At 46.8% G+C, this 70,793-nt stretch overlaps 4 protein-coding genes across 5 annotated transcripts; 2 read left to right on the top strand and 2 right to left on the bottom strand.

Moving 5' to 3' along the window:
- Window positions 1–24,223: 24,223 nt before the first annotated feature.
- Window positions 24,224–26,457, top strand: ier5l (immediate early response 5-like). The gene has a single exon (XM_048984364.1). It carries the CDS (start codon window positions 24,416–24,418, stop codon window positions 25,268–25,270), a length of 855 nt encoding a protein of 284 aa, XP_048840321.1. The 5' UTR covers window positions 24,224–24,415; the 3' UTR covers window positions 25,271–26,457.
- Window positions 26,458–29,465: 3,008 nt separating this feature from the next.
- ptpa (protein phosphatase 2 phosphatase activator) lies at window positions 29,466–38,528 on the bottom strand. Its single transcript, XM_048984353.1, has 10 exons — window positions 38,370–38,528; window positions 36,622–36,731; window positions 36,145–36,231; window positions 35,506–35,631; window positions 34,881–34,998; window positions 33,102–33,201; window positions 32,741–32,865; window positions 32,547–32,647; window positions 32,120–32,227; window positions 29,466–30,078 (listed from the first exon to the last, which is right to left on the bottom strand). Exons 1-10 carry the CDS (start codon window positions 38,395–38,397, stop codon window positions 30,004–30,006), a joined length of 978 nt encoding a protein of 325 aa, XP_048840310.1. The 5' UTR covers window positions 38,398–38,528; the 3' UTR covers window positions 29,466–30,003.
- A 22-nt stretch (window positions 38,529–38,550) lies between these two features.
- Window positions 38,551–52,715, top strand: adamts13 (ADAM metallopeptidase with thrombospondin type 1 motif, 13). The gene is made up of 29 exons (XM_048984325.1): window positions 38,551–39,077; window positions 39,405–39,447; window positions 39,958–40,094; window positions 40,213–40,296; window positions 40,386–40,510; window positions 40,811–40,957; window positions 41,587–41,721; window positions 41,862–42,012; window positions 42,084–42,188; window positions 42,276–42,427; window positions 42,590–42,653; window positions 42,961–43,087; window positions 43,190–43,338; window positions 44,586–44,706; window positions 44,801–44,881; window positions 45,848–46,029; window positions 46,151–46,292; window positions 46,387–46,516; window positions 46,856–47,035; window positions 47,464–47,662; window positions 47,747–47,852; window positions 47,925–48,054; window positions 48,132–48,308; window positions 48,625–48,829; window positions 49,499–49,844; window positions 49,940–50,086; window positions 50,785–50,964; window positions 51,602–51,783; window positions 51,863–52,715. The coding sequence occupies exons 1-29, from the start codon at window positions 39,000–39,002 to the stop codon at window positions 52,010–52,012; spliced, it is 4,155 nt and encodes a 1,384-aa protein (XP_048840282.1). The 5' UTR covers window positions 38,551–38,999; the 3' UTR covers window positions 52,013–52,715.
- crata (carnitine O-acetyltransferase a) lies at window positions 52,640–65,257 on the bottom strand. Of its 2 annotated transcripts, XR_007383553.1 has the most exons (15): window positions 65,124–65,257; window positions 64,137–64,415; window positions 63,339–63,457; window positions 61,326–61,379; window positions 61,059–61,224; window positions 58,384–58,558; window positions 57,824–58,002; window positions 57,276–57,376; window positions 55,979–56,098; window positions 55,459–55,581; window positions 55,183–55,318; window positions 55,024–55,086; window positions 53,696–53,833; window positions 53,126–53,406; window positions 52,640–52,845 (listed from the first exon to the last, which is right to left on the bottom strand). XR_007383553.1 is itself a non-coding variant. In XM_048984340.1 (14 exons), the coding sequence occupies exons 1-14, from the start codon at window positions 65,163–65,165 to the stop codon at window positions 53,191–53,193; spliced, it is 1,911 nt and encodes a 636-aa protein (XP_048840297.1). In that variant the 5' UTR covers window positions 65,166–65,257; the 3' UTR covers window positions 52,640–53,190. The 2 variants fall into 2 exon arrangements, 1 of the variants encoding a protein (XP_048840297.1); XM_048984340.1 differs by having other exon boundaries at window positions 52,640–53,406.
- Between the last annotated feature and the right edge of the window lie 5,536 nt (window positions 65,258–70,793).

The following is a 70,793-nucleotide window of genomic DNA, read 5'->3' as shown; positions in this document are numbered from 1 at the left end:
TCTCCTCTCCTTTTCTCTGACATCCAGGTCATTCACAGTCTGGAGCATCATTCTGGAGCAGCACGGATGCCACCAGGACCCTCTGGCTGGATAGGGGCAGAAAAATCACCTCTTGAATGAATCCGAACACTTGAGCAGTTTCACAAGAAACAAGTGTAGCTGCAGCGGTTTGTACCGTGAGCACAGACGCTATATGATATTATTATACCGAGCCGGGCTGCTTTCACACACCGCTCCCTAACGAAGAAAATCCAAGACAATTGATCTTATCTTCTACAACTTTCCAGTGGATAATCTGTTCCAGTGACTGGGAGGGTCAGGAACGCCAGTGGTACTCGAGTGTCCTGGGTGTGGAAGGTGCCACACAGCATCCCTTCTCCACGAGAGGGGAGCAGCTGAACTCTGTGTCGAAGAACACAAACAGGAAATAGTTTGGTTTCCTGACTTTTTTTTGTTGCCTGTGGAGTTGGTTACATTCCAGGGCCATGAAATAAAAAGGATATATTTTGCTAACATCCACTACAATCAAAAGACTTTGAATGACGATACACTCCCCTCAGAACCAACAAATAGACAGGAAGCACATGATAAAACCAAAGATCAGGGGCAGCTGGACCTCAGAGGTGGAGAAACGAGGGTCTGTCAAAGGGTGACCCTGGAAAGATCATTCACACGTTTCTGCACCCCCCCAGTACCTGCCAGGAAGCCCCCATCCTCTCCGAATCTCTAAATCTGTCACTTCGTTGTCCGTAATACGTTACTTTTCTTGGTGGAAAAGTATAAACTGATGATAAGGAGCATCGTTCCGTAGCACACATCACATCGCAATTCCAGCCAATCTTACGATAGTCTTTCAAGAACAGACAAGCTGTACCCAACAAATGCAGAGGAAGCTATCAAAGCACGGCACAGGCTACCGTTTTTGTAATATCATGGATGAGATTAGCTCACCCTCAGAGGAAGCTTCAAGTGTCAGTTTGGAAAGCGACGGTTCAGCTGCCCCAACATCATGCTAAAAAGCAGATATTGTGGATAAACGAGGTAAAAAGAGGTGGGAGGTGTAGCAGTACCTTGTACCAGCCACAACTGGAAATACTGTGAACCAGTTTCACCAAGAGAAGCATTTCCATCCAGCAGAACATGCAGACTGCAAGCGCTTACCTTCACTAGCACCTGCAATTTGGGTTTCCACTTTCAGTCTGAAGAAATGCAGGACATCAACGCCCAGGAATTGCGAAATACGGGACAAAGCATGTTTCAAAATGGGACACAGCATTATATTTTTCAAAACGGATGATCCCGTAAAGTACAGAATAGGTGGGAACCCAGCGATGGGAAGCCTGGCCCCAGGAAGAAGGGCGACACCGTTGGAGAATAACGTGGCAGCAAACCGGGCTCTCAGTTTAGTGTTAGACCCCGTGACTTTATTTTTGTGTCCTTAATTTAGTAAAATTAGATACCAGTTTGCAATCCATTCGTCATTTTTCATGTTCTGAACCTGATTAAGGGCAATCCTAAGGGAATTTTAAGCAAAAAAGGATTCTGGAAGCAAAGAAATAATGATTTGAATTATATAATAATAATTATTGATATTGACTGATGTGAAAAAAAGTGTGATAAAATATGTTGGCATATTGCCCACATGGACGGGCAGACCGGCAGATTTATAGATCATTATTAGTCTTCAAAGCGACTGCAGATCTGTTGATAAGCAGATGAGATGTGTTTCATAGTGCCCTGCAATGGGCTGGCCCCCCATCCTGGGTTGTGTCCTGCCTCGTGCCCATTGCTTCTGGGATAGGCTCCGGACCACCCGCGACCCAGTAGGATAAGCGGTTTGGAAAATGGATGGATGGATGGATGGATGGATGTGTTTCATAGAAACTACCGTCATCAGCAAATAAATGAAGAGAAGTGATGTCACAGATTTGAAGTGGCTGAATAACGATGTACCCCCCCATAGCATACTGCCACAATCCTACTGATATTCAAATGTAATCCCCTAACAGTATACTGCCACACTCATATTCATATATAACCACCCCCAGTATACTGCAACACTCATATTCACATATAACCCCCCTCCCAGTATACTGCCACACTCATATTCACATATAATCCCCCCAGTATACTGCCACACTCATATTCACATATAACCCCCCCTCCCAGTATACTGCCACACTCATATTCACATGTAACCCCCCCCCAGCATATTGCCACACTCATATTCACATATAACCCCCCAGTATACTACCACACTCATATTCACATATAACCCCCCCAGTATACTGCCACGCTCATACTCATATTCACATGTAACCTTCCCAGTATACTGCCAAACTCTTACTCATATTCACATGTAACCCCCCCCCACAGTATACTGCCACACTCATACTCATATTCACATATACCCCCCCAGTATACTGCCAAACTCTTACTCATATTCACATGTAACCCCCCCACAGTATACTGCCACACTCATACTCATATTCACATATACCCCCCCAGTATACTGTCACACTCATATTCACATATAACCCCCCTCCCAGTATACTGCCACACTCATATTCACATATAATCCCCCCAGTATACTGCCACACTCATATTCACATATAACCCCCCCTCCCAGTATACTGCCACACTCATATTCACATGTAACCCCCCCCCAGCATATTGCCACACTCATATTCACATATAACCCCCCCTCCCAGTATACTGCCACACTCATATTCACATGTAACCCCCCCCCAGCATATTGCCACACTCATATTCACATATAACCCCCCCTCCCAGTATACTGCCACACTCATATTCACATGTAACCCCCCCCAGCATATTGCCACACTCATATTCACATATAACCCCCCAGTATACTACCACACTCATATTCACATATAACCCCCCCAGTATACTGCCACGCTCATACTCATATTCACATGTAACCTTCCCAGTATACTGCCAAACTCTTACTCATATTCACATGTAACCCCCCCCCCACAGTATACTGCCACACTCATACTCATATTCACATATACCCCCCCAGTATACTGCCAAACTCTTACTCATATTCACATGTAACCCCCCCACAGTATACTGCCACACTCATACTCATATTCACATATACCCCCCAGTATACTGTCACACTCATACTCATATTCACATGTAACCCCTCCCCCCGTTATACTGCCAAATTCATACTCATATTTACATGTAACCACCCCCTCAGTATACTGTTACACTCATACTCATATTCACATGTTACCCCCCCCCGTTATAATGCCAAATTCATACTCATATTCACATGTAACCCACGCAGTATACTGTCACACTCATACTCATATTCACATGTAACCCACCCAGTATACTGCCACACTCATACTCATATTCACATGTAACCCACGCAGTATACTGTCACACTCATACTCATATTGACATGTAACCCACGCAGTATACTGTCACACTCATACTCATATTCACATGTAACCCACGCAGTATACTGTCACACTCATACTCATATTCACATGTAACCCACCCAGTATACTGCCACACTCATACTCATATTCACATGTAACCCACCCAGTATACTGCCACACTCATACTCATATTTACATGTAACCCCCCGCCCCCTCAGTATACTGCCACACTCATACTCATATTCACACGTTACCCCCTGCCCCCTCAGTATACTGTCACACTCATACTCATATTTACATGTTACCCACCCAGTATACTGTCAAACTCATACTCATATTCACGTTACCCCCCCGCCCCCTCAGTATACTGCCACACTCATACTCATATTCACGTTACCCCCCGCCCCCTCAGTATACTGCCACACTCATACTCATATTCACGTTACCCCCCGCCCCCTCAGTATACTGTCACACTCATACTCATATTCACGTTACCCCCCTTGTTATACACTGAGACCATCACCTTCGCCTGGCCATCAGCTGGCCAGTAGCTGGTAGAATCCTGAAACCCTGAGATAACATCTCCTGACCCTCACAGGCCCAGATGTTCATCTCTCCATCTAAATCCCTCGAGGTACGTCTGTGACAGAGACAGGAAGGAAGTCACCCCGGCTGCATTAGGTGAAAGGTGCCATAATGGAACGCTGGATGAAACTGGTCGTGCTGAGACAGTGTGTTACACAATGTAAAGGTGGCATAACTCCCGAATAGCCGTCGCCTGGTGAGCTCTCGGCTTGTCTGTGCTGTTCTCTCTGTGAGCTCTTGGGCTGTCCGTGCTGTTCTCTCGGTGAGCTCTTGGGCTGTCCGTGCTGTTCTCTCTGTGAGCTCTCGGCTTGTCTGTGCTGTTCTCTCTGTGAGCTCTCGGCTTGTCCGTGCTGTTCTCTCGGTGAGCTCTCGACTTGTCCGTGCTGTTCTCTCGGTGAGCTCTCGGCCTGTCCGTGCTGTTCTCTCGGTGAGCTCTCGGCCTGTCCATGCTGTTCTCTCGGTGAGCTCTCGGCCTGTCCGTGCTGTTCTCTCTGTGAGCTCTCGGCTTGTCTGTGCTGTTCTCTCTGTGAGCTCTCGGCTTGTCCATGCTGTTCTCTCGGTGAGCTCTCGGCCTGTCCGTGCTGTTCTCTCGGTGAGCTCTCGGCTTGTCCGTGCTGTTCTCTCGGTGAGCTCTCGGCCTGTCCGTGCTGTTCTCTAGGTGAGCTCTCGGTCTGTACGTGCTGTTCTCTCTGTGAGCTCTCGGCTTGTCCGTGCTGTTCTCTCGGTGAGCTCTCGACTTGTCCGTGCTGTTCTCTCGGTGAGCTCTCGGCCTGTCCGTGCTGTTCTCTAGGTGAGCTCTCGGCCTGTCCGTGCTGTTCTCTCTGTGAGCTCTCGGCTTGTCCGTGCTGTTCTCTCGGTGAGCTCTCGGCCTGTCTGTGCTGTTCTCTCTGTGAGCTCTCGGCCTGTCCGTGCTGTTCTCTCGGTGAGCTCTCGGCCTGTCCGTGCTGTTCTCTAGGTGAGCTCTCGGCTTGTCCGTGCTGTTCTCTCAGTGAGCTCTCGGCCTGTCTGTGCTGTTCTCTCTGTGAGCTCTCGGCTTGTCCGTGCTGTTCTCTCGGTGAGCTCTCGGCCTGTCCGTGCTGTTCTCTAGGTGAGCTCTCGGCCTGTCCGTGCTGTTCTCTAGGTGAGCTCTCGGCCTGTCCGTGCCGTTTTCCTCATGAGCTCTCGGCTTGTCTGTGCTGTTCTCTCTGTGAGCTCTTGGGCTGTCCGTGCTGTTCTCTCTGTGAGCTCTCGGCCTGTCCGTGCTGTTCTCTCGGTGAGCTCTCAGCCTGTCCGTGTTGTTCTCTCTGTGAGCTCTCGGCCTGTCCGTGCTGTTTTCCCGGTGAGCTCTCGGCCTGTCCGTGCTGTTTTCCCGGTGAGCTCTCGGCCTGTCCGTGCTGTTCTCTCGGTGAGCTCTCGGCTTGTCTGTGCTGTTTTCCCGGTGAGCTCTTGGGCTGTCCGTGCTGTTCTCTCTGTGAGCTCTCGGCTTGTCCATGCTGTTCTCTCGGTGAGCTCTCGGCCTGTCCGTGCTGTTCTCTCTGTGAGCTCTCGGCTTGTCCGTGCTGTTCTCTCGGTGAGCTCTCGGCCTGTCCGTGCTGTTTTCCCGGTGAGCTCTCGGCCTGTCCGTGCTGTTTTCCCGGTGAGCTCTTGGGCTGTCCATGCTGCTTTCCTTCCCTGACTTTAGGCTCGGTAATCTGCTTTCACCATGATGCAGGAAATGAATTCCCATTTCAGATGCTGTCCCTCGGCACGGCGCTTCTCCAGCTGAACCCTGACAGCCGAGCTCCATTTGAATTATGACCAGGACAGTTACCATTTTCCCAAAGCATTGACCTCCAGTTTATTTTCCTTGTTGTCACCAAATTTCCACTGCTGGCAAATAAAAATTCTGCATATGCTTCCTTGTGGAATCCTTCAAATAAGTGATTTCACAAGAAAATTCCATGGGGAGATCATGCAAACTGCACATACATGTAATGGCAGGACTGATTCAAAGCCCAGTCCTAAAGCTGTGAGGTTACAGCCTTACCTACAGAGCCAGCTTAGATACCATCTGAAAGGTTAGGGTTAGGGCTGGCAAATTTCTGCCTGAAAATGTAGCGCATGTACTGTATATATGAACACATGGAGATTCCCTGCCTTTATCTGTGTGTGTATGTAGTAATGTATCAAAAGACAGAGCTTTGTTAGTCAAAGCAAGATCATCTGACCACTGTGAAAATCTGACACATATAGAGCAGATGGGGGATTCCCCCTCCTCCCCCGCTCCACCCCCCAGGGGGGAATCCCAAGATAACTTCCTGCCACACCTCTCCCCACTGGGTGATAAGGGCAGGAAGTCAGCTGACAGGGCTGTGGAGAACATCCTGCTCTGCTGACCCTATTATTCGACACACACACATACACGCAGGTTTGTAAGTATCTTTGTGGGGACTCTGCATTAATTTCTGTGGGGAAAACTCTAATCCCAACATGACGACCCTAAGCCCTACCCAGTCCTAACTTTACGACGTTACAGTAAGTAACCAAACAAAATAACAAAAGACTTTTGGCATTTTTCAGGTTTTTGAGTTCATTCACATATCTTTTTGAGGACCTGACAAATGGTCCCCAGAACGTCAAAATAACATCCACACACACACACACACACACACACACACACACACACACACACACAGACACACACACACACACACACACACACACACACAGACACACACAGACACACACACACACACACACACACTGACACCATGGAGGCATATATCTAGTTTTCATGCATCAGCCCCAGCTAGTCATGCTGAAATATCACGATGGCTTTTGTCAGATGATGACCATCATTCTTGGATCTCCTCCATGTTGCCAGGACAGGATTGCTGACACAGCATGGCTGAGGGGATCCTCAAAGCAGGTTTAGGTGCTTGGCATGTGCCCATCAAAAATGGAGGACTGCCCTTCACAGGGCCTGTCTGTGTGTCAGTTAGAGAGCTCGGGGATGCCTTCAGACCAGAGGAAGTGACAAGGCACAAAATTTCCCCTTTTTCAGAACAACGCCACTTTAGAGTTTCGTTTTGCAAATTACAAACAGGTTTCCCCGTGAATCACAAGCTTCTCTCTACAAGGGCTGAAGGGGTTTTTCTTTGTTGTTCCAATGTCTCACAGATGAAAGCTAGTGAGAACGCCGACGGCCGTCTCATAAGGTCTGTACGCCCAGAACGTTAAAACAATCCACTTCTGATGAACAGTTTAAACAACATACAAAACAAAACATCTGATTTGATTTCAAAAAAACTTTTATTAAAATTTCTCGTATGTGTGTGCATGCGTGTGTGTGTGTGTGTGTGTGTGTGTGTGGGCCAGCTGTGCGTGTCATTACCCCGTTTTTCAAAAAGTTCTTTTCTTAGGGGAGGAGGTTTGAAAGCACCAAGGTTTAGATTCACTAAGCGGAAGGAAGCCTGTAGGGTGGGCCCTGTGGTTTTTGTGTGTGATGTGAGCATGGCTTGTATGTGCACCTCCAGCACACACTGCAGCCGGCACGCGGGAGTACCCGACCAGCCCGGCACATGTGGGAGTACCCGACCAGCCCGGCACATGTGGGAGAGCCCGACCGGCCCGGCACATGTGGGAGAGCCCGACCGGCTAACTGCCTTTTATTATTTCTTCTGGAGTTTAGCCAGCTCTTATCAGTTGTTGTCTAAATGTCTTTTTTACCTTCTAATTGTGTGTTGTGCTACAGTAACACTGCAATCTCATCTATCTATCTATCTATCTATCTATCTATCTATCTATCTATCTATCTATCTATCTATCTATCTATATCTGCCAGCCTGCCTGTCTGTCTGTCTGTCTGTCTGTCTGCCTGCCTGTCTGTTTGAATGCCTGACTATTATGTCGAAATCCTGACGCAGATGTAACAGTCTACCTTCAAATTAAAAAGCACTTTCATTCCCATTAAATAAGATGCAGTTTCACTTTGGCAAAGCAGTGATGCTTATTAGACTGCGCACTTTGAGAGGCTATTTTTGAGTCCCAAACATCAGAGAATCAGAGGCTACACAGAGGCTACCCCCCCCCACAGGAAGCATGGTCTCACACTTCCTCCTGCTCCCATTTGCCCCATCCTGGAAGCACCCACCCCCAGCAGGCTGCTTCACTGGCAGACTGATGTGCCCCTTTAAACTGCCGGAGCCTTGATGGGACCGAGGAGCGAGTCACCTTTTCATTCAACGTCACACGTAAAAACATACAAAAGAAATTTACAAAGGAGAGGAGGCCATTTGGCCCATCAAGCTCATTTGGGGAGAACTTAACTAATAGCTCACAGTTGTTAAAATCTTATCTAGCTCTGATTTAAAGGAACCCAGGGTTTTAGCTTGCGCTACACTAACAGGAAGACTATTCCATACTCTAACTACACGCTGTGTAAAGAAATTCCTCAAATTCGTTTTAAAATGTTCTCCCGCTAATTTCCACTTATGGCCACGAGTTCTAGTATTTAAACTAATACTGAAATACCCATTTGGCTGAACAGCATCCAGACCTGTTAGAATCTTATATACCTGGATCATGTCCCCCCTTAGTCTCCTTTGCTCGAGGCTGAACAGATTCAGCTCAGCTAACCTTCTCATAAGACATTCCTCTAAGACCAGGAATCATTCTTGTAGCCCTACGTTGAACCCTTTACATGTCAACTATGTCCTTTTTAAGGAAAGTGACCAAACCTGCTCACAATATTCTAGGTGGGGTCTTACCAATGAATTGTATAATCTTAGCATCACCCCCCTTGATTTAAACTCCATAGACCTAGAGATGTAACCTAACATCATATTGGCCTTTTTAATTGCTTCCCAACACTGGTGAGAGTGGGTCATGGAAGCATCAACATTCACACCGAGGTCATTCTTCTTCTTTCTTATAATCAGCTGCTTGTATTTCAGTGGAACCCATAAAATACCTGTACTTTATATTTCTGCTCCCTGCATGGATTACCTTACATTTATCTATGTTAAATTTCATCTGCCAGGTATCAGTCCAGTCACTAGTTAAATGAAGATCTATGTAGCCTCTGTGCTGCTAGATCAGTATCTGCTAAACCACCCACCTTGGTGTCGTCTGCAAATTTAACCAGTGTACTGTATATATTGGTTTCATTAATGTTAATGTAAATTAGGAATGGCTGTGGTCCTAAAATTGAACCCTGCGGTACCCCACTCTGAACGCAGGCCCACTGTGCCATTGTGCTTTTAATAACTACCCACTTCTTCCTGTCTTTTAACCAGTTTTGACCCAAGCTCTTACAGTTCCTAAAATCCCTGCTGCTTTGAGCTTAAGCAAGAGCCGTTTGTTGGGGACAACATCAAAGGCCTTCTGGAAATCTAAGTAGATCACATCGTAGGCCTTTTCGCGATCAATTTCTCTTGTAGCTTCCTCAAAGAACTCAAGTAGATTAGTTAAACAGGTTCTATCTCTCCTAAATCCATGTTGGCTATCCCTCAGAATGTTATTTGAATCCAGGTAATCTACCATTTTCGCCTGGATTATAGTTTCCATTACTTTTCCAGTTATGCGAGTTAAACTGATTGGCCTATAGTTTGCTGGATTACTTCTATCCCCTTTTTTGAATATGGGTGTTATATTAGCATGCTTCCAATCAGAAGATACCACACCAGCAGATAAAGATTTCTGAAATAGTAGTTTAAGGTCGACAAATAACATCCCTCATCTCTTTTAAAACTATAGGTAAGATGCCATCAGGGCCCTGCGATTTATTTATTTTGAGCTCAGCTAGGCTTAAAAGACAACACTGTATTTGTAGTAAATGGTGGTAAGTTCTCTACTGTGAACACCCGTGTAAAATAATCATTAAACTCTTTTACTATATCAATTTCATTTTCAATTATAAGACCCATACTGTACTCCAGATTAGTGATTTCAGCTTTTAGAATACTTCTGGAGTTAAAATATTGGAAGAAATGTCATCCTTAGCCTCCAATCTTTCTTCTGACATTCCTCTTAGTGAGTGTGATATTATTTTTTTAACTCAACCTGTACACTTAAATACTCCTGCTTTATTTCCACACTAGTTATTTTCCATTTGTGGAACAGAGCCCTTTATCTCCTGACTTTATTCTTAATTTCAGTATTAAACCACTTTGGTTGCAGTTTCCTAGTTTTGAAGATTTAGTATGAAGTCCTGTTCTTGTTTTAATGTGCTTTTTAAAAATTCACATGCCTCTTCAACAGTTTTATTATTTAACTCCATCCAGTTTACAGTTTCTAGTTTCAGCCTCATACTTATGTTAGCCTTCCTAACATTGTATATTATTGTTTTGGTCTTTGCTCTTCAGACACTCAAATTAATCTCAAATTTACCCATGTTAAGGTCACTACTGTCAAGTGGTTCTAAAACCATTTCGTTTCAGGCTTCACACACAGTGATTGGATGCAGTGCACTCAATCTGAGAATTCCTTTACATGTATAAAATATGCCAGCATTCCACCCAAAACGCAAATTAAGTCCCAAGAGCGATGCACGTATTCATGTTTACGGCGGCAGTGCAGCAAGACAGCTGGCTGGCAGCGGCGCATGCAGACAGCCATGCTGGCCCTGTGCTTGTTGCATCCTGTGCATGTCAGCAAGAACAGAGAGCAGAACACCGAGAAGCGGAAGCCTCTGACTCAGGGGAGATCAACTGAAGAGATCAGTCACCATCTTTGGGGCAGGAAGTGACGCCCTGTTTGTGTCTCTCACAGGTGACAGGAGAGCGAGGCAGTGGCCCCTCCCTGCAGCATTTTACAGGAATGCCAGGAGACTCAGCCACTCATCGATCCCTATAGCTATTCGCTTTTATATCCTTGCATGCGCAGCTTTCGCTCGATGCGTTTCACACTTGCAGTCTCCTGAAGGTTGCTCATTGCACCAGGAGGGTAATATTAGTTTTTTTTTTTTTTTTTAAATCGTGAGAATATACATGTCGCTAAAATTGCATCATTAATCTAGCATTGGCGATTGCAATAAGGTCGCCATGGGAGCCGGGAAGGCAAAAAACATATTATGGGCTTCTTTTTGAAACAGAATCGCACTTGGGAGAATTTCTCTCTCCAGCTCAAAGCGTCTAATACCCCCCTCAACCCTCCATCCTCCCCCCTTTGCCTTACCTCCGGAGGGCAGGAAACAACCAGTCAAAGAATGACAAAAATGACAAAAAAAAAAACATAAAGCAAAAAGACCGTGGGCGTTTCCGGGGGTTACGTGTTTGTTTCGAGAGGCCATGTGCAACCTATCGCAGGCAAGACCTTAAAACCAACACATGAAAAGCCACCGGAATTCTCCAAAGGCCTGAGTGAGGCCTGTATCAAAGCTGAGTTTCTATGTCAGAAGCCTAACAAAAAAAGAATCACATGTGAAAAGAGAGAGAGAGACAAGGGGCAGATGCATCCCCAGTGGTCAAGTGCTACCGTAAAGGGACATCAGTTTGCCCTGCATGGACAGAGAGCCACTGTCTCTCGCTGCTTCACGGGGCTTAGTGTAAGTCACTGCACCTCTGCACTGCGTGTCTGCACCCCTGCCCTTCTTTAGGTGTGTGCACTACAGAAATATGTCTGCATGTATGTGTGCGTCGTATCCCGTGTGTTTGTGCATGCCACATATGTGTACAAGCATGTGCATGTGTGCGAATGTAACACGTTCCTCCTAAAAATCTGTCACTGAACCACAGAATCCGGAAATTACCAAAGACCTCAACTGCGAAGCATGACCACTGGTAATCTGACACCAGCAGAACTTTCCAAATGAATCATCTATGTGCAAAAAACTGAGGTAAATGAAAAGGCACACATACAAAATACAGGTATGAAACACACACAAGCAGTGTAAATGCAGACAAGATGCACTGCAAACGCTAACAGCTAAGCGTAGAAATGCTAGTGAGGCCAGTCTTGGAGAATTTCTCTGCTTATCTGCTAGTGTTTAATGTGAAAGATTAAAAAAAATCGACAGAACCGGTTAGTATTTTTTTTCCTTGGGATAAAAAGCAGCCAGGCTTGGGCAACGAACAGCCTGGGAGGTGAGAAAATGTCTGGACTGTCAATAAGCAGCACATCCTTCCTGAGTCCACCACAGAGGGGAGCAAGACACTAATGCTAAGTGTCCTTTACAGAGGCAGGCGGCCCCCCCAGGGGCGCATACCTGAGCCTGACGAGCTACAGGGCAGCAGCCAATCAGCAGCATCCCCACCCCACCCCCCCCTTCTCTCTGGGTATGTGGCCACACCCCTCCCCCAGCCTCTCCACCCCCGCCCCCAGGCATGCAGATAAGTCTCAACAGGTCGGGGGAAGTCGACATTCCAGCAGAGCTGTGGGATCCGCACTCTGCTGAACCCTGGCGCAGACACACGCACACGTGCAGGGCTGCTGCGGAGATGAGCCTTCATGCCGCGCATTTGCTGCGTGCTGCGTGCTGCGTGCTGCGTTTGTATATTGCAGTGTTCGCCAGGCGTCTGCACTGTCCTGTGTCATCAATTGTAATGTTCAGTGATTAATACCAGAGAAACTGCAATTAATTGTGGGACCAAATATCTAAGTGAGAATAATGTGTGTCACATTATAAAGGTTTACATTTATGAGAAAAGCTTAATATAAGGTAAAGTAACCAAATAAACCATAAGTGATGTCAGGAGACACTCCCACTGTATCAGAATTACTCAGCCGCTCAAGACTCACATTATTCCGTGGCAGAAGGTGTGGACCGGGGAGGGGGGGGGTTACAATAATTTTAACTATGCTTTCCATACTGAAAATGGGTTACGACCCAGTAGTTGAGAAACAGTGGCTCTACATGTAGTTAAATGAAAATCCCAATTCAAATAAATTTTGGTGGCACTGCAGCCTGACACCAGTAGGGTTGGGGGTTTGAACCCAGCCATGGTGTTGGGTGTCTATGCAGTCTCCGTCTGTTTGGCACAACTTCCTCCTACAAGACATGCAGTTGGGTTAACAGGCATCCCATAGTGTATGTTGATGGCACGTGTGTGTGTATGTGTCCTGGCGTCCAGCCCAGAGTGTACCCCAGCCTTAGGGAGCCCAAAATGCCCTCCAGCCCCCCCGCAGCCCCAGCTCAGCATCAATGTCAAATCGTACATTTCCAATGGATGCTTCTCTAATTTATAACATCAGAATATCTCTCTAACATGTTGCACTTAGTTTTAAAATTACATTTCACAACTTTGCCATCATTTCTTATGGTCTAATGGGAGAAATGGTTAATGGATAACAGAGATGCAATCATGTGACCTTATTTTGACCATTCTGTGCCCGGCTTCAGAACACACATTCATTCATCCATTTTCCACAGGACAGGATACCAACCCATTACAGAATTTATAATATTCTAAAATCACTAATCAGCAGGTAAACGGAATTAATGTGGCACAGTAAAAACATCACTGAAGTACTACCCAGCTAAAAGGACAGACTGTACCTCCTATGCATGACATATGCTATTATTTATGTATTGCATCATTATGCGTTTCTTAGCAGATATTCTTATCAAATAACCAACGGGAGATTCACCTGGAGGCCCATCACAGGCAGCACAGGGCCCAAGGCAGGGAGCACTGGCCCAAGGTAGTTAACACAGGGTCTCAGGAAGGAAGCACCAGGAACTAGCAGGGAACACAGGACCCAAGGCAGGTAGCACAGAGAACAAGTAGCCATCACAGGGAACAAGCAGGGAGTACATGACCCATGCAGGCAGCAGAGAGAACAAGCAGGCAGCACATAGCCCAAGCAGGCAGCAGAGGGAACAAGCAGGCAGCACAGGGCAAAGCAGGCAGCACAGGGAACAAGCAGGCAGCACAGGGAACAAGCAGGCAGCACAGGGAACGAGCAGGCAGTACAGGGAACAAGCAGGGAGCGCAGACTCCAAGCAGGCAGCAAGGAAACAAGCAGCCAGAACAGGGCCAAAGCAGGCAAGCACAGGGAACAAGCAGGCAGCACAGGGCCAAAGCAGGCAGCACAGGGAACAAGCAGGGAACACAGAGAACAAGCAGGGAGCACAGGGCCAAAGCAGGTAGCACAGGGAACAAGCAGGGAGCACAGGGCCCAAGGTAGTTAACACAGGGTCTCAGGCAGGAAGCACCAGCAACTAGCAGGGAACACAGGGCCCAAGGCAGGCAGCACAGAGAACAAACAGGCATCACAGGAAACAAGCAGGGAGTACAGAGCCCAAGAGAGCAGCACAGGAAAGAAGTAGGGAGCACGGGGAACAAGCAGGCAGCACAGGGTACACGGCACATACTGATGAGAGGTTGCTGATATGGCTGTTTTGTTGCTAGTAACCGCTTGAGTCTCTGTGACTCTGAGAAATCAGAGTGGACTCGGCCAGACATGGGGTCACCTGACCTGTTCCTGATGTTATTCACAGCCTCACTCACACCTTTGCTGGCCCCAAGAGGAGCACCTGAAGGAGATACTGGTGAGCATGGGGAAATCCCACAAGCACAGCAGTTCTGGGTCCATAAAGACACAATGTCCCCCCCCCCACCAAGAGCTAGCTCACCCCCCATAGCCATATTGACATAAGAATCTATAGCCATGTCATATAAGCAAAACTGGGGCGGTTAGTGCATAGGCTGTAACATCCTATAGCTCAGAGCCCCAGCAAACATGAGGACCCCCCACCCTGGGAAAGACAGAATGGTCAGTTAAATTGGTGACACCTGCGTGTCTCTGCTGCTGTTAGCCTGGGGACCAGTTAATCCTTCCCCTGAAGTAAACCTTTGCCTATGTGTCATTCTCGAAAAATGCTATTGAATTACCATGACATGTCAATTATATTATTCATAAAATACTGTAACACAATATGAACTGGCATGAAGACACGCTGCTGATCCATCGAAAAAGAAGCAAAATACTGTCACTCCAATTAATGTCAGAGCAGTGACTGAAAGGACATTGATTCTACGCAGCACGCTGACAGCCTAAGACAAACCCAGTGCGGGGGGGGGGGGGGGGGTCTGTCACGGATACGGAACTTAGGATGCGTGTCGTGTTCCGAGAGCCACAAAAAGAGGAAGTGAGAATGTCCCATTTCCTCAAAACTGCCTCTAAGAGATAGAAGCTAGCTGACAAGCCTCCGGACTGGTAGCGCGATTCGCCCATGACGGCTCCTCACTACCGCAGTGAAACACTGGTCAAGGAACAAGCTATTTAACAATGAATGACAATGAGTAATTAACCTTAATGGTTTCAATTCATCCCACCGTCCTGACCAGTGTGTCCCCAGCTGTGTGCCCGTCCCCCTGCCCCCCATAACACTGACCAGGATACCTAGTTAGAAGATGGCACGGGCGAAAAATTGACCCAGGACTTGGGGGTCCCCCCACATTCTAATTGGGGGGTGATTATCAATTGAAACATAATTTTAAAGTATACATTCATTGACAAAGCATGTCTGATACATGACAAATAAATAATTCTTATAATATTAAATCACATTTCATATAATTAAGCTTGTCTTTCTGGTTTTAAAAATACCCCTTTAACCCAGGCTATTCGTAAGAATACTTCTGCAGTGTTTAATTCTAGTTTAGGTACTATTTTGCTTTTGAAGAAAACTTCTGCCATGAATTCGTGGAAGTGCTGGAGGAAAGCAGCATTCCTACCTGCCCAGAGGCGCTCGGAGGCAGAGCGGGAAAGCCAGATATCTCCAAGGAAACTGATCTCCTGCCTGAGGAGAAGAGGATGATCTTTCTAAAAATGGCACCCGATGCACCCGATGCAGGGTCACATAGGCATACATAGGCAGGTCTTTTTAACCCTTTTTTGGACCCTCCCATTTTCTAATTTGCTATAATTTCCATGAGCGATCCATCTTTGCCCAGCTCCTTTAACTGCAGGGCCTCTGCTGCACATTACTCTGTTATGCACAGTTGACACAGTGGTTCAGTGAATAGCACCACAGCCTTTCGGACTGCAGTCTTCACCTCCCGTTCCCCCCTCGGTGTGAATGGATCTTGTGGGTCCCTCCCCCCCATTTTCATGTGAGTTTCCTCCAAGGTCTTCCCACAGGCCAAAGACATGCAGGTAGGTGAGTTGGTGACTGTAAAGCATCTATAGTGTGTGACAGTGCCCTCTGAGAGTGACTGTGTGTGACAGTGTCCTCTATGAATGACTGTGTGTGACAGTGTCCCCTGTGAGTGACTGTGTGTGACAGTGTCCCCTCTGAGTGACTGTGTATGACAGTGTCCTCTGTGAGTGACTGTGTGAGACAGTGTCCCCTCTGAGTGACTGTGTATGACAGTGTCCTCTGTGAGTGACTGTGTGTGACAGTGTCCCCTCTGAGGGACTGTGTATGACAGTGTCCCCTCTGAGTGACTGTGTATGACAGTGTCCTCTGTGAGTGACTGTGTGGGACAGTGTCCTCTGTGAGTGACTGTGTGAGACAGTGTCCCCTCTGAGTAACTGTGTATGACAGTGTCCCCTCTGAGTGACTGTGTGTGACAGTGCCCTCTGTGAGTGACTGTGTGTGACAGTGTCCTCTATGAATGACTGTGTATGACAGTGCCCCCTGTGAGTGACTGCATGTGACAGTGTCCTCTGTGAGTGACTGCGTGTGACAGTGTCCCCTGTGAGTGACTGCGTGTGACAGTGTCCTCTGTGAGTGACTGTGTGCGACAGTGTCCCCTGTGAGTGACTGTGTGTGACAGTGTCCCCTGTGAGTGACTGTGTATGACAGTGTCCCCTCTGAGTGACTGTGTGTGACAGTGCCCTCTGTGAGTGACTGTGTGTGACAGTGTCCCCTCTGAGTGACTGTGTGAGACAGTGTCCTCTGTGAGTGACTGTGTGACAGTGTCCCCTGTGAATGTGTGTGACAGTGTCCCCTGTGAGTGACTGTGTATGACAGTGTCCTCTGTGAATGACTGCATGTGACAGTGTCCTCTGTGAGTGACTGTGTATGACAGTGTCCCCTCTGAGTGACTGTGTATGACAGTGTCCTCTGTGAGTGACTGCGTGTGACAGTGTCCCCTCTGAGTGACTGTGTGTGACAGTGTCCTCTGTGAGTGACTGTGTATGACAGTGTCCCCTCTGAGTGACTGCGTGTGACAGTGTCCTCTGTGAGTGACTGTGTGTGACAGTGTCCCCTGTGAGTGACAGTGTCCCCTCTGAGTGACTGTGTGTGACAGTGTCCTCTGTGAGTGACTGTGTATGACAGTGTCCCCTCTGAGTGACTGCGTGTGACAGTGTCCTCTGTGAATGACTGCGTGTGACAGTGTCCCCTCTGAGTGACTGTGTGTGACAGTGTCCCCTCTGAGTGACTGCGTGTGACAGTGTCCTCTGTGAGTGACTGTGTGTGACAGTGTCCCCTGTGAGTAACTGTGTGCGACAGTGTCCCCTCTGAGTGACTGTGTATGACAATGTCCCCTCTGAGTGACTGCGTGTGACAGTGTCCTCTGTGAATGACTGCGTGTGATAGTGTCCCCTCTGAGTGACTGTGTGTGACAGTGTCCCCTGTGAGTGACTGCGTGTGACAGTGTCCCCTGTGAGTGACTGTGTGTGACAGTGTCCCCTCTGAGTGACTGTGTGTGACAGTGTCCCCTCTGAGTGACTGTGTGTGACAGTGTCCCCTATGATGACCTGGCCTACCACAGAGGGTGTCCCCTGCCTTGTGCACAGTGCCTGCTGGGAAAGTCCCGAGGCTTCATAAGGCCTAATAAGCAATGGATCTGTGATACTCATTCCTGGTCACAGCATGTACAGTTGTAGTTCATTTCATAAGCAAGTAGTCACAGAAGGACAAATCGGAAATTACATTCACAGTTCCAGACAATTAAATTCATTTCCATTGTTGCTTCCATTTTGTTAATTACCTTTTGTTGTTTACTAATCATGAAGTATTTTTCAATTTGACACATTTCCATGACCAGCCTCCAAATTCTAAAAATCTGTGCCAGTTTCACATAAAGCTCATTTGAAGTTCAGTTCAATTCCATTAAATTACATTCATTTTTATATAGTACCCCTCCCAAAAAAGGGTGGGCCCATGAAGCAGTACCAGGATTTAACAAGAGCGGTGAAAACCAGAGTTGTTACCATGATTATTCATAGCTAGATTAATAATTGTTATTTAATTAACTATGTGAATTAATCTAGCAACACGTTCCCAGTCTAACATGCCCGTTGCTCTCAATGTTCCTGATTGAAATGGTGAACCTTCCCAATCCCAAAAGGTTATGATGCATCAGTACTGTAAGTAGTTTCAGGCCTAATGGATTATAGTACAGATAGCAGGCAGGTGGCTGTAAAAGGAAAAGGCTGTATTTTGGTTTATACTAATATAGATGTATTCTGTTTCCATTTTACTCTACATGTCAAAGAACTTATTGTGTAGTCCTTTCAGTAAATGCCCACCTAGACTCATAGAAAACGATCAAAATTATTAACTTTTTGGATTGAAACCTGTAAAAAAAAAAAACATTTGAGCCAAATTTAAAAATTAACATTTTAGGCAGTGGCGATTGCTTATTTTCAAAATGGAAGGGGAACAGTGAGGCGTCGCGTGAAAAAAAGGTGAGGTGCAGTGACCAGTCACACCAGCAGTTATTGCTGGAGAAGCTTCCAGATGTCAGAGAATCAGAGGCAGTGATGAAACTCCGGAGGTAATTTGCTCTGTTAATTCATGCCTGAATATTTCTGAGGTTCACGAGATTTATTGTACAAATGAACTTTTTGATAACAACACATCCTGCTCTTTCTACCTCAACTGTGGCACAGCACTGGTGATTTGGCACCTACGAAAGTCTGGTCTGATTAATAATCAAAGTTCAGAGAGCCAGGGGTGCAGTGACACCTAACTCGGTCACCTCACAGCACTGGAGACCAGTTTGCATGTCACCTTGTGTCATTGTGGGGTTTTCTCTGGTTTCCCCACAGTCCAAAAACATGCTGAGGTGAACTGAAGTTGCCATGATGCTGGTATGGGTGAATGGTATGTTCCCTGTGGTGGGCTGGCGCCCCGTCCTGGGTTATTCTCTGCCTTGCACCCATTGTTTCTGGGATAGGCTCCGGACCCCTGTGACCATGTGTCAGACAAGTGCTATAGTAGAAGTTCAGATTGTGCTAGTTGCCATGTCTACAGGAGGAGGGGCTGTAGTTCTGTATAGAAAGTGTGAGTTCAGAAAGGAGCTTTAACTTTTGGTGGAGGGAGAAGGTTTGGCTTTGATTAGAGCAGTATAATGACCAGCCCGTAGTGTTGTTTTAAACCTCCAGGGTTGTGGGTTTGAAGCCCAATGTATTCCTGTGTGTACAGAGAGTGGCTCTGGGGTAGGGATGCCATTGTGAGTATTTTATTAACAAAAGAACCACTTGGCTTAGTGCTGAACAGGGGATAATTGAGAGACAGAGAGGCTGGGAACCAAAATAAAAACAGGGGCAAAGGCCAAGACTAGGAACACATCCAGGGACTAACGCTTCTGTAAAACGCTTTGGGTATCTTGAAAAGCACAATAAATGCAATATTCATTCATTCATTCATTCACTCATTCAGGAAGACAGCCAGAGTCTAAACAAGGAACTAGAAATGTTGGCTAGGGACTAGGAACAAGGACAGGGACTAGAAATGAGGTCTTCTTTGAAAGAGTAGGGGTGCTACAATGAAGTCCTGGCTAAAATTGCCCACTGTGGCCCTATCAAATGTGGCCTCCTAACCATCCTCTACATCTAATTGATGAATTCCCTCCTGCTCCTTCTCCACCTTAGCTGCTGTGTGGTGAGCAGAATAGCTGCTGTGCATCTAGATGGATGCTACACAGTTGATGTGGCTCCCCATTGCTTCTGTAACGTGCTTTGGGTGTCTTGAAAAGCATTATATAAATGCAATGTTCATTCATTCCCCAGCCAGAGTCTAAACAAGGAACTAGAAATGAGAGCTAGGGACTAGGAACTTGTGAGTTCAGAAAGGAACTAGAAATGACGCCTAGGGACTAGGATACCAAGCAGGTGTTTTGACAATATTAATAGTCAAACAGATTTTAGGGTCAGAATTCCAGTGATTGACAGTGCTGGAACCCTGGCATTTATGTTACAAAAACAGTTGTTTTGTTCCGTGACAGACTGGAGCCCCGTGCTGAGGTTCGAGGAGCTAGACTCCTCCACTGAATAAGTGGTCAGGTGGGCAGGTGACCACCCACAGATGGTCCATTTCACAAAATCTACAATATTTTGCAGCTCATATTTTACAAGTTGGACTACAGCATGTTCCTCTGAATTTTTAACCATATCAGTAAATCCAGTTTTGCACATATAAGAACATAAACTTCACAACCACAAAAAAACATAATTCATACATTTAAATATTTATTTTTAGTATGACATTGTTTTTTTCCCAGAATATTTCTTTTATTTCTGTACTGCCTACTTTAAAACTATGTTTACACTGTCCTTACTTTCTTTGCACTGTGTGTCACCAGTACACTGTGTTGGGTACAGTACACTGTACCCTCTCTGCATGGCACTATGCATACAATCATCTGTGCACTCTGTCCTTACTGCATCCACCAGAATGTCCCCTGGGATCCAAGTAATCGCAACCTTAATCTTGATAGGCCGACAATAAGCTAGCTTTTGCCTTTTGAGCCCTTATTGGTCTCATGGTCATACCCTATAAGGTGCTTTTTTTACAAAATATATAGGGAAAAACTGTGGTTTACTGTGTCTGTTCGAACAATCGGGTGTTTTCAGATATTTTTCCTATAATGCAAAATTATCTTGGAGCAATATGTTTTATAGTAATAACAAAAACTGAAAAATCGCAAATAATTAGATCATTAAAAGAGAATACTGCAAGGTTTTGGAAAATTATTGTATAAATCTTGTATAACTGTTATATAACCCTCTCTCTATATATGTATGTGTGTGTGCATGTGTGTGTCTATAGAGATAGATATACAGTTGTGGAAGAAATTAAGAGACCAATGTTTAGTTTTAAACAAATCTGCTATTTAAAATCCTGGTTTAATGGTGGTTCTGCTGCCTGAAGGCTATGCTGAGCAGCAGGACACAAGATAAAGCAGGAGACAACGGGATTGACCACAAACCCACCGGACAGAGGGAGGAAGAGACTTTCTAATGGCAGAGATGACCGCTAGCTTATCCGGCAGTGCCTCATGAATCGGAGGATGACCTCAAGTGACCTTCAGAAGGAATGGAAAACAGTAAGTGCAGGTGTGAGGTGCACTGCTAGGACAGTTCATATCAGGCTCCTAGAAGCAGGACTGAAGTCCCACAAAGCAGGGAAGAAGCCCTTCATCACTGAGAAGCAGTGTATTATAGTATATTATTATAGTATTATAGTACATTATTATAGTATTATACTATAGTATTCTGTTCATGATCTCAGGACAGCAACCTTCTCAGGATCTCATTGCTATCACTCTATATTGTCTCTGTCATTATTACTTACTGTTTACACTGTTATGCTGTCATCGTACAAAGCACTTTAACTTTATAACTGCATGTTGCCATCTGTAAATCTGTTCAAATCTATATTATATTCAGTTCAATTTTTTTTAATATATATTGCTTATTTTTTTCATATCCCTTGTAATCGTATTCTTGCTTATTCCTTCTTAAATTATTCTGATGTTGCTTAGTCGAAAGAGCGGTTCAGGATATATGTCACTGCATCTTGTATAACTATGCAAGTGACAAATATTGAACCTTGAGTCTTACTGTTAAGCCAAAGGTCTTTTTCTAATCTTTTTTTTTTTGGGGGGGGGGGGGGGGGAAGACACACTGCAAACTATATCGCATAAAACCGAGTCGCTCTTACACGGAATAACTTTGCCGCATGATCATGCGTAAGTGTGAAAGCGGTAAAATAAGAGCGTCCCACGTGGCTGCTCTCACACGCAGGCAGTGCGACTGATCACCATTCCAGCTCCTCGGTACTGGTATCCATCTCCTCCTTTGGAGCATGAGCCGTGTTTCTGATATTTGAAGTATCACTGAAATATCATTGAACCATTATTTCCGCCATTAAAATGAAATAACAATACAAGTAGTGATAACGACCGGTCTATTTTAAACATGCCGCTTAGCATACTATTTAACGCGCAGTTTCTGGTGGGGGAGGGATTAACGAACTGGCCGACTGAAAACTGCCCAGTCTCGTTGTTTTTATGCTATAGAAAACCAAGAATTTCCCAGCACCCAATATTTGCAAATTATACTCAGTTTTGCCAGCTCTGCAGATCGTTTTGACAGCACTGCCGTGGAAATGTTTATAAAAAACGCAAAGTCTAATAGTATTCAAAGTTATTTACTACAAATGTAAATCACATCGTACAATAAATGGAATTGCAACATGGAAGCAATCAAAGTACATGTAGGTTAGTCTAATTATGTAATTTCAGAACGATGACTGAGATAAAGAGAGCTGTAAACAGACATCAGCCGTATTAAATAGTTGTAATGACACAGGCACATTAAAGAATCAAATTTAAAAATGCAAATGATTTGTCAAGTAAACAGGGGCATTGCATGAAAAAATATGTTAGTATAACAGACACTGGTGTGAAGCTATGAATCCTAATGTTTACATAGGCCTATGTATGGATGTTTTACTAAACAGAAGCAGGATTTATGTATGTGTATGCCAGAACAAAATAAAAAAAACACACCATGCCTTTGGTTTCCGTAAACGTTCTTATATGTTTTGAATTTATTGTGGCAAAAAATAAAAACTTTCCTTCAACAGACAAAGGCGTAGCGGCGACGACCAACGTGACTTTTTCTGACGCCGCTTCTGAGTAGCTCAGTGTTACCTGGCGACATGCTGGCTGAGAAATAATAAATGTCTGTGAAGTCAAAACAGAAAAGCATTTGGCAATTTTGATTAACAGACGATCTCCTGGCTGATGACCACGTCAATTAAATAGAATTTAGCATCGAATTCTACTTCTAACTGTAAGAATAACGGGATGTTCTACACACCCTATAAAACCTTTAAGGAATGTTACACGTCCCGTAAAATATTCTGGTGTATTCTGCATTAATAATACAGATGGACGCTACTGGGCTTCTTTCTTCTACCTTAGTACCTTCAGACGTGCTGCCTCATCGCTCAGTCCCATTAACTGATTCCGTGTTGCTTTTTATAACTTCACGTGTGATGCTGCACACCGGAATAGCTATAATCTCTTGCTTAGCCTGTCTTGCAGCTTCTGCATGGATCTACTTTCTCCTCAGATCGCTTTGTCTCAGGTAAAGGAGCATCAGTGAAAATCCCGCCATATTAATTTATATAGACAGATGTAAACAGATTTCCCACTGAATAATATTTTTGACTATGGTCTAACCACTTATCTTTTACAATTGCGGAAGAAGGTGAAAGAATTTTGCTTCCGTTTCCCTATGTTTTTCTTTTAAAAAAACATTTTACTTTTTCCGTGTTTGACAGTGTAGTTTTAATGTATTTCATATACTTTCTTGCTGGTTATTGTGCAATTTCTAATTCTCACTTTACATTAAAACTTGAGTGACCGTTGTGGTCTTTATCTGCCAATTAAATAGTAGGTTAAGCCTACTATTTAGAGTTTTTAAATGAGATATTTAAAGTAAAACGAATTGCATGCCGTCATTATTTGGCTTTATTGTGCATTGTCATATACATTATTGTGTGGAGATGTGACAATATTATATAGGCTAATACCATTTTTATCAGTTAAAACCCCGCTTTTAAATAAAAAATAAATAAAAATTCAATATCACCACGTTGTCACTAAAATGAGTTTTACTTGAACATTTTATATGCGACAACATCGAATTTACCCCAAAACATACAAGGAGCAAGGATCTTTTAATAATAAAACGCACGAACGTACTTTTATAAATATACACTATTAAGGCCATGGAAGCAGTGGCTGCAGAATAATCTAGTAAATGACTAAAAGATCAACTTCCATTGTAATCCTCTGTTAACTTTTTAACAGAATTAAGTTTCCAGGGTGTCTGCCTGTGTACCGGAGTTACACATTAGCGCGGCGTTCAGACAGTCGCTCAATATTTCTCATGAGAACATTCCGCTCTGGGAAAGTCAGTTTGGTATTTGAATAGTACAAAGGAACCGCGTCTTTTTGATTGGCCACGGGGCGCACCAGTGGGCGGAGCAAGAACGTCAATCTTAGACAAGCACGGCCTCCTATTGGTGCAGGGCGTTGTGGGCCGAAACCTTCACGAAATATATCTCGTCCGCTAAGCTGCTGAAGCCGTTGATTCCTTGCTTGCATGCGGGAGGTTTGGGGCAGCTGTGCTTCAATGTTACTCTATAGACTTCACACTGGTCCTCGCTCCGAAGCAGACACAGTGATTTCACGTAAAAGGGAGTCCCGTTTCTTGGTAAGGGAAGAGGGAGAACACAAGCACGGCAGTCCGTGACCGACGCCATGGAGTGCGCGGTGGACGCACAGAGTCTGATTTCGATCTCTTTGCGGAAAATCCACAACTCCAGAACGCAGCGAGGAGGCATCAAGCTGCACAAGAACCTGCTGGTCTCGTACGTGCTGAGGAACGCCAGGCAGCTGTACATGAGCGAGAAGTACGCGGAGATCTACAGGATGCAGCAGTACGAGGAGGTGATGACGGTGTGCAACGAGATCCAGGAGTTGGACCCGCTTGATCTCGCCGAGGACGGTGAGGGGGGCTGCGTTAGCAGTGCTGGGGGCGAACCGGCGAGCCTCTGCGGCGCGCTGCATCCAGTGGCGGCTCCTCCGACGCCGGTTCAGGCGGCGCCAGGCTGCGCTGCGCTCCATGGCGAAGAGGCGTGCAAGGAGCAGGACTTCTACCGGAGCTGCTGCGCCGAGCCCTACCCCTTACCCAGCTGCGACTTCTCCCCAGCCGGTGCCCACTGCAACAAGACAACGGTTCTTGACCTGGACACGCATGTAGTGACCACGGTGGAGAACGGGTACCTGCACCAGGACTGCTGCGCTCCTCCGCAGCCGTGCTGCCAGGGCGCGCCGGCGCTCGCCAAGAAGCGCAAGGCGGACTTCGCGTACTGCGCCGAGGAGCTGCCGGACTTCGTGCAATGCAAGAAGGCGAGGTCCGACGACTTTCCCTGTCCGACATCCGAGCAGCTGGACTCCTCCAGCATTTCCAACCTGATCTCCATCTTCGGCTCGGGCTTTACGGAGCTGGTGAACCGGCAGGCGGACTTTGAGCAGTCCCTGAACGGACAGTTCTGCAGCAAGCAGGTCCTGGCGAGCCTTGGAGCGTGGACAAGAGCCATCGTGGCGTTTTGACTCCATGGCGTGTTAGTAGAAAAATAGTTAATGAAATTGTACAGAATTTAAGACAAATCGGTTTTATTTTTGCAAGAAGAGTACCTAGGCTATTTAAATATTTGAGCAGGTTTTGTCTGTTTCATTACCGTTTGAGATATTTGAGGGGGTGTTGGTGGTGCCACATGTGATGTGTAGGCTTTTCCTTTACATCTAAAATTCTAACTTCAAAGATTTCACGGCAATTTCAATGCTCATTAATGTCATTCCCGTTTAACAAACTCCAGTTTCGTTGCCTTAAACTCAACGCATACTGCTGGGTAGATGTGTCGCTACACACATTTTTTTAAGTGACTGAATGTTTCACTCGTTAAGTTTGCCTTCGTGGAAGGAATAAAAACGTTGACACCGTTTCGTACTAGAACACTACGAGAATGAATGGATATTTTAAAATATTAGTTTAAATGGGAAAAGTCGTTCTGCGTCTTGCTCAGACACCAGTGCTATTTTTTTTTTGTTGTAGCTTTTTCTTTATACACTAAATGGTAATTATTTAGAGAAACGCATATAGCCTAGCTATATATTGGCGCTTTTAACTTTTATTTGTTTTTCTTCCTGTTATTCGTGTTAACGTGAGCATCAAAAGTATACTCTGGGTTTTAGTTTTATCCAGACAACAGTGTAACGGGAATCTTGGCACATCCTGACGATGTGACCGCAACGTAGTCGAAGTATTCGCTAAAAAGTGAATGTGGGAAATTATTTTCTTTCCCCAGTGAAACTGTACTGTGTATGTATTTTTGTTTTTCATGATTCGTTCTCTTGTGGTCTTGACTGGGGTGCAGTGTGTTGTCAGAGAGTGGGACTTGTAGTCATCTTGTGTCAATTTTCCCATCAACCTTTAGATTGGCGTAATGACTTTTAACTACAACTCCCAGAATGCACACAGTACATAATTTGATCCATCCTTAGGTTTTAATAGCAATTTGGACTGCTGAGCGTCACTTTGTTTTTTATTTTCCCGGACTTTTACTGCAATTTGCTGTCTGATCCTTCACGGTAATTCACTATGCCAGCATTGGTTTCGTGGGTTTTAAGGTTTCTATTATTCTGACCTTTTGTTTTAAAAAGGCAGTTTGTGATTTCGCCATGCACCCTCTCAGTATAAGCACTATGTGTATCCAAATAAAAACCTTTTTCATTCTCCATATTTTCGTGATCATTTCTGTTCACACGAAACTGATACGGGATAAAATGAGTAAAAGTTGACAACGTTAACACCACCTAAATATTAATAGCTAGAGGCAGTTCTTGCTTTCTTATGTCAATATGTGGTAGGCCTTAAGATCTCAAAGGTGCGATATCTCCGGAATTAGCATGAAAGACAGTCTGCATCTTTGGGAAGCCATTCTTAAGCCGACCGTCCCGGAGTGGGATCTCTTGAAGCCTCTCACAGTAACTAGATAATGCTGGTTCTTGCTGATTCAGAAAGGCAAGGATTTTTTATCGATCACACCAAGCTAAGCGGATCCCAGAATAGTGCCAAGTTATGAAATCGCACATTTTAACTTTTGGCACAGCTGATAATGATCCATACCAGAATGTCACAGTCTGAGATTTTACTCTGACTAAAACATATTCATTCTATTCGTTATTGCAATAGATCGACTAGCCTACACCCTAACTAGAAGATTAAGTTTAAACTTGGCAGTAACTCATTGTGCCCACTATTTTACTGGTACCAGTAAGTAAACACTAACTTTGACCATAGTACAGATGTGTACATATTTCCATTTCTGTGACATGCGCAGAAATGCATTTACTCTTTCTGATGGGTACATTGTCAAATAACTTTAAACTGCAGGAGCACCTCAATGATAGTACTTTACCAGAAATTATAATCATGTCGTTTTTTACGATCCCTTAATATCCACGATTAGTCAAATGGGATCGCGTATATTGCATATTATAATGCCTTTTATCGTGTTGGATTTTTTCACGTCCAATACCATTAGATGCAGTGTATGTCTGCGCCTTATTTCGCATAGTCCAAAACAGCGCGCCGCTCACTTTCCTTTCTTGGCAGCACTTTCGGTTTATCTCTGCTACATGCCACTTGGTGGTGTTCTTCAAAATCAATGAATGAAGGTGGTATTAAAAAGCCCGTGAGCAGCAGCGCACGCTGACCTCGGCCATGCGCTTCCCCGCGTCTCCCGATCCCCTCCCGTCTTTTCCGCTTCGCTGCCCGAAACCTCCAGCGAATCACGACGAGATGCTGCAGGTCGTTTAGCTGAAATCGCTAATCGCCAATAGATCATTTCAGAGGTTCGATGTGCGTTATTTCTGTTTGTTTATGTTCAACATATTCATCAGTAAATATGCGCGGTGAATTTTCCTTCCGCTTTTTGGTGTCATTATTTGCACAAAAATCAACCAATGGATTTACGAGTTAAAATAAAATGTGTTGAAATTTTAATACATAGTTAGCATAACCTAATATTTTAAAATGTTAAATCTATTGTGAATGAGTTACAGTCTTTGGTTATACATTGTTTTTTTTTCTCGGAGCGACGAAAAACATACTTTCCTAGCCGAATTTTATTCTAAATAATTTTATAATTTTATTCATGTACCAGTTATCGTGTATTCGTCTTTCATTATAATTGTTTTTAAAGAACATTTCGCTCCATACCAAATATAAGCTAAAACGTCCCAGTTTTTCTGTTCTGAGTGGATTGGGGACTGATCCGGTTGGTGGACAATGAGTGCCTCCTAGCGGCCGCCATAAGAAATAGCATACGTCATAAAATTAGGTTGCAGCGCAATTTGCGTACTATGTTCTCGTAACTTGAAAAACTGTTTAGTCAGTCGTTAAAAATGAAGATACAAATAGCAAATGAGAACATCTATATAGTCAATATGAACAGATGATGTTACACGGACAATGTTTCTAACCAGGTTAGTCAGGTTGTAAGTTAACATTTATTCGCTGTATCTGTCTTCAGTGCGGTCCTGCCTATCCCTGATGAGGTGAGAACATGGGAAAGAGGGAGGAATACTGAACTCCTTACGTAATCAAAGATGAGTCTGCATGCACCACTGTTTAAAATAAGTGAACAAAGAAATAGTTTATTCACTACAAACTTGACAACGATCTATGCTAATGAGATCCAAGAGGTAGGCCTACACGATGCAAGTAATTATGGGCTTTGTACGGATGTTTATCTTCTAAGCTCTTGTCTTTTCAGTTTAATCACATTGTCCAGTGACTAGGAGACAAGCCCCATAAACGGCACAGATATCAGGCCTGCTTTCCAGAATCACAAGCAGAGCTTGGCTTCTGAGATCTGACCCAATGGCTTGAAGACACACGCAGTGTGTTAGTTGACCCCGGATGACCTGGGTAGTCTACGTGCTGCATTACCGTATGAAGTATATAATTTCACCTCAATCTGTTTTCACATTTACCGTAGTAGGCATCTAGGCCTGCGTGTAAAAAAAAAAAAAAAGAAAAAAAAAAAAAAAACTTAATACTGAACTTAGGCCAAAAACAAAAACAAATTCCATTATAGTGCTTATTATTCTGAATTGTAATGGGTGTGAATTTACAATTAAATGCATATGTAGTGAATTTTACATTTCAGAGGCACCGCAGATTTGCAGCAAATCAAGGATTAGGAACGTAGGATTGCGGGAGATCGCCCCTCGTTAATTTGCGAATGTCATGTGACAGGAACAGAGAGCCGACGCAAGACAAACGATTGAGGCGTTACGACCAAATTTAAAATAGAGATGATTTGCATTGGGCATGTATTTTACTCTAAGTCAATTCAAATCAGGATTGAAATGTCACCGTCGATGTCAGCATCATCTACAGAAGGCATAATATCCGTTAGACACCTTAACATTTCATGCCTAAATATTCGCTGGACATTGTCGTCTACAGACATAAAATTTGGGACTTAAAGATTCAGGACAGATTTTGTGTGGACTACCCTAATACTACGAAAGTCTTTGCTAAAGTCCCAAATCGGTATGTCTGTGACACAGCTCAGATGACTTAGGCTCAGTTAGGGCCCCGATATGAAAGAGCACTAGTTACATTTGTAATTATGTCCACTTTGTTCTGTGAAGTGGGTTTACAAACCCGGCACACAGTCACATCCCATGTGTACGCCGCGGCTTGTCTGCTCCGGGTGCCCTTGATTGACAACAATTCTTTTTCATACACAAACAATATCTTTATTGAGACTTTTTCCAGCTTATGTACAATTTTCAATAACGTAAATGCATTGAAGAATCAATGTTCTTTACTACCCAAAGAGTCTTAGCCAAGCGATGTTTGGATGGCACGCTTACCTCGGGCATCGCCACACTGTGCCGTCAGTGGATGAAACTAGCTCTGTTCAGGCAGACTGACTACAGGAATACGTAGTAAAATCGGATTTACTTTTTAATTCCGTTTACTTCCATTCACTTACATTATTTTACTCCCACGCTGTCAGGATATTTATATAAATAAATAGGTACACAGGTAAAAACAGCACTTCTGCTAATCCACACATTCAAACTGGCACACAGAATGTGATTGATCTTGGGGGGGAAATAAAAAAACTAGAGATTTGGTGGTGGGGGGTGTAAAGTGAAAATGAGGTTTTACTGTACATAGATTCCTAAGGGCTGAAATGTCCCCCTCCCTCCACGATTTTTGGCCACCTCCACCCGGCTCCTCTGACCCAGACGCAGACCCAGACTCATGGCTTTATGGGTTGAATGGAGAGCAGGCTGCCGAATTTGAAGTGCTGGATGACGGGGAACTTCTCCAGACACTGGGGGGAGAAGAGGACAGAGCGGTCACATGGTTGGAGGCTTGGTCTTGCTCTCTCAAATACAGAGATGTAGACAGACACCCGAGTAGGAACAGGTCAGGGAGCCAGAAAGGAACAGGCAGACTAACTCGGCATGAAATGTGTCACTCAGCTGCAGGACCGAGGACGGCATATTTGTGGAACATTCTAAAGCAGGGGAGGCCAGTCCTACCCAGAAAGGCCCATAATGTGGGGTGCTTTTTATTGCATCTCCTTACTTAGAGCACTGATTGGCTGAAGAGTCCTCACACCTGGGTTTGAGCAGGTCACACAAAGATGCTCCCCAAAGCCTGCACTACAAACTGGCCCTTTGCGGATCAGATTGCCCACCTCTGGTATACAGCCTATAAGAATGAGAATTATACTTAGCCGACTAGCTAACATCATTTAGCAACTGAACCCTGTGTGTCACAAACAAGTGTTTGACACACAGCTGGGTGACGGTTCATATACGGGTTAAATCATCTCAAAATGTGCAATTTAGTGAAAATGTGCAAAAATGCCACAGAGAATGGAGAAAAAAGGAAAAGAACCAGGAGTACAGGGCACCGAGGGAGGGGGAAATAAAGGCTGAGAGACAGAGTGAGAGACTGTTTGTCTCAGACCCAAAGGACGTGAGGGTATGAACTGTGTGTGTGCAGGAAGGGGGGGTGGGGGGGCGCGGGGGGGCTAACGGTTTTCTGGAAGCGCCTCAGGATGTGGGTCCCGGAACAGGAGGGGGGGGTCTGCATCTCTACTACTTAACCCTTCTCTGCCTGGTTCGGCCAAAACCTCCATCATCTCATCCCTGCCATACTGGGTGGAGGAGTAGGGGAACGTCATAACAATTAGGACATTGAGTCTTTATCACACAGCTCTAACAGTTACAGAATAAATAAGATGTTTTTGTTCCAGACATTTGTCTACAACAAAACGGAAAGTACAGATTCATCCATTCATATGCATTCATTCACAGGAGGGTCTGCGGTCTGTTCCAGGCAGCAAGGGAGACAAGGTGGTGGTACCTCCTAAGCAGGAGGCCGACCCATTGCAGAGTAAGCACATGTCCGCGCGCACACACACACACACACACACACACACACACACTTTGGGGGATTGACAGACGCCAATTCACCTAACTGCATACATCTGGACCGTGAGGGAGATTCACAGGAGAGAGATGAAGAGCATATAAACTGCAAAGCCACAAATCACGGTGGAATTCAAACCCCAAACCAGCGGGCATGTGGCTACAGTACCAGTCAGTGAGCTGTCCTGTGATCTCATGCTACCAAACTAGCACTAGCATTTGCAGGAATAAAGCAAGAGCGTACAGGCAGAAGAGTCAGCTCACGGGGGCAGCTTCAGCAACGTACCGAAAGCCTTTTCGGAAGCAGCAGCCCCACATCTGACTAAGAAATAAGGGTTTGGACTCACTGTAAAATACCCAGCCCACAGTGCAAGTCACAAGAGGCACGAAACTTCTGATTAAACATTGATTAAACCATTTACAGCAGCCGATTAAATAGTAATGCATTTCACACGGAGCCAAAGAAAAGACGCAGCATTAAGTCAAGACAAAAACCAACAGCAGGCGACACACGATGGATGTGTATTTGAAGTCAGGCCAAAAACAGCCCACAGACCGTATTATCTGGCCTAAACGGACCTGTCAGTCAGCCCACACGCTGGCAGGCTACCAATAGTAAGGGTAGCGAGAGGGCAGAGCTACCAGCTAACAGAAGAAGCACTGACTAAACAGGACTCACACAGCCAGTCACTCTCTTACACAAGGCCTGGTGCTCAGGTCAATTATATGTAAAGCTGCACATATGTGCCTTAACATGCGATTCTTTTCTGAGAGGTGCACATCCTGCATGCAGTATGCTAATAATCGACAGCTGTCCATGAAGCTGAACGTTTTACTGGTCAAGCATGCTGTTCCGGGGTTCACCAGCAGGGGGGGGGCCCAACTATCAGGATTTGCAGCCCATCAGGTCCCACATCACGGCGCTACCCTTACCTCAGCTTTGTACATTCTGATGAGTCCCTGATTGACTTTGGACCAGGTGGGCACTGCGCTGATGTTCCACAGCTGGTTTGAGTGTTCTGCAAACGGGCCAGTTTTCATCTGCAGGGAGACATGTGAGGGCTGAACTCATTTGGAGGAGGGGGTGGGTTACAAGCGTGTGCACACAGCTGCAGAATCTTCTCCCAAAGACCCACAGAAACCCACCGCAGCTTCCTTCAGGTGTAACCAGTGACAAGGACATTATAGCAGAGCACATGATCCACCATGTCCACAGTGCATGCCTGCATCTGCCTTTGCGACCGCTTACAGATGACAGCGTGGCAGATCCCAGGACACTGTCAGGTTAGATGACCTTGGCAGATGGGCAGGGTGAACTGTGGGAAACCTGCTGACATAATCCTGCAGGCGATCTTCTCACCTCATTAATAAACTTGATGCACTCCAGAAACATGTAGTCCTGGTGCTGTTCATTCACCATCTTCTCCTCCACAAAGTGCCTGGGCTCCAAGGTGGGGTGATCTGCAATGCAGGAGCGCTCAGGGAAGAAACGGCAGCGGCTCTCCACTAGGGGTCTCCCTTCTATCCGGCCGTTTACGCCTCAGCTGTGCATACCTATGAGCTGGGAGCTCCCCCAGATGAAGGGCAGAAACTGGAAGTCATCAAGCCCCCAGACGCCCTGGCTTCCTGCTGGCTCCATCCTATAGGTCTTCTGTAGCTTCCGCATCACTTCCAAATACCTGTAGGAGGCGCAACAACGGACACGGAAAGATCCTCCTTCAACAACCAGGAGGAGCTTATCAATCATTTTTGATTGTGTGCCGCTGGATCAGGGTTAATTTGGAGTTAATTTGGTGTCTGGCTGGTGACAGCAGCTATGGCCCTGAGGTGCTCCTGCGTGACGACGGGCAACTAAAGCGTGACCTTCCCCCCCCCCCCCCCCAGAAAGCCAGCCCCCAGAAGCAAATGCGCATACCGGTCAAACACCCTGAAGATTATGGCCAGCTGGTCGTCCACCATCAGGGCGCCGATCTTGCAGAGGCAGCAGAGAAAGGCGGCAAAGGCAGCCTCATGCCCTGCAGGGACGACAAAAAGCATGGCTGCCGAGTCGCATCCGCCAGTCCGTCTGAGGATGGGAGGTACCCTTCAGCAGAGGCCTGCTTCCCAGCAATCAATGATCCCCAATTGTAACCTAAATGTCAGTGCTTACATGAAAGCTGTTTTGGCTCTTTGAAGAGCTTACGAATCATCAAAAGGTGCGATCCATACTCATACACAGAGAGCTCTCTTCATTTTTATTTCATTGTATCCCATTCCTCTAGTCTAATTGATCCAAATAGTGAAAAATCGCTGCTGTTTTTACAGATGCATTGCCCGCCAAAAATATAATACTCACTGGCATCACCTGCCAATCATTGGCACATAATACTGTACTGATATTTTAAAGTTCAGTGGCGCCTGTGGTTCACGGACACTGTGGTCTACGAACAATTTGGTTTGCGACCAAAAATTATTTTGAAAAAAAAAAATGCATTGGTTCACGTACAAAATTTGGTTGACGAACAGATTCCTCGACCAGATTCCTTCTTTTGTACTACTGTAGCACCGGTGGGGTGCATGCCCCAGCGCGTCCCAGCATGCCCTGCGTGCAATTGTACACCAACAGGCAGCCAACGAGCACCGAACCCAAACACACAGACTGGAAACACAAGGTTGTCAGCCGCCGAACTGCAAGATGCACACGGTGGAACATGTACACATGCTAAATACACGCAAGAATCGGACCAGGTACAAGCACACGCGTGACAATAGGGAAATTAAACCATTAACATTAACAACAACAACAATACAAGGGTTAGGGACTGTTAATAAAGAGCGTGATTTCCCCGGCAAGCAAGTCTCCATGTCTCTCCCTGCTCCCGCGATGCCTCGGTCCGCCTGTCGCCGCACTGTTGCGTTTTTCTTTAAAAGTTTTTACGATAAAAAAATAAAAAATGAATAAAAATTATTATTTGGTAGGTTCCTGAATGAATTATTCGAATTTCAATGCTTTCTTATAGAAAAAATTGCCTTGGTTTGCATACAGATTGGTTCACAACCGCTTTCCTGGAACGGATTGTGTTCTTGAACTGCAGGCACCGCTGTACATCCTTGTCCCCATACGACACTAATTGAAACTCTCCTTAAATTCCACAAGGTCTGCCAGCAATACAGAATTTCCCACTGGGATCAATAAACTCTATCATAATCTAACTCATTACATCCACCTGGGAAAAACCCCCAGTCAAAAGTACCTTCAGTTCTATGCAAGATACTCAACTGCAGGTTGGGAAAACTTGCAATCGACACCAAACAGTCACCCAGCGCTTCATACACGAGACTCACAACAATGGAAACGAAAACGCCAAAAAAAAGGTGTGCATGTAACTGACAACTATATGTAGGACATTTACAAAAAGCAGCAGGTGAACGAATTACAGTACATAAGGAGAAACAGCACAAATTAACCTTTGAGCAGGAACTGGGGTTCTTAGAGGTGTATAAATAATTCATGCAACTAGAAGCTCTCAGCAAAGAAGCAATTATTGAGGATGTTTCCTCTCTCATAAAGACCGCTGACAGTCTCCCACCGCTACTCAGAGCGTGCCTACAGAGTGTCCTGACCTTCAGCTCCACATGCATCTTCTCAGAAACTCTCACACTGGCTCCCACGGAGACAGCGGGAATTTCCGCACGTGGGCTGGACCATGATTACCTGTCCCGTAATCTATTCTGGTGGAGTTCCCCACAGCCTCCTTCAGATAGACGGCTATCTCCGGGGCGGAGGCACCGAGCTTAGGGGGGATGATGGTGGACACCAGGGCCTCTGCCTCCTGCAGTGGTGGACAGAAACACAGCGACAACATCGACATCTTAATGAGGAAACGAAGCAGCTGCCACAGAAACAGGCAGCCAGCAGAAAATCTCCAGTGGACCTACTGCACTGAAAACAGACCTCCTGAAGTAGCGATCAAAATATTACAAAAGCTTCATAAACATATTAAACATTAACAAATGCATTAATGATTCATAAACAAAGGCCCATATATCGCTACATGTACCAGGGAACTGTGAAAGTTTACAGGTCACTGTATACAGTGTCACTGTATCTGGACGGCAGGTTGGGAATTTTATTGCCCTTGACTCCTTGAAGGAATCTTCCTCCTGGATTCACCCTGGAAAATTCAGCCCGGAGCCCCCTTCTCCTGCTTTTAAATGTTAATGGTAGTTGAGTGCAGCTATGGTGTAATTTCTGCATTGTGGGGCAGCCGTGCTGGGAGAGATGCTAAATATATGGCGGCGAGAGGAAATAAAATGGAAGCGCTGGGTTCAGAGCGTACCTGCTCCAGTTTACCATACCACGTCCTGAAGGCCTTGTTGCCAAAGCGGGACGGCTGGTCCACCGGCGGCGTCTCATCAATCCAGCGGTCCAGTGTGTTCAACACATCCAGCAGCTTCTGCACTGTCTGACATGGTGGGCAAGCAAACAAGTCAATCAGATCAATCAGTCGGATCATCGTCAGGCCCTAATGTCAGGAAGAAAGGTGCATGTGCAAAAGCGAAGAACATTCACACAATGCAGACAAACGTCCTGCATTTATTTACAATCACATTTGATTTAACTGGCAAACACTTCAATCCAAAGCAACATACAACTGAGAGCAAGGTCATGCAGCCCCTCGAGCAACTGAGGCTTAAGGGCCCGACTGTGGAATCACTCAGCTGACTGAGATCTGAACTGGCACCCTTCTGATCAAAGACAGTGAAGTAAAGCTTTTAAAGAGTTGTGGTTGGTTCCATCCAACATTAAGGAAACGGCACTATAAATAATATTGAGCATAAAATATTGAAAAACGTTTTTTTTTTTTTAATCATACTGTAAAGTGACGAGCGGAAAAAACGAAAACCCACAAGGAGACACACAGAGGCAGATGGCTAGTTGTTGGCTCTAAGGACATCAAACTGAGCAGCCGTCCTACCTCTGACACCCTGTATTCGCACGTCAGCTTCTTTCCCTTTACAGCTTCGTTCAGGGTCAGGATGAATCCGATATAGTCCGCATAGGCCTTGGGAGAAGATAAGTCCACATTTTAACAACAAACTAACCACGTGAGATCTCAAGGTCTTGGGGTATTCTGGAACTGGGGGACTAAGCAAGCAGCCCTGTGATCAATTATTTAAATCCCAGACACATTTATTGTAATTGTTTAATGGGGAATTATCCTGAAGCAACTGTTCAGGAGACTCTGAATTAATCCCCACCCCTGTCTCCCCATAGGTTTGCAACTAAAAAAAAAGTTTTTTCTGAAGGAATGTGAGCTGAGGTTTCCTCCTTAGTGACATAAGTCATCAAGATGGTGGGTGCCCGATATGAATCGCTTTGGGGCTGTATCCCCCCCTCCCCGGGATGTCACAGGACCCGTCATAGGACCCGCATGCCACAGGGAGCAGCACACCTGCGAACGTTTCCACTTGCCCATGTCGGGCACCATGTTGATCTCCTTCTTGGGGATGCAGAATTTGAAGCTGGGGAGCGAAGCTGCCGTGTCATCTTCAGGGGAGGCGCCTGTGGGGGTTTGGATCTTCACATTTTGGACTATTTGCGGAAAATGATTCACACATCCCTTAGATCAACAAGTTAAGCAAGTTATTCCAAGTCTCTTGACCTAAATATGCTTCGACATTAACTTTTTAAATTAAATATACTGGTCTAAATTAAACTCCCAGAGTAAAATAGGCCCTAATCTCCACAGTGAACATCAATAGTTGTAACCTGAGTCAAGCTGTAAAACACAACACTGACAGCCTTAGGGATTATTCTGTCCCTCTGATCAATAGCTGTGGTCTTCGTCCAAGCACATAAAATGAAAATAGACTGCTATGCTGTTGACTTATAACTGACCATACAGAGTACAACTAGAAAATGATTTGCATCTATTAAATAGACACAACTGTAAAATTTAAATATAAAGGGAGATGGGGCTCTTATACGAGGGCAGCTGTATATCTGAATAGAAAACCATAACATATAACCCTTAAGAGCAAGGCAGCCCACAATGTAAACTCTTACTTTCCTGTTTGAAGTAAGTTGCATTTGGGGAGAAGCCAAATCAATTCCATTTATTTATTTGGCAAATGCTTTGGTCCAAAGTGACATACAAGTAAGGCAGAGAATCGTCTGAATGAGGATATTCAAAAACCAGCACACCCAGCTAAAGAACTGGGACCCCGATCACAAAATTGACCATAATGTCACATTTCACAATACAAGTTTTCCTGACAGACCAAGTACGGTGTTTTATTATACAATTATGCATGGAAATTTTGTAATTTTACTTTGAAATCCATGAGCCCTTTAGTTGCCTACTCGCAATCTATATATCAGATTAAATTAAACCACTTACAGTGCTTTATTCATCAACTAATAAGAGACATCGGCTATTATGGTTTGCTAACTTGACGTTAACATTAACGTTAAATTATAAAGGTCAGACAATGCCTCATCGGTGCGCCATGGAGACCGGGCACCCGCACGGCTCACGTTATAAGAAGGGACCATATCATGGGTTTTGGATTTTACATCCTGTCGGTCTCAGGTTTCCAATTAAAGTGCACGTAGTAATACATCTGCGAGTACATAAAATTACTCTAATAAAGGCTATTGTACATTTGTTCTTTACAATGTATGTCTCTATCCTGCCCTGTGTCTGGCCACACTACTCACTTATTAAACTCGATAACCCCTAACGACTAGCCGGCTATCAGAGAGCCCGACTGCTATCACTAAATCGGGGTTAAGTCTTAAAAAACACCATATTACAGCTAACTGGTTACAGTCGCAGGCAGTATAACGTTAGTAACCGTTCCGGTTACCCACCCAAAACAATCTCGTCGTTAGTTCGCTGATTAACGAGTCATTAGGTGGCCGTACGAGTCACCTGCGCTAGTTAGCTGTACGGCATAGGAATAAAGTCGCTAAACAGAGACAGACTAACAATAAAAACTTCTTGAGAAATAACAGAAAAATAACAGCATTTACATCCATATCTGCTAGCTAGCTGCGCGAAAACACCGAAATGACACCAGTCAGGTATAACTGAAAAACTGAACATAAGACTTTAGTTAACCTGATTTAAAATATTTAGGGGAAAACGCACTATAACCAGCGAGTTAGCGAGGCGCGAAAAGGCAGCACATCCCTTACCTGGTCGCTGCTGCTCGGTCTCCGCCATGTTTGTCTGTAGGCGAAGATACGTCACCTTTCACCCCGCCTCGAGAGCGCGAGGCGCCGAGCGTGGCGGCGCGCGCCGCGCCCCGCCGTTTGCCGAAGCTCTACCGGTGTCGTCATTTTCATCATTACATATTATAGTGTAATGATACACATTTTTAGGACCATTTCGTAAAAGCTCATTTATAACCAAGACACGATAACGGCTTTCTTAAATAATAATAATAAAAAGATAACGGGTTTCTTGTAATGCTTGGTTAGGTTGTTCATTTGCAATGCATGTTACAGTTAATTCCGTCTTGGAATAATATCAACACTGCAACAGGCAATGCAAATACAATACGATATGTGACCCGTTACTGTATAAACATCAAGAACAAACTGTTATTCCTTTACTACAGCCATTTTTGAGCCACAGACCCTCGTCACTCAATTCAAGTCCACTGGGTAGTCTGTCATTGATCAACCTGCTTTTTCAGTTTGTTTCTGATATTTGCTCAGTGTAAGCGCAGATTTACCCCAACCCTCGGTCCCGTGAGGAGGAGCTCGTTCATTTCCCCCAACGAAGAAACCAAATGATCCCCTTTCCAGCCGCAAAGCAGTGACATGGCCGTCGCCGTATTTATCTGTGTCCTGTCGCTTTTGCCGGGCTTTGCGGTGTCCGGGAGAAATCCTGCCGAGGAGGTGAGGTCGGACTGCGGCGCTCGGCTGAGGAATGATCGCGCCTATTTGTGAAGAACTTTGATCTGTTTGACTTCTGCTGTATGTCCCCTTTCAGAATATTTTCTGTAACAGTTCCTCTAATACTCTAAAAGTTACTCAGATGCATGTTACTGATGTTGGTCATTTTCAAACGTCTTTTCAGGTTTTCGGGTTTCATTGATTCGTCTTGTTTTATAAACATTTCAGAGATCACAGGTTACACGAATAGAGTGATATTGATTTGGCTGGCAGTGTAGCTTTACAATTATTCTAAGAGCAAAAAACAGCCTTTATTTGTTTTTTTTTCAGTCCTCGGAGCTGCAAAGTTTTGGTTTGACATCCCTTGCCTCAGGTATGAGCAGATCCGTCGGTTATGAAGCGCTTTCCTTCTGACCTGACTAAATTACAGTGCCCTTTACATGTCTAAAGATTGGCGGTGTTCTTCAGGGGTAATTTAGTGTTCCAAATTCGAACCTTTTGCAGTTTAACTTTCTCTTAAATTAAGAAAATATACTATTGAACTATTGTACTTTAGTGGCCAACGCATCTGTAAAAATAGTAGATATTTCACTAATATTTGGATCATTTTCACTAGAAAAATGGGGTACAATGAAAAAAAAAATAGGAGAGCTCTCTTTGTCTGTATGAATCGAACCTTTGTGAGCACATGTTTCTTCAACAGCACACGTCAACATGACACTGAAATAAAGGGCACCGAATGATTAGATAATTGCCTGAAGCACTGAGCAGACGTCATGCTGATGCAGAGTTTCATGGGACTGTAGTGCTGTCATTGGATCCCTTTGCCTCTGGACCGGTCCCCTCCCCTTTTCTCCCCCCCCCCCCCCCCGCTATTTCCCAGGCACGGTGCAGCTTAGGCAGAGCTCCCCCACCCTGTCTGAAGTCACTCACCTGGAGCTTCTAGTGGTGGTGGGGGCCGATGTGCAGCAGGTGCACAGGCAGGACACGGAGCGCTACATCCTCACCAACCTGAACATAGTGAGTAGGTGGGCGGAGTCACCAGGCAGTGGGCGGGACTGAGAGGGATGTGTCCCAGAGGAGGCGGAGTCTCCCGCATCATCCTCAGGATATTTTGGTTTTGTCGGGTCTCTGCAAGGCGTCGGAGTTGCTCCGCGACACCTCGCTGGGGGCCAACCTGCGGATTCACCTTGTGCGCACAATCATCCTGACGGAACTAGAGGTAGCCATGGTCATTTCGCTCGTGTGGGGGGGTGGGCATGGGGGTGTGGCCGTCTGCAGGCTGAGCGACGCCTCCATCCCTGATTTCAGCCAGAGATCCAGATCACGGACAACATCACTTCCTCCCTGATTAGCGTGTGTGAGTGGGGGCGCAGGGTGAATCCCGTCAGTGACACCGATCCCCTGCATGCTGACCTGCTTCTCTATATCACACGGTAGGCCCCGCCTATACAGGACCAGGGCTACTGGCTGAAAGCTGATTGGCCCTTGCAGTGCCCTCTGCCCTGTCACTCACCAGTTCACAACAAATCACTGGTTGGCTCCTCTGCATGAATATGGCCCCCCTTCTTTAAAAAATCCTGGAATCGCCCCTGCTGTGGCCTCCCATACACATATGATTAGTTCTCTTTACCTGTTTAAAATATAGCTGTTTCCACATCACATACTACTTAAGGTCAGTACATAGATCTGTTCAGGAGACTCGTGAATTAATCCCCACCCCTGTCTCCCCATAGGTTTGACCTGCAGCTGCCTGACAGAAATAAGCAGGTGAGAGGCGTGGCCCAGCTGGGCGGGGCCTGTACCAGCCAATGGAGCTGCATCATCACCGAGGACACGGGGTTTGACTTGGGCATCACCATCGCTCACGAGATAGGTCACAGGTACAGAGGGCGGGGTGAGGTGTGGGCGGAGCCTCAAGTGATCTCTAGTCTTTGTACTTTTGACATAATTTGTCACAATTTCGAATTAAATTATCCGTCAAACACAACTCAGAAGATATTTAATTGTATCTTTTTTTCCCAGAAGACCAGTGAAAATGTTATAGTAATCAGTATTCTACTAGGGGGCGGCATGGTGGTTAGCACTGTTGCCTCACACCTTTGGGACCCGGGTTCGAGTCTCCGCCTGGGTCACATGTGTGTGGAGTTTGCATGTTCTCCCCATGTCGTCGTGGGGTTTCCTCCAGGTACTCTGGTTTCCCCCCCTCCACAGTCCAAAGACATGCTGAGGCTAATTGGACTTGCTAAATTGCCCATAGGAGTGCATGTGTGAGTGATTGGTGTGTGAATGTGCCCTGTGATGGGCTGGCCCCCCATCCTGGGTTGTTCCCTGCCTCGTGCCCATTGCTTCCGGGATAGGCTCCGCGACCCAGTAGGATAAGCGGTTTGGAAAATGGGTGGATGGATGGAATATTCTACTATTATAAGTCTTTCTGTCAGAGATGATGGCGTTTCATACTGTAGGTGTTACTGTACTGACTGCTTCCCTTCCGCGCTTTGGTGTCGCCCAGTTTTGGCATCAGCCACGACGGGACGGGCAACAGCTGTGGCAGTGGCGGATTCATCATGGCCACCGACGGCGGATACGGCAGCACGGACCTCACGTGGTCTCAGTGCAGCCGAGAGCAGCTGAGCCGCTTCTTCAGGTGCCCACACAAGTCTCTGGGTTACGGCGGGTTGCCATCCTTGGCCCCCTGACCCCAGCAGGCCCTTGGGTCACGTGAGGGGTGGTAGGGGAGTGGTGGTAGTGGTCCTTCTCCTGACTGACTCAGGGCTGTCATTGCAGTGCAGGTCACGCAGACTGCGTGAGGGACCTGCCCGTGGACGGGGGTTCCCTGCAGGACTGGAAACCAGGGCTGTACTACGGCGTAGACGACCAGTGCCGTATCGCATTTGGCAGCACTGCCCGGGCCTGCTCCTTCAGGAGTGATGACGTCGTAAGTGCAGCGTCGTCCGGCTAGCCCTGTGCCCCCTACTCACACAGTAAAGAGCTCCTTCCTCTTCACAGGATGCATGCCGGGTGCTCTCCTGCCACGTCGTCCCAGGCGATCAGAGCTCCTGCACCCGCCTGCTCGTCCCTCTGCTGGACGGAACCGAGTGCGCGCCCAATCAGGTGTCAGCCGGCAACACAGGGTGACCAATCAGACGGACCAATGGCGGATGAACATTAGGTGAAGTGTTTGTTTTCCGCACTTCCCAGTGGTGCCTGAAGGGGCGCTGTGTGTCCCCATCTCAGCTGAGCGGCGGCATTGCGGTGCACGGATCCTGGTCCAGCTGGACCGAGTTCTCCTCCTGCTCCCGCACCTGCGGAGGGGGAGTGAGCGCCAGGAGGAGGCACTGCAACAACCCCCGGTAACAAACCCCTGTCGCTTACGTTTCCTCTCCTGGGAGGAGGGTCCGCCTCGAAGGCACAGCAGTGTGACCCGCTTTGGGACTGACAGCGTTTTGGCTCATTTGGACGCCGCCCGCAGACTCCAGGGCTGAGGTCTTACACTCCTGTACTTCGTGCCACAGGCCTGCGTTCGGCGGAAACAACTGCGAGGGAGCGGACATGGAGGCCAGACTTTGTAACACACAGGTAGAGCCCAATAGGTCATGTTTGCAGCAGAACTTCCAGAGGCTGCTGCAGTTACTGTAAGCTGCACGATTCTCTGTATTGTCGCAGCACAGGCTCCATGCGTGAATCTGCGCATTTGTGTGTGTCTGCGTGTCTGCATGTGTTTGCAGTTTTGCTGTAAGGTTTTACCTTGTGAGGACATTTTCTTCAGGATAACCTCAATTCTGTGACTGCAGTGAACTAAAAATGCCAAAGGTTTTGCGTTTTGTTTCTTTACTTATGGTTAAGGTTAAGGCTGGGTGGGGGTTAATGCATGTCCCCTGGGCAGCCCTGCAGGGGGAGCCAGCTGGACTTCATGACGGAGCAGTGCTCCATGACCGACTCCCAGCCGCTCCGCCTGTCCCCCACCAGCGCCTCCCTCTACCACTGGGTCCCCGCCGTGGGCCATGTCACAGGTTAGTGTCCCAGGGTGCCTGATGAGCTGAGCTAGACAGCTGAAACTGCCTGGTCCCGCCCCTTGACCACTAACCCCCCTCCACACACATACCGTTACCTAGGAGACCTCCAATGCAGGCTGCTCTGTAGGTCCCAGGGAGAGGACTTCATGGTGAGCCGGGGGCCGCAGTTTTTGGACGGGACACGCTGCGAGCCCAACTTCCCACCCCCTCCTGGCTCCGTTCCCGCCTGTCTGGGGGGGAAGTGCCAGGTACAAACCTCCAGTTAGGATTCTATCTGTCTGTCTGTCTGAGTGTCTGTCTGTCTGTCTGAGTACCTGTCTGTCTGTCTGAATGCCTCTCTGTCTGAGTGCCTGTCTGTTTGTCTATTTGAGTGCCTGTCTGTCTGAGTGCCTGTCTGTCTGTCTATCTAACCTTCTAAGCTAACAATCATACTGATGATATAAATCCTGGGGTGGGTATATTATATATATGCAAACATCCATCCATCCATCCATCCATCCATTTTCCAAACCGCTTATCCTACTGGGTCGCGGGGGGTCCGGAGCCTATCCCGGAAGCAATGGGCACGAGGCAGGGAACAACCCAGGATGGGGGGCCAGCCCATCGCAGGGCACACTCACACACCATTCACTCACACATGCACACCTATGGGCAATTTAGCAACTCCACGACAACATGGGGAGAACATTGAAACTCCGCACACATGTGACCCAGGCAGAGACTCGAACCCGGGTCCCAGAGGTATGAGGCAACAGTGCTAACCACTGCACCACCATGCCACCCCCATATCCAAACATTTAAAGGTATATATACCTTTTTATTTATTTAGCAGGTGCTTGTACCCAAAGCGGTGTTCATTTTGAGATACCAGAGTTAGCCGGTCCCTGGAGTCCATGGGGGCTCTTGGCCTCGCTCTGGGGCCCAACAATCACATCACTCTGGCAGCACTAGGATGTGAACCTCTGACCTTCTGATCACAGGCTTAGCATCCTGACCCGCTGAGACATACATCGATCCTATATGCAGTACCAGTCAAAAGTTTGGACACACTTACCCATAGAAACGTTTATTTTTACTATTCTGTGCATTTTAGAATAATTAGAGCGAGGCCCTTAACCCCAGTAACTCCAGGGTCTGGCTGACCCTACTGTCTCCACTACACCAGTTCCATGAGGTGGCCTCCTGAGATGCTTTTCCAGGTGTCCTGAAGGAGGTCCCACATATGCTGAGCGCCCATTGGCCGCTATTCCTTCACTCTCTGGTCAAACTCCTCCAAACAATTTCTGCTGTGTTCAGGTCAGGTAGTGAGGTCATGTGATGTGACGTTACCACTCTCCTTTGTAGGCGGCTTTTGACTGAAATTGTAAAGGAATAAAGGAAAGGCATTGCGGTCTCAGTCCAGGCCTGTATGGTAGCTGCCTCTTTGCCCTGGACGCCCAGGGACCTGCAGCCGACCCCGAGTCAGTGGCGACTTTGTTTTCCGCTCTTTCCCCAGTTCTTTGGCTGCGACGGTCTGCTTCGCTCCACAAAGGTGGAGGACGCCTGTGGGGTGTGTGGTGGAGACGGCTCCTCCTGCACACTCATCTCCGACTCCTACGCAGAGGGTGCAGCTAAAGGTGCAGCAAGTCGAAGGGTCCAAACTGACGTCGCAATCTTGGGAAAAGCTTTGACTGATTTCTCATTATTTTTGCCATTTTGTCTATTTTGCAGAGTACATCACATTCCTGACCCTTCCACAGAATGCCACTCAGGTTCAGATCGTTAACACACGCCCCCTCTTCACACATCTAGGTGAGCGCCCCCTAAGGGTGGGAGGTCAGAAAAAAATTAAGAATTTTTTTATGATAATATTATTGTTTTTTGGGGGGTGTATTTAAATGACCTACCAGACATGTACACCACACATAACTACCAGACAAGCACTATCCACATAACTAATCCAGCAAAACGGTTAAGATCCAAGGATTAACAGAAAGCAGTATAACCTGTTTTGGAATTTAGGCACTAAGACAGCCTGAGTAAATGATGGTAATCAGTGCCGGAGCTCATAAAGACCGCGATGACATCATACTCAAAACTTGGCCTTTAGTAATGATAATGTGCTGTTAATTACTTAAGCACGTAACAATACAATCTATCAACACCTGTTGGTTATATCTGTGTAGTTCAATTCTTGTTCATTTTTGTCTTCCTTTTCTTTAGCGTCAGCATGCACTCCTCACTGCATCCACTCCTCACTGCATCCACTCCTCACTGTATCCACTCCTCACTGTATCCACTCCTCACTGCATCCACTCCTCACTGCATCCACTCCTCACTGCATCCACTCCTCACTGTATCCACTCCTCACTGCATCCACTCACTGACTCTGCTTGTTTATAAATATGCATTCTTTAGTTACAAGTTGCATTTATTCCAAAGGTTAACTCAAATTAATTTTAAATGTATAATTTTAATGTTATAATTTAACACTATATTGGGTGTTGCATTTGAGGTAGCAGAGCACAGACTGTTCTGAGACAATTCAATAAAATTTTATTTGTATGTTGCATTTTCTCAACATTACATTGTCTCAAAGCACTTTATATTATCCCTGTCCAAAGTCAGTGGGCACATTGGGACTCTCCAGGGGCAAGCAGAGGAAGTCAAAATGTCAAAGTCTAGCTGAGCTCTTCCACAAATTAAACCCTAGTCGTAATAATGTCATTGCTTACTCACCCACCATATATGTGTTTGTGCGTGTGCATGTGTGTGCAGCTGTACTGGTCCGGGGAAAGTACGTGGTGGCTGGGGGGGGCCGCATATCCCTAAACACCACACACCCATCCCCTCTGGAGGACAATCAGCTGACCTATCGCCTCACCCTGACCCCTGACCTCCTGCCCCACAAAGAGGAAGTGCTGCTGCAGGGGCCAGTAACGGAGGAGACACGTGTGCAGGTGGGAGGGGGGCATAAGATGGGCCACCCTTATCATTAGCCAATGATATGTTTTGAATTTGTGAGTGACAAGCGAGACGCTGTTCCAGGGGCCAATAAGATTTCAGCTTTATTTCCCGCAGGTCTACAGGAAGTATGGGAAAGAGTACGGGGAAGCCACTAGCCCCAACATCTCCTACTCCTTTTTCCTGCCTAGGAACTCGAGCTCAGTCAGGGCCAAGTGGCAGACGCGCCCCACTTCCTGTTCTGTCACATGCGGCTCAGGTAAGGCAGCCCTGAAGGGTCACATCTCATTTCCATTTCATGTTTTTGACTGAATGTGGTTTAACAGACAGATGTTTGCACCTGTCTCTTGTAGGGCTCCAGCAGAGCGCTGTCGTATGTCAGGATATAAACACGGGAGATACCTTGGCTGACTCCCTCTGTGAGGGGCACCCTCGCCCCCCAGGCCTGCGGACTCCCTGCCTCCTCTTGCCCTGCCCTCCCGAGTACAGTTACCTTTATGCCTAACCAGTCATGCACCAGTGTCATTACTGGCAAATTTCTCAGCGGTAAACCATTAACTCACCGGATCTTTTCACCAGATGCTGGCCGCAGGGACTCCCCTGTGAACACTGGTTTTGGTTTCAACCATGTATTTAAGTTTTTCCAGTTTGAAGAATTAGTAAATATAATACTGATATCACACAAACATGAACTAATCCTCCTTTGATGCCACCCGTAAAATTAAACCACAAGAAGATTCATTGAACATGGAATTTTGCAGGTTCTATTGGAGTAAAAAGGATCACATGTAGAGCACAAACACCCTTACTCTAACATCCTAGGTGGGAGACAGGGGCATTCGGGCCCTGCAGCGCCTCTTGTGGCACGGGGGAGATGGTGCGGCTGGTCAGATGTGTCCAGATGCAGGGGGAGGAGAGGCTCGAACGGCCAGCTTCTGAATGCCCCCAGAATTGGGTACCGCTGGCCATTCGCACCTGCAACACTGTTCCCTGTCCAGTAAGGTACGAGAGCCAGATCGGGCTCAGCGGCCGCTGTCCCAGACGCTTATTTTCAAAAATGTAGGTTGGCAGCAGATGTTTTATGTTCATAGAGGAAGTGCTACAGTCTGATTCTGATACAACAGCGTCTTATTTGCTAATGAGGTAGAACCTCCATGATAAAAATTAAGGAGCACACCCTGCCACCCTACTCACTGGCCAATCAGGTAGTCCAACCCTTATGAATATTAATGAGCAACCCCCCACCGTCCTACTCACTGGCCAATCAGGCAGCTCTTCCTTTATAAATATTAATGAACCACCTCCTCTCATCCTGGTTTCAGAAATGTGTGCCGGAAACAAATTTAAGATATAGCAATGGGAGTTTGGGGGGGGCTGGCACCGGCTGGATTGATGTTGGATGTTTGTGATGTGCTGGGGGGGCACTGCAGGTGGCGAGTCTCTGAGCCTGGGGAGTGTTCGGCGGTGTGCGGCCCGGGTGAGGCCTGGCGCGCGGTGACCTGCGTGCGCACAGAGCGTAACGTGGATTCCCATGTGGACGACACTCTCTGCCTGCAGTCCGACAGGCCGCCCAACACGGTGCCCTGCGTCGTGAACATCTGCCCCGTCGGCTGGGAGATAAAGGCCGAGGTGGGGGGGGCAGGTCTCCGCCAAAAAATCTGAGTGTGCATTTGGGGGCCAGCTAATCGAGTGAACAGAGTTTCTCCTGCACAGGTACAGGGGAAATACAAGACACTCGTCATGGCCCCGCCCCCACGGGCGGAGCCGGTCTATGTGTGGAGCCCCATGATTGGCCAGTGCTCGAAGAGCTGTGGAATGGGTAGGTGTGTCTGTGTTTGCTGGATGTGAACATAGGAAGTGCCGTGTGGTGCTGAATCCTTCCTCTCTGCAGGACAGCGGCACATATGGTACACGTGTGTGAACCACAGCTCCACGCAGCAGGTTCTGGAGATCTACTGCAACGGGTCAAGAAAACCGGAGCCTTACACACAACTCTGCAACTTCACCGCCTGCCCTCCGACGTGAGTGTGATATCACAGGGCTCCGAAACAGGAAATCAATAGGCAGGGACCACCGCACTACTGTGTCCTTCCTGTAGGTGGCGCTACCAGCAGGGTGCATGCAGTGCGACGTGTGGAGGGGGCCTGGCTCACCAGGTGTCGTACTGCTCCCATGATACAGAATTGGGGGGGGAGGAGATTGTGAGTGACTCCGAGTGCGCCGAGCCCCGCCCATCCGAAAGGGTCCTGTGTAACCCAGAGCCCTGTCCTGCCAGGTAACCACGGTAACACGGCGAGAGCGTGAAAGGAAGAGGCATTGCTAACGCTAATGCTAATGCTAACGCTAATGCTAACGCTAATGCTGACGCTATTGCTAACGCTAATGCTGACGCTAATGCTGACGCTAACGCTAATGCTAACGCTAATGCTGACGCTAATGCTGACGCTAATGCTAACGCTAATGCTGACGCTAATGCTAACGCTAATGCTAACGCTAATGCTGACGCTAATGCTAACGCTAATGCTGACGCTATTGCTAACGCTAATGCTAACGCTAATGCTAACGCTAATGCTGACGCTATTGCCGGCTAGGTGGAGAGTGCAGGAGGTGGGGTCCTGCTCGGCGTCCTGCGGCCTGGGGGTTTCCCGCCGTCGTGTCTCCTGTGTCCGCTTCGAGCAGGGAGCGGAGAGGGAGCTGACTGAGGACCACTGTCCCCAGGACCACAGGCCGGCCGCCACACAGCCCTGCCTGGTGCTCGTCTGCACATTCAGGTGGGAGGTGCAGGAGTGGAGTGAGGTAGGAGGTCACAGCCATAAAGGAAGCCAACCTGAAGCTCCGTAAACAGTGGGGTCAGACCCCCGATTTGATAGGGAGGAGGTATCTTATTGTCCGTCTTTATAAATATATTCAGCACGGATGAAGCTCTCGATCCGATTTGGTGTTTGCGAATAATGTTTTTTCCCCGAATTGGCAGGTTATTGTACAGCCCCTTGCATTGATCTTGACTTTATTTTATGTGTATGTGTGGGCCATTACCCTTGCTCACCAGTAGAGGGCAGCACCTAACAGACGATGAGTTCGGTGATATGTGTCAGCCCTGTTACGGTCACACGTTAGAGGAAGAGGCAGGTGCTTACCCTACATCAACGACCAAAAATGAAACGCAGCACAAAATTCAGCTATACCACCGTCTTGGATTGCAGCTGACGCTGGATTAAATAGCGGCATCAAAAATCTCTCAGGTTTATTAAACATTTCGGGTTTATTTGCAATATCACGCATTAATGCTTCCCAACCATTGATGCAAAAAACTGTTGCTCATGTTCTTTAACGTGAAGGAGGGTGTCTGTCGCCTTGGTTAACCCGAGGAAAAGGTATATATACCTTTATATGTCTGAGTTTGGGTGACCTGTTTGGGGGCGTGGTTTAGGTGTCAGGTGACTCTTACCTTCTCCCCCTCCTCAGTGCTCTGTGACCTGTGGGAACGGGGTGCAGTCCAGGGCGGTGTCCTGCGTGGGACCTGGCCACCCCCAACATCTGAGCCCGCTGCTGTGCATGCATCTACCCAAACCAATAACCATCCAGGCGTGCCACCCCCACCACTGCGTCCCCCCGACTCCCGAAGCCGCCGGGGCCACAGTGCAGCCCTCCGGGGCCACAGCGCAGCCCTCCACCCCGGAAAGCCTCCCCACAGGCCCAACTCACCCCACCCCTGGCGATCAGGTCACGGGCGTGGTGTCATCCAGCACTCCGCAGGTCACCGTGCAGCTGACGACCCCCCCACCGGCTTCTACAGTCCCCACCCAGACCAGTTAAGGGCTCCTCCCCATTCCCATCTATCCCCGAGAGGCCGGGAAACTGATCATTTTGTCAATCCCGGGCCTGTCCTGCGTCTCCTCCCCCCAGGTCCGTGTGGGCAGCTCCTCCTGCGGGGGTCAGGCCAGGTGGACCTGAGTGGGGGTACCAGCCGTGACTGTATCCTGACCATCGGGCGGCCGCTGGACGAGGTGATCCGTGTCACCGTGGAGTTCAGCTCCCTGGACTGCACCAGCAGTGGGTGGCTTATGAATAACTGTGACGCTAATGCTAACGCTAATACTAATGCTAAGACTTACTGCTAAGCTCCTGTAGGGCAGAAATCATAGAAACTGAGGAACATCTGTATTTAGCAGAAATCCCTGCCCCTCCCCTCACACTGTCGTTGTCAAACTCTACAATAATATTCCCCCAGGGGGTGCAGTGGATCAGTGGGTCCAAGGCCGGGCCAAGGCATTAACAAACGAATTGACGCCATAGTGCCCAGTGGCCACTAGGGGGCCCCCCATCTGACCAGCTTGTCAGGAAGTGACGGAAGACGACATATGGCAGCTAGGTTACTTGCATTCTGCTCAGGGCCCGCACAGGGCTGGGCTGGCCCCCGAGGAAGTCACGGTGCAGCTTCCCGCCTGCAGACGGGGTCTTTGCATGCTGCCTCCAGTTCTGCCTGTGTGGAGTTTGCGTGTTTCCCCGTGTTTGGCCAGTCTGCTTTCCTCTCCTCCAAAACCATGATTAGGGGAATTGGGCTCTCTGAATTCCCTGTACAGAGTAATGTAGAGCACCTATGCCTTGCGAGAGACTGCCCCCCCCCATCCAGGGTGCCCCCTGTCTCAGGCCCTGTGCTGCTTATACAGAAGATGGATAGATTTCCTTTCCCTGTGATCAGGCCAGACGGGATTTAAGGCTCCATTTCATTACCCACTGTTTGTGTGCAGGGGAGTTTGTGGCGTTTTACGACAGGCTGATGCTGGTGAAAAAGTGCGAGCAAGTCTCAGGCTTTACGGTTACCAGTCACACCAACGTCCTGCTGGTGCGGCAGGGGCTGGTCACGCCCGGCAATGGGGTCCTGCTCACCTACCACAGCCTGAAGTCCACCAAGAAAGGCCTCTACAGAGGTGAGACGGCAGAACGGGGAGGGAGAGCAGAGGCAGTGCTGACAGTGGGATCCATTCTGACATCAGCCTTTCATCTACACCTGGAGTACTTCATCTACACCTGGAGTACTTCATCTACACCTGGAGTACTTCATCTACACCTGGAGTACTTCACCTACACCTGGAGTACTTCATCTACACCTGGAGTACTTCATCTACACCTGGAGTACTTCACCTATACCTGGAGTACTTCATTTACACCTGGAGTACTTCTCGTACACCTGGAGTACTTCACTTACACCTGGAGTACTTCTCATACACCTGGAGCACTTCCCTCTCAACTGTTGAGCAGAACTATCCCATCATGCACCGGGCTTGTGTCCCATAACCTACTTATTCTAGTTAGGACTAGATTGGTACTATATAGTCTCAGCACGTATTCGCTGAAGGATGGATCATTTTATCAAATTTATCAAAACTATAAACAAAAAAATGAACACAAAATGCCCGAAATGTCTCACAAAACGATCAAAACAATGTCATCATCAGCTTCAGATTGATACAGACACACCCTTCTGACGGGAAGCACCATCTCCGGCATTTTCCGCGTCACAGGATGTTGACGCCTATGGTAACCCCATTGTGCTGTCTGCCCCAGACTGTGACCGGCAGCTGTTCGGGCCGGCGGGCAAGATCGTGAACCCCACGAGACCGGCAGATCCGGGCAGGCAGGCCTGCCGCGTCTTCATCAACACCCAGCCATCCACTCGGATTGAGATCCGGGCCCTGAGTATAGAGCCAGCGCTGGAGGGCATTACGACCCAGTCCACCTTCATACTGGTGAGTGGTATACTTTGGCGGGGGACACTGAGATGCCCCCCCCCCGGCAAATACTCAGCTCCTCTCTCTCCCTCCCCAGATCCGGGACGTCAGGGCGATGAAGACCACAGTTTTCCTTGGCAACCAGTTGTTCCTGTGGCGCTCGGCTGGCAGCGCTGTGGAAATTGAGTTCCATGGAGGCTTCCTGCAGCATTCTGGGAGCTTCCGGGGGGAATATTCTGCCATCTGACCTTGAGTGGCTGTACTGTGCCCCTCCCACCAGCCCCACCCATCTCCCCAGGCCCCACCCATCTTCCTCCACAGGCCCCACCCATCTCTCCCAACAGGACATTTTCTGTCATTTTTCATATCAGTGCCGATACCATTACCACTCATGTGCTAGATTCCATAAACAAAACGTAACAAACGCAATTTAACTTCAATTGAGGTTACAGAAGACACATGTAACTTCTTGAAACTTATTTTATTGAATCTCTCCACAAGATCTGCCACCCACTTTCACTATAAAACAGACAGATGTGAAGTTTAGTAAATGTGCAACTCTTTCTAGACAGCTAATAGTTAACTACCTAGTTATTGTTACACAAAATGTATAAACAGGGACAAGTAAACATATACTGAAATTTCCAACCAACGAACCACCAACCTGTTTAGAGATGGGGGTCATATGAAATTAAAACACGATTTGTATACATTCTAATAGCCCCTTTGCAACAAAAAATTGAACCCTTAGAGAAACGTGTAACACTACTGCCAATTGTACTGGGCGATCCCTGTGTAATTATACACATTTATTTAATGTCAATGACATTCCTACATATCCATACACTTTATGGTTCTAAATCTGCTTATTTTATACGTAAAAGTGAAATGTGCAAACGTGATATTTACAGGGGCTATTGATCTTAATAATAAAACTCAGCATACAAACACCGATGCTCGAACCACAGGCATCTTCCTGAGCGAAACACCACACTTCTGTTTTTAACAGAACCTTCCCCGCGACCCAGTAGGATAAGCGGGTTGGAAAATGAATGGATGGATGGATGGATGGATGTTAACCTTTCGGAGAAAAAGAAAAAAAAACTATCTAAACTGGAGGAAACATGGTAACATCTCGGTGACCCTCCCAATGACTACACACAAAGTAATGCACAGCTTTGGCCAGCAGGTGGCGTGGTGGTTAAGGACTGAATGAATGATTGCAGGTTCAAGCAATCGGGACGAGAGCGGCTGCTGGTTCCTGAACACAGTAAGATCTGTAAAATGGCCGTGTTTTATAAATGTTCAGCTGAAGCAGGTAAAGCAGGAAGGCAAACGGCGCCGATAAGATCCGTCCCACCTCTGCCCTGCTGTCAGGTGCTTGCTGGGATGATAGAGGAGCAAGTCCTACAAGCCCGCCCGCCCTCAGAGTCTGGCCTTGGGCGTCTGCTCCAGCAAGTCCCTCATGTCCAGTAGTGCCTCCTCTAAGCCGCTCGCCAGCTTGTTGGCGTTGGTCTCTGCGCAGCTGTTGAAGGCCGACACAGAGAAGTTGATGTGCTCTTCCATGGGGTTGTAGCAGACGCCGTAGCCATCAGGGACCATGGGGCCAAAGCACATCACGCAGTCCGTCTTTGCCGGGACCTTAGGAAGGTAACCGACATGAATCACTGGCTAGAGCAGTATTTCCCAACCTCCTTTTTGGGGACCCAGAGGTGGTCCACGTTTTTGCTCCCTACTCAGAGCTGGAAGGGAGCAAAAATGTTTACTGTCTGTGGGTCCCCAAGGACTAGATTGGGAAGCAGTGGTCTATCAGATGCCTGATGTCCCCACTATCAGCCGAGCTCTACATCACCTCATTAATGCCAACCAGCTGCCATACTCTCCTGTGTCACATTAGCGTCAGTCCTCACTTGGTTCTCCAGGCACCTACCTGGCTGGTGGAGAGGTTGTAGTGCAGAGCCACCGCGTAGGCAGTGTCCATGAACATCTCTGGCATGGAGGTCAGGTCCTCGATGGCCTGGAGTTTCAGTCCCAACAGGTGCCTGTCGATGGCCTGACCGTGAATGGCCTAGAAATACACAGATAGGCCCATGAGTGGCCGCCCCATTCTGGAATGTTCCATAGCTGTGTTTGTCAACCCAGTACTACACCAGGCATTCGGTGTTCTTGACTGTTTGAGGCAGGTGTGCCTTGACGTTTCAACCAATCATAGCCTTCCTCACCCCCCTTTGTAAACAGCAAGCATCCTGGCACTGATCTCTAGAGGAACCGGGGGTGTGAGCAGTAACCAGCACAGGTTAAAGAGCTTAAACGTAACCCCCCCCTTTTAGGTATCTACCAAATTGCAGCTTAACTCAGCACTATATTGATTTCATGGTTCCTCAGCGCTATAGAATCTGAACTCATGTATTCAAACACCACACATCCTTCCTTACATTCACCCTCATGAACATCTTAGTTATTGGAAGAAAGTGTTTTTTCTCCTTAGAAGAATAATTCATAAATAATCTAAAACTGAACCAGCCTCAAAGAACATGGATTAAATTCTTGCTGTCCCAGGAGTCCATTTCCCTTTCATACCAAAAACCATGTCATACCGCGAGGCTCCATCTTGGCGGAACCAGATAGAGATCCGTTAGCACCGTCAGCTCACCGTGATGATTAACTTAAGTAACAGCTCAGGATAAACATGCAGAGTGTTCTCGTAAGCAGAGAAATAGCTCACTTTATTAGCCACCGAAACAGAATTACTTTCATGTACAGTGTAGGACAAACAATAGATTGATTTTACATATTTACATATCACAGATCCTCTAAGATTATCCTGGGTTTATTCATGTTTTTCCAACAACCCAATGATTCTGTGAAACACCAGGACTACTCTAACAGTGAAGTGAATGGGTGTTTCTCAGTAGGCGTACTTGACTGCACTTATGTTCTCATACACCCGCTTTACGTCATCTTCCATTTCCGAAGACCAGTTCCAAGACTAAGTACAGAAGTACGGAGGACGGTAAAAATTCCCAGGTGTCGTTCTTGCCCCGCCCCCAAATATTACTGGTTGTACGCTCGCCATAAGAGACCAATACCACGATTCATTGCTCCCCAAGTTTATTCTTGAGAGGCAATTTAGCAAGGCTGCTCTTGCCACAAATACGATCTTTGCATTACTGGCATTGAAAAAGACCCCACAGTTGAGAGACAGGCAGAGTGTCACGTGACCGACGATGTCAGCATGCAGCGCTACGAGAAGCTCACCATGTCCGTGTACGCCCGGTGGGCGCGTACAGCCTTCTCCAGCATCTCCACCTTCTCTGTATTCTGTGCACGGTGAAGTTGGTGGGACAGAAAGTCAAAATATAAATACAGAGCATACTGGTGATTAGTGTCCCTGCAGAGACACCATACGCGACTGACCGACTTGGAGGGGTCGTCCATGGCCTGCACAAACCGCAGCGAGTCCATGGAGGTGGAGCGGATGGTGTCGGTGCGGCCCAGCCTGTACATGCGCAGCGATGCGCTCTCGTAGGTGGAGCAGCAGATGTGGTACATCCTGGAAAGAACCGCAGGTGCGCGATTAGGGCTCGTTATGGCAAATATTAAAGCCCAGCTCCTCTGATGCTGGGCCTGCTTTTATTTAAATGCACGAAGGGAATATCAGAGTCACAGTACGTGGATGTAAGAGTGACTGACCTGAAGTAGGCCAGCTGTAGCGCCATCTGGATGAAGCCGTCGGGACTCATCTTGTGTAACTTGGGAACATTTTTCCCAAAGTGAGAAAACATGATGACCTTCATGTCCAGATCATGCACCATTCTGGGTGGGGGGGAGCAGTATATAAGACCATTAAACACCTCAACACTACAACTGACAACAACTGCATCTGCACGGTACATCAGGCTACATCCCCGCAGGCCAGAGGATCCAGAGGCCTGTTCTGTGAGTTTCACCCCTCTGCATTGTCCCCTAATAATCTGTTAATTAACCTGAGATATAATTAACAGTGCAGTCATAATGAGTTTCCCTAAAAGGCACATTTACGACCGGCAGTGGGGATATTAAATTAGCTATATAACAGGCACATAATTCATTCCTAGACTGAACACTGTGTCGGGATGCTGCCAGGACTCGGAGCGCTAGTTTTTGGTAAATTTCTGCAGCCGTTCTTTATGGTATGTGAAGGTAGGGGGCGCCACCACAGGCGCTGGCTCACATGTTCATGTTCTGCTTGGCTTTCTCGATGTCCTTCTTGATCTCCGGTGTGATGTTGAAGCGCAGTTTCTGTGGCATAGGCAGCGGAATCATGGGAGAGCGGACCATCTCCGACTCCTTCCTGTCCAGCGCGACACACAAAGACACAAACACAGTGAGGCTCAGTGGGAGGAGAGTTAGCGGTTTAGCATGGCAGGTCTCTCTGACCAATAACAGGGCTTTAAGCAAAATTTGATCAGATGAGGGGGGCCCCTAGTGGACACTGGGCCCTAAGCTGCCAATGAGTTCATCTACGCTTTGGGACAGCCCTAAGTGGGGGAACCTAAATTAGTGCATGCTGACCCCCAGTTATTAAAAAAAAAAGCCCCCTCCCCAAGAGTATAAAGCCCTGAATCCAGCAACAGGTAACTGACAGTGCTACACACACAACTGCTTTTCCATTCTCTCTTTCCAGGATTAAGTTCCCCACATGCAGTGCCTAGTGTCCCTTCAGAGATTCCGTAGCATAAATCCCTTTCAATTAGCTAACCCAGATTTTTAGGTGATTCAATAAGCTGAAATGTAAAACCCACAACCACCATGCCTCATACTGTCTGTTATTTGCAATTCAAAATTTAGTCTCACACTATATACATCATATTAATGGGGCGTTATCTCCCTGGAATACTTTATACTTTATTTACTAACAGTTTATTTACCAAGTGAGTATTGTTAGTCGGTGTACTCATTTATATGCCTTTAACCTTGGGTTATGCACCAAACCCTTTTTGCGAAAGCTGACTCTTCTGTTGCGAAATCCCAGCACAGCTACATGACAAACACTAACGGTCAAAAAAGTAAGGAAGGCTGAAGGGGACGAGAACGGCCACGAGGGCCCACACGCTCACACCAACACGCTCACACCAACACGCTCACATCCACACGCTCACACCAACACGCTCACACCAACACGCTCACACCAACACGCTCACACCAATGCGCTCACACCCACGCGCTCACACCCACGCACTCACACCGACGCGCTCACACCGACGCGCTCACACCGACGCGCTCACACCCACGCGCTCACACCAACACGCTCACACCAACACGCGATGCAGATTCTGAGCTCAAACTCAAATCCTGGAATGTGAGATGGAACCAGGGAAGACATGCATGTTACTGACACCCCCCCCCCCCCCGACGGTGACAGCGTGCGGCAGCCATGCCAGCTCCTCCAGACACACAAGCGCATGCGTGGCCTACTGAGCGACACGACCGCGGTCACCAGTGGCACTTTGCCGCAGCGTCTCCCTTACGTGTAATTAACCACATGGTCCACCAGGGACATGATGGGCGGCCCTTCTGCAGCGGCGTGCTCATAGATCAGACCACATGACCCGTCTTCTCCAATTATAAACTGCATACGGTGAAACATTAAAGCACAAAGGCAACGTCACGCAACATCGATGACCTGCTGGTATGCTGTGAGAGCACGCGGGGCTTTATGACGCAGTCCGACGCGACTCCTCCGTGCAGCTTCTCACTGTTGGGCTTCGACATGATCCAGTAGATGAAGACCCACCATATTTGTGATGCTGTCTGAAGCAGACCATGACTTTCCAGCAGTAACACTCTTCTCTTTCCTAATGCAGCACCACCTTCCACATGGCCCCTCCCCCTACGTAGGACCACCTACCACATGGCCCTATCCCCTGTGTAGTTCCACCCCCTATTGTACAATGGCCCCTCCCCATATATAGCACCTCCCACTGCAGTGGTCCAGCCCCCTACACATTAGCCCCTCCCCCTCAACATGGATAGTGCCCTCTCCCCCATGTCTCCAGCCCCAGCTGCCCGCTTTCACCTGCAGGGTCTTGTCAAACCAGCGGTTGCCGCTGTTCCAGCGACTGCCCCCGCCGTGCAGCATCTGCATGGCCACGCGGCTGCGGTAGAGCTCGTCGGAGACACGTGGCATGGGCGCATCCAGGCACACGGTGAAGATGCTCTTCTGGATCTCCCTTACTGACTCCTTGTTGGTCTTATCTGCGTGAGCGGTCATAAGAAACACTCTGAGCAGGCTGGGCCTGAGGCATAAGCCCCCTCAACAAGTAATTACAGCCCAGCAGCCACTATATGCTGTCTGTCAAAATGGGACAGTGAGTAACCTAGTGCTTACTGCTAGTGCTTACTGCTAGTGCTTACTGCTAGTGCTTAATGTTAGTTCTCCTAATTTATAGACATGCTAAGGAAACAAACTGTAAATATTACAGTCTAATTCTGAAGGCTAGGAACTGTCCACTCTTCTGGTGGCTCCTTCGTCCAGCCATAAACAAAGACAACTCGGGCATTTCACATCTTGTGCCTCTAGCGGCCCCACATTCCCTAGGCCGCCCTGACCCACGCGCCGCTGGCCGACGCCCCCACCCTTGATGAGGCTGGCGTAGGCCTTGCCCCAGGTGTTGCGGTGCTGCGAGGTGAGGATGCCCACAGGCTCCTTGTTGGTCTGCAGGGAAGAGTTCCAGATCTTCTCCAGCTGCATGTAGATCTGGTCCACGGTCAGCGGAGAACCATCGCTGTTATACACGTCCAGAGTAAAGAACTGGGGAGGGTCGAGGACAGAGAGGAACCCAGAGTTAACCTGGGGGCCAGGAGTATACAGCCTTTTCTGTGAAGATTACAAAATGTGCCAAACTGAATTACAACATAGACACTGTCTGCATGCATACATATGCTCAGCGATCACATTATTTGTATAAAACCTAAGCACCTTCTCCCATACACTTTAAATAATTTGCCGGCACTTATTGGCGCTGTTTATTGTTATTATTGGCGCAGTATTACTGTTAAATCGTTTTTTTTATTCTGCAGAAAATTAAAATAATAAAAGTCTGTGTTCCGTTTTGTTCGCACCTGATCCCCCCAACAACTAACAAAACTTTTTGTTCATCCTCTATTGTATTGGTGTGGCGCTGAAGTTTTGTATGAAATTATCTGTGAAGTTCATCCTAAAAGCTTTTTGCATCTCCCACGCTTATCTAGCATAAAGGTCCAGGTTCCTGTTGTGTGATGTGAAAGCGACACACGGAAGCGGCCAGGACCTACAGAAGTTCCTGTTGTGTGGTGTGAAAGCGACACACGGAAGCGGCCAGGACCTACAGGAGTTCCAGTTGCGTGATGTGAAAGCGACACACGGAAGCGGCCAGGACCTACAGGAGTTCCTGTTGTGTGATGTGAAAGCGACACACAGAAGAGGCGAGGACCTACAGGAGTTCCTGTTGCGTGATGTGAAAGGGACACACGGAAGCAGCCAGGACCTACAGAAGTTCCCAGTCAAGACGCAAGAACTACATTTCTAAACTTTGGTGGGAGCGGCAGCTAATATTACGGGGCAAACTGTGTCCCACTGTCACTGCAGAAAAACATCATTCATCTGCTTTGTGTTGTGTTGACATGAAAAGTGATGATTACTGTCTGTTCATCTTTCTCTCCATGCCCTTATAAATGCATAATCTATGAGATTGTTGGAATGAGTGAAAGTTAAATGCTATGAAATATACCTTATTATCATTAAAAATGGAAATTAAAATGATTGCTAATAACACATTACGACAGAACTTTTGTGACCACAATCACAGACGAGAAAGTGTAATGTAACCTCTGGTAGGTAGTGACCCCTGGATAGCGGGAACATCCCATAATACCCGCCGCTTTGGAGATGCTCTGACCCAGTCGTCCAGCCACCACAGTTTGGCCCTTGTCACTCACATCCTTACTCTAGCCCATTTTTCCTGCTTCCAACACATCAGCTTCAACAACAGTTCATTTGCCTGATATATATCAGCACCCTTGACAGGTGCCATTGTAACATGACAATCAATGTTATTCACTTCACCTGTCTGGATTTAATTTAACTTAAAGCAGTTATTAATTAGTGTTGTTCAAGTACGGCTCAACCAACAGTTTTATTCTGCAATACATGGCATATTTCATACGATATGCAGGTCGGGCCACGGCTGTTTGTAATAGTTAATAATGCTTAATAATAGCTGTTATTTTGTTCACAAACACATTTAGCAAACAAATAAGATGCGATGCTCAACAAGGGCATCACTGCATTCACGTGGACTCTGGGTAGTACTGGAGAGAGACTCAGGATCTGTCAGCAGTGTGTACCTACATATCACTGCATTCACATGGATTCTGGGTAGTGCTGGAGAGAGACTCAGGATCTGTCAGCAGTGTGTACCTACACATCACTGCATTCACATGGATTCTGGGTAGTACTGGAGAGAGACTCAGGATCTGTCAGCAGTGTGTACCTACACATCACTGCATTCACGTGGATTCTGGGTAGTGCTGGAGAGAGACTCAGGATCTGTCAGCAGTGTGTACCTACATATCACTGCATTCACATGGATTCTGGGTAGTGCTGGAGAGAGACTCAGGATCTGTCAGCAGTGTGTACCTACACATCACTGCATTCACATGGATTCTGGGTAGTACTGGAGAGAGACTCAGGATCTGTCAGCAGTGTGTACCTACACATCACTGCATTCACGTGGATTCTGGGTAGTACTGGAGAGAGACTCAGGATCTGTCAGCAGTGTGTACCTACATATCACTGCATTCACATGGATTCTGGGTAGTGCTGGAGAGAGACTCAGGATCTGTCAGCAGTGTGTACCTACACATCACTGCATTCACATGGATTCTGGGTAGTACTGGAGAGAGACTCAGGATCTGTCAGCAGTGTGTACCTACACATCACTGCATTCACATGGATTCTGGGTAGTACTGGAGAGAGACTCAGGATCTGTCAGCAGCGTGTACCTACACATCACTGCATTCACATGGATTCTGGGTAGTACTGGAGAGAGACTCAGGATCTGTCAGCAGTGTGTACCTACACATCACTGCATTCACATGGATTCTGGGTAGTACTGGAGAGAGACTCAGGATCTGTCAGCAGCATGTATCTACACATCACTGCATTCACGTGGATTCTGGGTAGTACTGGAGAGAGACTCAGGATCTGTCAGCAGCAGGTATCTACACATCACTGCATTCACACATCACTGATCATGGGGAGCCCCCCTTACCTGGAAGTTGTGCACCACGGTGACGTGTGTGGGTGGGGTCTTGCTAGTGGAGTAGTTGACCACACTGTCCCGCTTGGTGCCGGGGACGCGGCAGGACGAGAGCACGTGATAGTACTGGTTCATGCAGAGCGACTTCCCCCCCAGGGACTCCAAAGGGAGGGTGTCACTGGCCCAGCAGGAAAAGCGTAGATCGGGGAGGGGGTATGTCACTGCTCAAAATAATCAGCGTCTCCCAAAACACTGCCAACAGCAAGATCCCCAACTTACCTGTCAATCATGGATTTGAAGTCCAGCACCCCTGCGATCAACTTAGCAGCATATCTATAGAGAAACACAACAGAAAGACATGCAGTTAGGTCTGAACTGGCTATAGCGTGTAAGCGTGCGTGTGCCCTGTGACGCACTGGCATCCTCTGCAGGGTGTACTCCAGGCTGGGTGAGCCTCTGGGGCCCTGTGAGCCTGACCAGGATAAGGGGTTGGACAGCGGATAGATGGATTTTATACTTTCTACATTATATTTCTTCCTGGCCCCCTGTAATCTCGCTGCAGAAGTTCCCAAATCTAAATTCTTTTCCTTCATCAACAAAGTAATTGATATTACCGTTGCTATAGCAACACCCTGGTCAAACCCCGCCCCCTAGGAACACCAACATCTATCTCAACACTCCCCCACCCTCCCTATCTGTATCACATAACCCCCCCCTGCCCCCAGAACACTGCTAATTTCTTTAATGTTTCCAGATTAACCAAAAGCAGCTAACAGCTGGATATATTAGTGAAGTCAGAAATTCTGAACACTCCCTACCAACAACCTTCTGGTCACGACAGCTCGCTGCTAACTAGCAGACCACCACCTGCGCCCTGAAGGAAAATCCTCTGTGGCCCTTAAGACTAGCAAATACGTCCTGAATATGTAAAATGTTCACAAAATTGTTTTAAGTGCCCTGTTGCTTTTAGCTGCCACAGTGTTCACACACAGACGCCGAATTACACGGCATATTTATATACCTAAGGGAGCAGCTCTGCCATGTGATGAACAGCCAAATATATATATACAGTGTGTGTGTGTGTGTGTGTGTGTGTGTGTGTGTGTGTGTGTATATATACATATATATATATGGTTAACACTTTACATGACGGAGCACAAATACTCTGTAATAACTCAGTTGCTACTTGAGATTTACATTACATTTACAGCATTTGGCAGACGCCCTTAACCAGAGCGACTTACATAAGTGCTTTAAGACGCTGCGATGAATTTTTCCGATACTACCTCAATAAGGACCCAGGCTATGAATACCATCATGAGACGCAATACAATTCATTAATGGTGAACAAACATGAGATCAGTATTTAACCTGTTATTCATTACTTGTTCCTTCAGTAGCTCACAAAGGCTTACAGAATTAACAGATATAGTAAGAAATATAGTAACTGCTTTGGATAAAACATGCGTCATGATTCATTAATGATGAATTAACATGAAATCAGTATTAACTAGGACTAATTAACTGTGGTTAATTTTATACATAAAAAATAGCATAATATTATATTATTTGTGGCCTGTCAAGTGTTACCAATAAATGCATATACAGAAAGAGATTTAAAAAACTGGAAAACGGCAAATACTGTGCTGAAAATAGAGATGATAACGGCAAGACAACATTGAGGGTCGAGCCGTTTGGGATTGAAAGACCTCGTCTGACGGAGACTTTAAATAGAGCGCGTGAAGACAGAAGTGTGTACAAAGGTCAGCGTGACACCTGATCCTCACAGCTCCATCTGCCAGGCAGCTGCATCATGAAAGAGAGCGGATCACCACCCAGGATTACTTTGCTGTACCTCTGAGGTATTCCATTTACCCCCGAGGTCGCAAGTCGGAGCTGGGAATGACGTCATACCCGAGTTTAACCGCGTTTCCGTACAGCAAGTCACAGAGGCATGTAGCAATACCAGGGACCTGTCTCAAAATACGGGATTAAACTGCAGCCATCACTTCTGTTGATGAAGGGCGCAGCCATCTTGGAATCTGAGGTCAGAGTTGCAGAGGCTCCTCTGACTTTCCGAGTTGGAATTCCAACTTCAGGGAGCGTTCCAGTTGAAATTTCCGACTCGGAACTCGAAATTTCCGGGTTCAAATGGAACACGGTATTAGATGCAGACCAATGGCATCCCTGCACTTACAAATAATGGATGGATTCACTAAAACATGGATTAATTTTGCGGAGCTTTGTAGGCATAAAAAAGTGACTAAATGCTCCTCCATTCAGCTCACTCACCTCATCTGGCCCTGACGATCCTGGAACTCTTGACGGGGTAGGACCACCCCCGGGCTGGAGTAGACCGCCACAGGCATGCGGAACTCCAGATAGGCTGTCTGCAGCCACCACTCAGACAACTGTACAGGCAGCACAGAACAGGATCAGAGAGGGATTCAGGATGGGATTTCAGAAGCTCCAGTGAGGCTCAGATTGTAAAACCACAGGATTTACAAAATCTGAGAAAATGACACATTTAGACAAGGATACCACACACAATCTCATTAATAATAATACCTGCTTTAAGGTAAAATACAAAGAAAGAATAGTATGGTTCACTGGTCGAGTGCATGACTGTTGCTCTGAGGTTGAGAAGTCCTGGGTTCAAACCCCCCTCAAGCTCATTTTATGGAGAAGTGTGTCGCTCAGTGGACTAGAGACCTTTGCCCATATCATGGGTCTCAATCCTACAGCCAGCAGACTAATCATTTGACCAAGACCCTAAATTCCCACCTGCTACAGGAGCACATTGCAAAGTCAAAGTAACTTTATTGTCAGATTTCATCAGGGAGGAGCACTTTCGACTTCAGTCGACCGAGTGCAAAGAAATAAACAGAACATAATTTATATGTGAGACATGTATTTAGACAAGACATCTTCAGACATGGACATAAGACATTAAAATACGCTCTAAAATACCAGTTGTGCAAACGGGCACGGTGGTTGACCCAGCGCTCTATGTCTGCCGTGTCGTGGCAGATTCACGCACAGTGATGACTTATATGCCCCTCATCAGTGGCTATCCGGGCGCCCTCCTACCCAGTTGTCCGTCTTGCGCGCCCTGCGCTCCAGCCCCTTCTGCAGCCGCCCCCCGACGCCGCCCGGCTGCGCGAACTCCTCCACCAGCTGCCGCGTGTGCTGCAGCTCCTCCGTGCTGACGATGGGCTCCAGCACGGCCAGGTAGCGCTCACACGTCTGCTGCAGCGGCGGCACAGGCAACTTGGGCAGGGTCTCCTGGCGGAGCAGGCAGCGGCTCGGAACCCGCGCCGCCAGCACCGGCTTCAGCAGCCGGCCGGACCTCGCAACGACCGGCAGAGCCTGTGGAAACGGGCCGTATACAGTCACTGATAAAGCAGGACACAAATAATACATTTCGTTAACATAAGCTTACTAACATAACTGCACGTTCGTGTTCATTACGTATTGGTTTAGAAAAATTTGCTAAACTTAATAGTATATTAGGGGGAAAGGCGTAGGTACAATGTCGGCATCATCACGTGACAACGGGGGCCCGTGTGAACTTGGAGCAGAACCGCTGATGCGCAGTAAAATTTCAGCTTCGATAGCAGCAGCGCTGTTAAACTGTCTATTTGCAGCTCTTTGGTTTGCTGTGTTTTCTGCTACGCTTAAGGTAGACTACACAAAGTACAGCAGTGGGTCGGATCCTCCAAGGCTCAAACATACAGCGTGTATTTGCAAGTTATCATCGGACACGGAACGCTGCTCCACGAAAAACGCTTCATTACATGTCTGATACGCGTTATTTAGCTACGGCGCAACAAGAGAGACAGGAAACCAGCTGCTACGCACGCAGTGGGCAGATCGGCAAATTATTATTATTATTATTATTTACTGTCATCGCTATCAAGCGCGTTAAAGAGCAGAAATCTGCTACGGTCACGCCATAAAATGGACGGTACCATCAAATAAAGTAAACGTAAACAACCGAGTCTAACCTTTAGAAACCGCAAACCCTGTTGAAAATGCACGAGCCATGTAATGTAATGAAATACTATTTCCACTCACCATCGTTTTTGTCAGCAATCCCAGCATGTTTCCGCAAAGCATGGCCCTAAATTCAGGGCTCGATCTTTGTGTTAGAAACAAGGTCCTTCGCCGATCCAAGGACACGGCAGTCTCTGCTTCTCCCCTGCACAGGATTCGGCTGCTCCTCCTCCCCCCCCCCCCGGCCCCCTTTCTGTCACCTTTCTGTCCCATTCCAGCCGGGCTACACTCCCCGGGGCCCATCAAATGCTCATAGAGACTCGTTCATTATCAATAAGGTCATTTTGTTCGCCTCCTTGCTTTCCGCATCGTTATAACTTGCACTTTCTGAAGTTATTTTAAACGGACAAATGTCATGCTGACTTTAAACCTGACATTCTGCTGAGCTCTTTCGTAATGAACCAAATAAAACAGATTTGATCGGAGACTATTAACGCGGTGCACTTGATATTAAACATCTTAACTTATATTCGTATCCCTGTTTGAATGTGCTTGCACGTTATATAAAGCATAAATCTCCAGTTCAGGTGGTATCATTAACCTGCATCATCTAAACACTCTTTGATGGGGAGTTTCTTGAAGGACAAACTCGCTCAACAGCACGATTCACATGTCCATCCATCCAACATCCAACTCTTTGGCTACTATAGATCCATCCATCCATTATCTGAACCGAATCCGAGGTCGGTTCTCCCAGTGGGACATGCCCGGAACACCTCACTAGGGAGGCGTCCAGGAGGCATCCTAATCAGATGCCCGAGCGACCTCATCTGGCTCCTCTCAATGCGGAGGAGCAGCGGGTCTACTCTGAGTCCCTCCCGAATGACTGAGCTCCTCACCCTGGCTACTATAGGTCATACGTGCTTTAGTTAAATGTACTGTGATTCTGAAATGAAATTAACCATGTACTTGTCAGCAGTCAGCATGGTAGACAGTGAGTAGCAGCTTACTATCATCAAAATTATTAATAGTTATTAAGATTTTAAAATGAGTTGTCCAAATCTCACAATTTACCCGAATGCAGAGATTTCAAGGTTGTCAGTTTGGTCCAGGTTTTCCTTGCACTTTACGGTGGGTTATTTTTAGGTTGCTGACGTCACATGGTTACAGACAGGCTGGCACCCTGTTGACTCAGCTCAAAAATGATAGATGAAAGTAGCTGGATTTTCGTGTCACAGCTGTTGGGGAAACTGCTGCCAAGTTATTCAGATCCAAGATCACTGCAGGATCCTAAAAAAAAGCCGTTTACAAACCAAAGCGGATAGACACTATTGAGTCCTAACTGAGAAGAAGGTGTTTTGTAGGGGAAAGCATTCCAACGTCTCTGTTCATTGTATTTGTTCGCGAGCATGATTATCATTGCGGCACAGTGTTAACTGCCTAAAACACATATTCTAGTATAATTTTGCAACAATAAGCGTCTATTACATGGTGACGTCATGCATACAAATCGTTATCTGTAATATGAAGCGCCCTACTTTGGCCAAATATGCTGGGTGAGGCACTATATAGCAAATGGAACATTTCTTAAATTAACTGAATCAAATTAAATATAAATATTCATGTTATGGTGCCAGAACAACAGCCTGTGCGTGCCTGAGGTTGTATACTTTTTCAAGGTTCCCGCATCAAATTGTATCTTATTATGTTGATTTGGTAGTTTAATGGTGCCAATTTCCATGATATTTTTCTATCTACCTTATTTTGAAAGGTTTAATTGCTTTTCAGTAATGGATCAATGACTTAATTATTTAATTGATAACGTAAATTCGGGTACAGCAGTGGTTCAGATACATCTACCTCCATAACATTTTCCAATAAGACCATTTCTGTTGCCAACTAAGTTTCCTTCCTTTCCTTTGGGAGGATGTTTCCAAGACAGAATTGTATTCAAAAAATTGTTATACTGACAAAACTCAAAATAATGGTCCCTGAGAAAATGGTACACTTCACGCTGTGAAGACGTGGTGTTGGGTCTTCAGGCAGTCATCTTCTTCAACAGAGAATTCTCTGAGTACCCAGGCATACAGTGACTAAGAATCCAACCCAGCTGCCTCATTGGTGTCTATCAAGTGTTGAGGAGTAGCAGGAATATCTGAAGAGGAAAGCACAGCAAGAATGGCTAGAAGCACCCCTGTCATGGGGGGGGGGGGGGGGGGGGTCTGGGATGCATGTGACAGCTCTGGAAGAAACATTCATGACATCACACAGGATTCAAACGCCCAACCTTGGACATATGGAGTAACAGTTATAGCCACTGAACCGCCATTATCTGGTTAGCATGATCAGTTATTCAACCTTATTTTTTTTCTCACGTGTCCATATAATCGATGATTGCATGTTTAGGGTTTCATTAATTTCGTGCCGTGTTACTGGTTTTTTGTGGGCCTCGCTGTTGACCGCCAGTGACAGAAGAAGCAGATGTCGCACTATTCCACATGAGGGCGCCATACGCCTAGCCTCTATAGAGAGAAACGGACGCTGTAGCGGGTTAAGTCTTGCCTGAACCGTCTTAGCTTTGAGCTGGTGACCATTAACTTTGAATGTGGCTTAATTATGCAGACATTCTTAAGCCACCGTTAAGAGTATTTTCTCCATATCGAAACTGCAATATAGTCAGCAGCAAAATGGTTCGTGTGTGTAATTCATCTCTTTGATTATGCGAAGCGAGGTGGTATTCATTATTAAACGGGCTTAGTATACAGGCCGAGTTCAATACCCCGCCTGACAAATGGTTTCAGCAATTCTTTATTCTAATTATCCCAGCACTTCCCTCTGTAATCCCTCGATTGCCCGGTTTGCATTTCTTTTAGACTGACTACCACTCCAAGGGTATTATAGTGATAGATGAATCCAGGATTTTTAAATGTTGGACACCTCTACTATTGCAGATACTCCAGACAAAATAATGATGGGAAATAATTAAGTAATTCTGTGAAAATCCGAATGATCGTAGGCTTCCTGTCCAACTAGAACACTTGTCGGTGATGTTCTCATTAAATTAAACGCCGAATTTAAGAGCTCAATAGAGGACATGTTTCCGATATAATGACAGTTAAAGTTAAGTAAAGGCAAAGTTTTCTATCATTATATTGCGCGATAATAACTTACTTTCCGATTATTTTGAAGCTCTCCTTTTGTATTTTTGTCCCCTGGTGTGTGTGTGTGTGTGTCGGGGAGTCTGAGCTGTAGGCGGCCATGCGCCCCTAGTGTGTGTGTGTGTGTGTGTGTGTGTGTGTCGGGGGTCTGAGCTGTAGGCGGCCATGCCCCCCCGATGTCTGTGTGTGTGTGTGTGTGTGTGTCGGGGGGTCTGAGCTGTAGGCGGCCATGCGCCCCTAATGTGTGTCTGTGTCGGGGGGTCTGAGCTGTAGGCGGCCATACGCTGCTCAGGGCACAGATGGCGGAGTTCATACGCGTCTGCAGTGCGCATCTCTTTTCGACACAAACACTAACCATTCGTCATCATGTTAAAAGATTTTTTCTTACTCGTACTTATATTGACGTGGGTAGTGCTTTTTGTCAGACGAATTAAGATAAAAGCGTGATAGTGTGAAATGTAAAATCACTGTGCTTGAAATGCAAGACGCTGCTTCATTGCACCAATTAGGCGAAGACGGTGACCGCGGCTTTCCGGGGGCTGAGCGGCGTCCGGGGGATGAGCGGCGTCCGCGGCCGATCCGGCGCCTTGTTTTTGTTTTTTTCCGTCTAGCAGCCCATCGCCATCTGCTTTGAATGCTTTATGAACTGATGTGGCTTTGCGTTTTCTTGCAGCCTTTCTGTCCCATCCTTGTACCATCTGCTTCTCTGAGATATCGCGCTGTCTGGCTGTCTGACGGCTCGCTCGCAACCACCGCTCTTAAGTGCTTTTACCTTGTGAGCATTTACGGCAGCATTTCATTTTACAAATGCTAAAAAAAGAAAAAAAAACACTATAAGGACATTTAATTAGCTACTTTAAGTGGTATTTTCAGTATGCACATTTTAACGCGTAATTGCAGAGTAATTGTAAGTCTGTAAATGTTGAAAAAGCATGTCCACTTTACCTTCTCTTCGGGACAGGAAGAGATGACTTGCTTATCTAATTCTTCTCGAGAAGGACAAGAAGATGAATATTCATTGCAGATAACTGTAAGCTAAAGATACGATTTCATGTCCCATTGAGAGAAAAAATAACTCGTTATACTGCCAGTCAGTAGACATTTTAATTAAACACGTTAAGATTTTTGCAAGCTTCGTGTTTCCTTGAGGCAGGCCTGCTGCACCACCAGAAAGCGTCAGGCCATGTCCTGCTGGATTTGATCGTAGGGTTCGGCCACTTAATGTCTTTCTAATTATAGAACTACACTTATTTCCTCATACTTGTCGTGCCAGTTTAGCTGATAGTTACTTTTATCGATGTTTAACTAAGTTTTTTTTTTTTTTTTGCTAAACCTTTGGTATTAGCCTGACAAAGAAATACATTACCATGTTTCTTGTTTTTACTGTAGGAAGAATATAAAAGTTTATATAAGAATATAACAGAGTGCAGGTACCTTTAGCCTTTATTTAAGCTGCCCGGAGCCCCAGGCTCTCTCTCACATACTTGTCCCCGACTCTACCATGCTTTAGTCCGAGTCAGTCACCTGTTTCAGGTAACGCTGGTGGCTGCAGTCCGCTGCACCTTCAGAATGCAAATCAGCATCACACAATGCGCCGCCCCCACTACAGAGTGTGTAACTCTTTGGTGGTGGTGTCATCTACAGAGAGAATGGTGAAAAAAACAGATGGCATGCGATTTAATTTTAATACACGAAGAAGCATCTGCATTTGCTCAGTACTGGTCGGCCTCTGTGTCTCCTCGTTAGTGAAACCCCCAGTTAGGACACTGTCCCATCACTCACCACCTCTCCTCAATCCAGGCACTGGCGTCTCCGTTAAGATCAGTGAATGAAGACTGGAATCTCCAGGATGGATGTGACGAGTCCGAGGATCGGAGAGGCTCCTACGCTTCGTATGCGGCCCGGATACTTACTCTGCTGTTCCTCTCTGCCTCGGCAGCTGGCAGGTGAAGGGATTTGTGACAATGATCGAGTTTAACAAGTCAGATCCTCCCTTGTCTTCCTTGATGATATAACGTTCTACAGCCAGCCTTTGGCGCTCTGCTGTGGCAGATCGAGCAGCGATTTGTTCTCCCTTAATTCCCCACACCCTGTGAACTCATAGTAGCAGACTTCTTGCGGATTTAACTTGCCTCACCACTGTGACATGGCCACGAATGCAATCTCGGTTCAGTGTATGAGTCGCATGCATGAGCCCAGTAACCTCTTTACTGATTGGCTTTCATGAAACCAGAAAGTAATCATGCGAAAACTGCACCACATTACTTAGTGTCCAACCTGAATCCACTCTGTAGATCAAAGGTCTGCATCCGATTTTTGTTCAAAGTCAGAGGTCAGGAACATTTTTCAATAACTAAACAGTATTTCATGAATTTGAATGAATTAAGAGTGACCTTTGCTATAGACATCAATATATAACAAAAATGGGAAATTGTAACGTTTGCTGATCGTTTCTGCTCTCTGTTATGGGGGGGGAAGAGAGGGGGGAGGATTATAACAAGTTATCTGTGTGCGAAATTTGGTGGTTCCACACTTCAAACCACGTTAAGCCTATTTATGTGAACCGTATTGATTCATAACATAATGCATTATT

The sequence above is a fragment of the Brienomyrus brachyistius genome, chromosome 2, assembly GCF_023856365.1.
Source record: "Brienomyrus brachyistius isolate T26 chromosome 2, BBRACH_0.4, whole genome shotgun sequence".
NCBI classification, from domain to species: Eukaryota; Metazoa; Chordata; class Actinopteri; order Osteoglossiformes; family Mormyridae; genus Brienomyrus; species Brienomyrus brachyistius.
This window is presented reverse-complemented; position numbering and strand designations above follow the sequence as displayed.

What these genes read in the sequence shown, in the direction of transcription:
- ptpa (XM_048984353.1), bottom strand. Translation starts at nt 38,397, where the DNA reads ATGGCGGAGACCGAGCAGCAGCGACCAG. An exon ending in GACCGAGCAGCAGCGACCAG is followed by an intron (nt 36,732 to 38,369) that starts GTAAGGGATGTG and finishes AAACCCCCACAG; the next exon opens with GCGCCTCCCCTGAAGATGAC. An exon ending in GCGAATACAGGGTGTCAGAG is followed by an intron (nt 35,632 to 36,144) that starts GTAGGACGGCTG and finishes CCACCATGTCAG; the next exon opens with ACAGTGCAGAAGCTGCTGGA.
- crata (XM_048984340.1), bottom strand. Translation starts at nt 65,165, where the DNA reads ATGCTTTGCGGAAACATGCTGGGATTGCTGACAAAAACGATG. An exon ending in GGTTTGACAAGACCCTGCAG is followed by an intron (nt 57,377 to 57,823) that starts GTGAAAGCGGGC and finishes CACCGTATGCAG; the next exon opens with TTTATAATTGGAGAAGACGG. An exon ending in ACCGGGCGTACACGGACATG is followed by an intron (nt 53,834 to 55,023) that starts GTGAGCTTCTCG and finishes GTGTATTTCTAG; the next exon opens with GCCATTCACGGTCAGGCCAT.
- ier5l (XM_048984364.1), top strand. Translation starts at nt 24,416, where the DNA reads ATGGAGTGCGCGGTGGACGCACAGAGTCTGATTTCGATCTCTTTGCGG.
- adamts13 (XM_048984325.1), top strand. Translation starts at nt 39,000, where the DNA reads ATGGCCGTCGCCGTATTTATCTGTGTCCTGTCGCTTTTGCCGGGCTTT. An exon ending in AGGCACTGCAACAACCCCCG is followed by an intron (nt 42,428 to 42,589) that starts GTAACAAACCCC and finishes TTCGTGCCACAG; the next exon opens with GCCTGCGTTCGGCGGAAACA. An exon ending in CTCGAAGAGCTGTGGAATGG is followed by an intron (nt 47,853 to 47,924) that starts GTAGGTGTGTCT and finishes TCCTCTCTGCAG; the next exon opens with GACAGCGGCACATATGGTAC.